Source organism: Chiloscyllium punctatum, chromosome 30 (genome assembly GCF_047496795.1).
Source record: "Chiloscyllium punctatum isolate Juve2018m chromosome 30, sChiPun1.3, whole genome shotgun sequence".
Lineage (NCBI taxonomy): Eukaryota > Metazoa > Chordata > Chondrichthyes > Orectolobiformes > Hemiscylliidae > Chiloscyllium > Chiloscyllium punctatum.
The window spans coordinates 26,198,837-26,270,774 of NC_092768.1; the positions used below are offsets into that span (position 1 = coordinate 26,198,837).

At 42.6% G+C, this 71,938-nt stretch overlaps 1 protein-coding gene and 1 pseudogene across 1 annotated transcript; one reads left to right on the top strand and one right to left on the bottom strand.

The window, feature by feature from the left end:
- Positions 1-10,663: 10,663 nt before the first annotated feature.
- On the bottom strand, positions 10,664-20,304 carry LOC140455322 (nuclear factor 7, brain-like; annotated as a pseudogene).
- Positions 20,305-43,478: 23,174 nt separating this feature from the next.
- On the top strand, positions 43,479-58,081 carry LOC140455310 (zinc-binding protein A33-like). Its single transcript, XM_072550084.1, has 6 exons — positions 43,479-44,176; positions 44,253-44,348; positions 44,439-44,672; positions 45,522-45,544; positions 53,590-53,714; positions 56,549-58,081. The coding sequence occupies exons 1-6, from the start codon at positions 43,766-43,768 to the stop codon at positions 57,112-57,114; spliced, it is 1,455 nt and encodes a 484-aa protein (XP_072406185.1). The 5' UTR covers positions 43,479-43,765; the 3' UTR covers positions 57,115-58,081.
- The last annotated feature ends 13,857 nt before the right edge of the window (positions 58,082-71,938 follow it).

Sequence of the window (71,938 nt, forward strand, 5' to 3'; positions counted from 1 at the left end):
GAATGAGATACTCTCGATATGCTCACAAGACCCCTACACCTTGCCCATTTGTGTCTTATTCAAGTCACACGACCTTAGGTGAAGTGGCCCCTGCTTACTCCATCAACAATGGCCCATGGTGCATCCATCTCAGAAGTCCAAAAGCCTGATTCTTGTTTTCCCCCTTTCCTGACCTGCTTAGCAACTCCATCCTTGTTCGCCCTCACTATGATACACCTATCCGTCTCCTGTCCCTCAATTCCTGTAAACCCTCTTCATCAATCTTCATCTTTCCCTCAACCACCCATTCGCCCCTCCTCAACTCTCATTTCTTTTCACACTTATCCTTCTCAAACAACATCCAATATATCTTCCTTACCCCACAATACATCAACTGTCTAATAAACTCAAAAAAGCCTTTCCATCCTCTTCATTAAATATCTTGTTCTCTATTTTACTCATCTCATCTTTTCATGGAATCACCAATCTTTCTTTTGCTGAACTTCCTTAGTATAATTTCCTCCTTAACCTCTCCCTTTCTTCCTTTATCTCATCGCCCTTTTTACTAGTTATTTGCCCTTTACTCTCTCATTCCCATTTCCCTCCACATATAGGCCCCTTCCATCGCCTTGGAAATATTGCACTTTTATGAATGATTCTTTCCTGCTATCTCACCATCACCTCTCATCCTCACACAACCTTCACCACACCACCATGCCATCATTCATTCCATCTCCTCATCCCTCATACTTACACCTCTGCTTGCCCTAGCCCTCTCCCCTTCTCTTAACAACTCACCCTACCTCATTAACACAAACATCTGTTTACCTCACTTCTCCCTTACCTTACTCTTCTCTATCCTCAGTTCCACCTTCACCTCATCCTGTCAGCCATGCAATCACTTCATCTTTATTCCCAATCTTCTGCTCCTTAACTCCTTCATTCCATCATTTGACCAATCCACCTTCCCCTTTCTCCCTTTCATTTCCTCACACTTTTTACCCCTCACCCCCTTTCATCACCTTCTTAACCACTCCAAACTCACATCTGAACCAATCAAGCCACAAATTAACCATCTACCACCCTAAAGCAATTTTTCTTCCCTCTCCTCCCATTTTCCCTCCCTTCCCTACTCAGTTACAACGCCCCCCCGCCACTTCTCCTTACATTGTTCTGCTCCTAACAAACACATACTGTACTTCTGGTCTTTTCAGACTGTTGGTATACCCTTTTCCTTTAAAGTTTTATTTCTCCTTGCAGCATTGCATATCCTCTGGTCTATAATTCACATTCTTCACCTGCTTATATTTTTATCTTGTCTTCCTAAATTTTGCACTTGCCAGCCCATAACCACAAATTGCACATCCTCTTTATCTTTCACATGCTTTCTTACACCCACAAATCCTCATTGCTCAACTCTTATGTCATTCCTATATAGCTTTCTATACCCAGTCTGTCTCAGGAATTGGTCCCCTTCCTACTTAACTTGAATCTCTCCTCATCCTTAACCCCACCTCCATATTAGTCTCATCAACTTCCCTCTTGGCCCTCAGCAGCCCTTCCCTTTTTCTATATTCTCATTCAAGACTCAATACCTCCTTACCCCAAACTTCTTCCGTGCATCTTCTCCACATCGTCATCACCCTTTTCTGCTTCCCCTTTACTTCTACCATTGGTCCTAATGCTTTACTCTACCTGACTTTACCTTACATCATATTCCCTCTACTTTTTCAACCACGTGACGACTTCTTTTTCAACATTCGCCTTATTGCATTTCTCTTTCTCTTTCTCTATTCTCATTTCAGCCATCACAGTGCTCATCATCTTGATCCATTTCACCTTATCCTAGTATTCTTCAACTGTCGATGCTCATGCCACAAATCTCTGTATTTCCATTCTATTCCTATTACTAAATCAATTCCATTCCTTCATCCTCATTACCAACTCATTCTGTATCTACCCTCATTCTCCATAATTCCCAATCCCTTCTCCTATTTATTCTCAATACTAATCATCCCCTAGAATTCACTCACCTATTTCGCTTCTTCATCAGTAACCCATTGTCATCTTCTTAGCACACCAACCACCTCCTCATTTCTCATACATGCTAATTCAGCCTTACTTCTATTCCTCCCCGATTTATTCTTCCACCCATAAACTTCATTCTCACCACCAGACAGCACATTTTTGCACTCATCTCCATTCTCTTCAACTCATTATCCCACTCAACCTTCTTCACAACTCCATACTCTTAATGTTCAGACCTAGCACGCAATCCATATAACCTTATCCCCTCATCCATATGTCGCTGCTGTCCCTTACCAATCCATTCCTCCTCATCTTTCCCATGCATGAAACTCCCTTCTTGACATCCATTTCCTCTGAACCTTACCAAGTGACTCATTTGTGAACAGATTTTTCAGGGAAGAAATGGCTTTACAGTTCATGACCTAATTCGATTAAAATGTCGGCCTCCCTTCAACTGATTGAATGATATCAGACAAGCTGCTACATAACATGTTACAAGGTATTAGAACTTAGGAGTTGCATAACATTGGTTAGCCTACGTTAAGCAGAGTGTTGGTACATATAAATCAATTTTCAGATTGGCAAGTAATGACATGCCATTGGAAGGAATGATGGATCTATTTATAATATGTATGAACTACATGGAAAAATGAATCAACTATATAGTTACTAAATTGCCTGCTATGACCAAGGTAGGTAAGAAGAGAAGTTATGTAAAGGATGCATCGATTCTGTCACAAGGGATATAGATATGCTAAATGAATGATCACATTAGCAGATAATGTCACTTTTTATCCAAGTATGGGATGCTGGTGTCTCTAGCTGGACCAGAACTTACTGTCCATTCGAAATTCCACTTGAACTGAAGTATGCCATTTGCTTTACGTAGCATCATAATGAAGTTGGTTAGTTTGGGAGTGTATTTTCCAGGAATTTGATCCATTCACAGTGAAGGAATGATGGAAATGTACAACACAGCAACAGACCTTCCATTCCAACTAGTCCATGCCAACCAAATATCACAACCCAATCTAGTCCCACATGCCAGCACTCGGCCCATATCCCTCCAAATCCTTCCTAATCATATACCTATCCAGATATACATTAAATGTTCAAATTGTACTAGACTCTACCACTTCCTCTGGCAGCTCATTCCAAATAGGTATCACATGTTGCATGAAAAAGTTGCTCCTTATATCTCTTTTATATTTTTTCCCTCTCACCCTAAACCTATGCACTCTAATTGTAGACCCTCCTATCCCAGGGAAAAGACTTTGTCTATTTATCTATCCAGGCCCCTCATGATTTTATAAACTTCCATAAGACAACCCTCAGCCTCCAATGCTCCAGAGAAACCAGCCCCAGCCATTTCAACCTCTCTCTATAGTTCAGATCCTCCAAACCTTGCAACATCCTTGTCAATCTTTTCTGAACACTTACAAGTTTCACAACATCCTTCCGATAGGAAGGAAACCAGAATTGCATGCAATACTCCAAAAATAGCATAGTTTTCCCGCATTAAAAGGGACTTACCTCGGGAGTCGGGCCTCCATTTGCCAAGAGGTGCGAGGGAGGAGCAAAGGACTTCCAGGAAGTCATATATTTGTGTGGTTGCGCCAGTGCGCTAGGTCGGTAAGGTAACAAGACTTTTTTTATTCCTTATTTTTTCATCAGTCTCTTTGGGAGTTTAGAATAGTGGGAATGGAGGTTAGGGCAGTTGAATGTTCCTCCTGCAGAACGTGGGAGGTAAGGGTCACCACTAGTGTCCCTGCTGACTACATCTGCGGAAAGTGCACCCAACTCCAGCTCCTCGAAAACCGTGTAAGGGAACTGGAACTGGAGCTGGATGGACTTCGGATCATTCGTGAGGCAGACAGAGGTACTGAGAGGAGTTACAAGGAGGGAGTCACTACTAAAGTACAGGAAAAAGGCAAATGGGTTACAGTCTGGGGACAGAAAGGGAACCGGCTGGCAGTGCAGGGATCTGCTGTGGCCATTCCATTCAACAATAAAGATACCGTTTTGGATACTGTTGGGGGGGAACGACTTACCAGGGGAAAGCAATGGGGTACAGGGCTCTGCACAGAGTCTGTCCCTGCTGCTCAGAAGGGAAAAAAGAAAAGGAGCAAAGCAGTAGTCATTGGGTACTCCATAGTTAGGGGGACTGATAGGAGGTTCTGTGGGGATGAGAGAGACTCACGGTTGGTGTGTTGCCTCCCAGGTGCCAGGGTTTGTGATGTCTCTGATCGTGTTTTTGGGATCCTTAAGGGGGAGGGGGAGTATAGGCACCAACGACATAGGTAGGAAGAGAGATGGGAATTAAGGCAGAAATTCAGGGAGCTAGGATGGAAGCTTAGAGCTAGGACGAACAGAGTTGTTGTCTCTGGTTTGTTGCCCGTGCCATGTGCTAGTGAGGCAAGGAATAGGGAGAGAGAGGAGTTGAAAACGTGGCTACAGGGATGGTGCAGGAGGGAAGGTTATGAATTATTGGATAATTGGAGCTTTTCCTGGGGTAGAGTGGACCTCTACAAGCAGGATGGTCTTCATCTGAACCAGAGGGGTACCAATATCCTGGGGGGGGGGGGGGGGGGGGGGGTGGAATTCGCTAAGGCTAATGGGGTTGGTTTAAACTAATACAGAAGGGGGATGGGAGCCAAAATTGTAGTTCAAGTATTGAAAAGGTTGAGAGTAAAGAGGTCCAAAATCAAGTTTCAGGGATGCAAGATGGCACCGGCAAGTAAGAAGTTGGTTTGAAGTGTGTCTATCTCAACGCCAGGAGCATCCGGAATAAGGTGGGTGAACTTACAGCATGGGTTGGTACCTGGGACTTCGATGTTGTGGCCATTTCGGAGACATGGTTAGAGCAGGGACAGGAATGGTTGTTGAAGTTTCCACGATTTAGATGTTTCAGTAAGAACAGAGAAGATGGTAAAAGAGGTGGAGGTGTGGAATTGTTCATCAAGGACAGTATTACATTTGCAGAAAGGATGTTTGGGGACTCGTCAACTGAGGTAGTATGGGCTGAAATTAGATACAGGAAAGGGGAGGTCACCCTGTTTGGAGTTTTCTATAGGCCTCCAAATAGTTCCAGAGTTGTAGAGGAAAAGATAGCAAAGATGATTCTCGATAGGAGTGAGAGAGACAGAGTAGTTGTCATGGAGAACTTCAACTTTTCAAATATTGACTGGAAACACTACAGTACGAGTACTATAGATGGGTCAGTTTTTGCTCAGTGTGTGCAGGAGGACTTCCTGACACAGTATGTAGACAGGCCAACAAGAAGCGAAGCGACATTAAATTTGGTATTGGGTAATGAGCCCGGCCAGGTGTTAGACTTAGAAGTAGGTGAGAACTTTGATGAGAGTGATCACAATTCTGTTATGTTTACTTTAATGACAGAAAGGGATGCATGTATACCACTGGGCAAGAGTTACAGCTGGGGGAAAGGCAATTACGAAGCGATTAGGCAAGATTTAGGAAGCATAGGATGGAGAAGGAAACTGCAGTGGATGGGCGCATTAGAAATGTGGAGCTTATTCAAAGAAAAGCTACTGTGTGTCCTAGATAAGTATGTGCCTGTCAGGCAGGGCGGAAGCTGTAGAGCACGGGAGCCATAGTTTACGAAGGAATTGGAATCTCTGGTCAAGGGGATGAAGAAGGCTTATGTTAGGATGAGATGTGAAGGCTCAGTTAGGGTGCTTGAGGGTTACAAGGTAGCCAGGAACGACTTAAAGAGAGAGCTCAGAAGAGCCAGGAGGAGTCACGATAAGTTGTTGGCAGATAGGATCAGTGTAAACCCTAAGGCTTTCTATATGTATTTAAGGAATGAAAGAATGATGAGAGTACGATTAGGGCCAATCAAGGATAATAATGGGAAGTTGTGTGTGGAGTCAGAGGAGATACAGAAGCACTAAATGAATATTTTTCAACTGTATTCACTCTAGAAAACGGCAATGTTGTCGAGGAGATTACTGTGATACAGGCTACTTGACTAGGTGTGATTGAGGTTCACAAGGAGGAGGTATTAGAAATCCAGTAGAGTGTGAAAGACCACTGACATCAGACTCACCAGTCCATAGTTCCATGGCGTGTCCATACCACCTTTCTTAAATAGTGGCACCACGTTAGTCAACGTCCAGTCTTCCAACACATCACCTGTGACTATCAATGGTACGAATATCTCAGCCTACGTTCATTTCAGTACAGAAAACCCGAGGTGATTTGCTTGAGACATGTAGGATTCCACAAGTCTTGCTGTAGTGGATGTTGAATCATATGATATTCTTCTGCAGCTGCCCTAATTCCTCCTTCTGACTGACAGAAATTGCAATTATCAATACCAATGTAATAGCACACAGACATCCAATTTATGTCTCCTCTGATAGGTGAAGGAGAAAGGTATTGATATTCATTATAGATTCTCAATTGGACTGATGTTAAATGCCGTACACTGGAAGTAATGCAAAGAAACACATTTGAGGTACAGTTCAGTCAGGATTGAGTCTAAAACCCGAAAATGGTTAAATCAAAAGGTGGACAAGGTAAATGAAGAGAACCTGATGGTATTGATTCTCCACAAGCATAATACATGTCGTGGCCCTCACCTTCCCTTTCCTCAAGGACCTGAAAATCGTTTCTCTTCAGATAGTGCTTCCGCCACACTCTCACACAGAAAATTCCTTGTCCATTATTTGTTAGTAATGTTTGTAACATATGGATTTTGATTCAGTCCAGAGGGTTCATGAAATTTGAACACCTCTGCTAAAAGGTTGTCACCTTCGCTGAACTTTCTAACTCACTGAAATTATTCATTTCCATGATCACTCTCTTCAGTTTTTCATCATCATCGGTCAAGCCTTCACAGGCTTCACAGAGACATAAAATAGAAATTGCTAGTAAAGCCCAGTAGGTCTGGCAACATCTGTGGGGACAATTCAAAGTTAACATTTTGGGTCGAGTGCCCCTTGGTCAGAACAATCTTCCCAAAAGTGGATAAAATATTCTAGTGCATGTCAAACTGATTTTTTTTACTATGCCCTGTAACTTCTCACTTACCCTATTTTCTCTCCAACTGTGGCTGAGGACTTAAGAAAGACTAATGTCTGAACTTTTCGCTTAATTTAATTATTTACTATTTAAACTAAGAATATGTCACTGTACTGTAATTACTGAATGTTTAACTTTTAAATTTGTTCTTTCTTCCTACCATGTTATTAAAATTCTGTACCTCGGTATTTGTATCTAAGAAAGTGTCTTGTCTGGTGCCATTATAAACTTTTTCACTGTACGCCTACATTTTTGTACACGTGACAAGAGAATCAAATTCAAATTAAACTAAGTTTGAAACCTCAAAAACATTCTATACACTTTTCAAACGTTAAACAACTTGTGTACATATATTCCAAGTCATTCTCTTCCAGTGCCTATATTTTTAAAAGTTCACTCTTTCCTTTATAGTTCTTACCCTCAAGCTTCTTACCGAAAAGATTCACTGAGTTTAAGCTCGAGACTACCCAATATTGTGTTGTCAAATCAAGCTCGACTCTTGTAGAATATTCCTCCTCCTATTTCATATCTGTCCTTGTGCTTGCAATTTCTTCTTGAAGCTAACCTGCTAAATGTCTGCTTATACATGCAACTTCTTGATGTCCTTTAACAACCTTCACTATGCTCCTCGTCGTGGTCAGTATTTACAGGTATTGTGTCATTTGCATCATTATGCCCTGGACACCAAGGTACAGGATATCAATCGTAAACAAAATATCTAACATGAGAAGGTTAGCTGGAGAACATTTCTGAAGAATCAGCTGAATATGAAAGGTAATCATTGACCTAAACTTGGTTTTCTGCCTCGAAGTCAGATTGATATTCATGTTGTCACTGTCACATTTATCGCACTTGTTTTAGCTTTGCTTGTCAGCTTACTATTTTTAACTATTTTCAAACGCATTATGGATGACCCCAAGCAACAGAACAATTACATTTTGCTGCTGATGGCTAATTTCATCAAATCTAAAAACTCACGAGTTAAAGCACCTTTTTTTAAAAACAAATACATTCAATCTTTCCTTTTACAATTAACAAGCGGCAATGGACTGTATCCCAAATTATCATTTCTAAAATGGTGTCCACCACCAAGGTTAAACTGCTGGAGACCAAGTCACTGAATGTATTCAGTACAGAGCAAAAAGGTTATTGATTAGAAAGGGGATCAAACGTTAAGGGGTACGTACCAGCCAGGAGTGAATGGCAGAGCTGGCTCAATGGCTGAATGGCTTAATTCTTCTCATAGATGTCATGGTCTAATAATCAATGGTTTTCAACCAATGCACTTATACCTACAGACGTTTCGAATAAGGGTGAAGAATTCAAAATATTGCAGACCTCCTGCACCTCACCACTGTCTAAAGAGGATTTAAAAGCTACTTCTTCTGAGGTGAAGGTTAACAACAGTGAAAAAAAAATCTATGAAAATCTACAGTGCAATAAGTAGAATTTGTTTCCAGTGGCAGGGGATTCGACAAGCAGATTATGTAGCTATATAAAGCTTTTGAATAATGAACTGTGAAATGAATGGTGTTGTCATGCAACCAGTTATGATCTGGAATATGTTGCCTCGAATCAGAGGCATTGGTGTTGCATTCACCGTTGAGAATCCTGAAAACTATGTTCTCCAACAGATGTAATGTTTCATGACAACTTCGAGGAGATACAGAAAACATTCGTTGAAAGGAGAGATTATGCAGTTCATGGTGCACATGACGATTAATAACTTAGCTCTGAAAGGTCATTGGGCCTGATACGTTAGCTCTCTCCACAAACGCTGCCAGAACTCCTGAGTCTTTCCAGCTATTTCTGATGTTGTCACTAATAATTTAGATCAAACTGGAAATTATGATCTATTGAGAAGTCTGAGTAACTAACAACAATACTTATGTTGAAAATCAGAAACCACGATAAAATTGTTTAAAACATGTACGAAAACAAGTTTGGAATAATGAATGGCTGAGATGCGGATGTGGAAAAAGTTAAATCTTTTGTGAAGCGCTGATACGAGAATTGGTGAGGTAAGCAGCGCTAACATTTCAAGTCCGGGGGTGACTCTTTATCAGAACTGAAAGGGAAATAATAAGACAGGAAGGAATAATGACCTAACTGCAAAGACATCGCTAAAAAAAAGTCAGTTTAACTGAATTTGATGTAAGTTTGAGACTGAGAACAATAGATCAAAGAACGATGTTTAAACTGAACTGAAAGCAATTATCAACACTGAAAATAGAGTTTGTTAAAGTGAGATTAGACATGTTACATATTTCGGTCAAAATAAGCACAGTAGAGGTTCAGTGAAAGAATGCAAAGGAGGGAATCTCTGGGGGATCTTCTAATTATTTATATTTGATTGAGGTAGTTGCAAACTGTCTGAAATTGGAACAAAAGGCATAAAAATCCGTGAACATTTGAGAAAAATTGGTAGATTGTAATAATACAGAAAGTACAAAGAATAGTTCAAAACATTTAAAGGAAGCAGTCAGAACACGCAATAAATAATAGAAACTGCAAGCATAAGGACAGTGAACGTTAGTAGAAGCACTGTAAAATAGAAAACTACTTACAGTATGAATTAGTGTTTTGAAATTGGTGAATGCAATATATTGTGCCTATCCATTCCAAGAAAACTACAGGTAACAGCTCAGAAAAAAATACTAAATCAAGGTGTGAAATGGAGGGAGGATTTTCTTGTAATGTGATCACCAGGGTAGGAGATGTGGACAATTCTGAGAAATAAATGTTCTCAGATCCTATCACCTGCAGTAATTCATTCCAACGTCTTCAAAATTGCCTGCTTCAACAGTTGATGCATTTGTTTAATTTACAAACATTCTCTTGATTCTACAAACGTTCAGCAAATTAGAAACTGGTGAGCATAACTTTTATTCAATAAAGAAAGGAAACAGAAAGCAAGAAGTTGCAAGCAGGTAAATAGAAGTTCCTTATCTAACGATTTGGAGGTGCCGGTTTTGGACTGGGGTGTACAAAGTTAAAAATCACACAACACCAGGTTATAGTCCAACAGGTTTATTTGGAAGCACTAGTTTTGGGAGTGCTGCTCCTTCATCTGGTGGTTGTGGGGTATAAGACCGTAAGACACGGGATTTATAGCCCTGTGGCATGGTACATTGGCGAGATTCTGTAAAGCCCCTTTTTTAGAAATAGAAGAAGTCTGAACATTGGGCGTAGACAGCCTCATACAAGGCACCTCACACCTTCAAGGCATTACCTGGGCCGACATGATACCTATTCTTTAAGTTCACTTGAGAATGTAACTTTTAAAAATAATCCTGCAATTTACATATCAAAGAACTGAAACCAACGTGGTCATTCTTAAAGTTGAGAGACTTAGCAAACAATCGAAGTATTTTTCTCTTCCCCTGCCTTCATTCCCCGTCACCACCACCCCCCCCCCACCCCTCCCCACTGCCCCCCCCCCCCCCCCCCCCCCCCACGCCATACAGAGTTCCTTGCTGATCTTTCAGCCTCCATTTCGGATTTACATGTTTTTACCTTCAGTCATAACGGAATTTCCTCTCTACCTGTGACTGAGACGGATAAGTTTACAACTGGAAGGAAACAGAGATTCGGTGCAGATGGACTGGATTTTATTAGTGATCTTTAAATTGGCAGATTGTCAGAGGTGCGGAGTTTTTCCCATTATGATTGAGTAACAGGTAGAAGAAGGGACTCTCAGTGAAAGCTTGGGAGAAAGTGTGGATATGGGACATGTTGCCTGCATTGTAAAATGATATTTGTCCCCTCTCATAGTCCACGGAGACACCGATCTTTCGGGGTCTCACACTCAGCGAGATAGGAATCTCAGAGGGGATTTGACAACAAAATAGCCGCTTCGAGGATTCAGCCCCACAGTCTAGTAACCAGATTCAGGGCTCATATTGAATTATTCTTTCCTGTCCACAGACTCTCGGACCGCTCCCACAATCCATTCAGTATTCTCCTCCACCTCCAGTTCCCAGTAATATCTTCCAGATGTGAATCCTTCTGAACCCAAGACAAAGAGCATGAAGTCAAATCGCTCAGGCGTGTCCGGAAGTGTTTGCGCGCTGTCGGCGAATCTCACACTGGATAAGCATGGCATTCGCTGTGTTCGGATCCAGAGTCAGAGAGGCTGGGGCTGGAGAAAGGTTAAAGTAACACCGTCAGCGATTTAGAAAGGTGGAAGTAGAAAATGTAGCCAGAACGAGGAACAATGCCAAAGCCGAAGGCAGATGAGCACAGGGGAGTGAGAGAACGAGAAAGCTACCGGAAAGGAAGTGCGAGGGGAATGACAGGGAAGAACAACGGGATGGTATGGAAAATGAAGTAAGTACGAGATGACTGTGGTTGAAAAAGGTAAAGCACAAAGGCGATGCAGAAGAAAATATGGAGAGAATGTGGTTCGTTGATGGATAAGGTGCGGATACAGAACGGTGTAGTAGATGACCGAGTTTTGATGAAGCTAAAGTGAGCAGGAGAGGGAAAGAGTAGAGAATGATACAGATAAAGAATATAGAAGGAAACAGCAGGAATGTGAGATAAGGGGATGATATTTGTCAGAAGATTGCGGGGTCTGAAGTTCGACAGAGTAAAAGAAAGGTACAGAGAGAGAGACCAATGGCCAGCAAGATTCAGAGCATGTATGGGTTAGGCCTGAAATTTCTTAAAAAGTTGAAAACGTACAATAGAGGGAAGTTATTTCTCAGCTGGGAGTGTAGAAATAACATACAGTGTTTGGTTAATGGGAAAAATATTTGGGACTCAGATGGAGAGAAATTCCTTCACTTAGAGGATAATGAGATCTGAGCGATTTAACAATAGGGACTGCTGTATTTACAGAGGATAGGGATGTCAATTGACATGGAGCAGACGGAATAAAGGGGATGACAGAGATAATCATCTATGAAGCAATCTCAAGAGTTTAAATCTCTGCTCTCCCAGTCCGTGCACTCTAACTCTCAGCAAGCCTCTCACGTGATTTCCCTCCCACTCCTTTCATGAGCTCCTGCTCCGCACTCTCTTCTCCCCTTAACACAGTCAAAAAGTGTAGTGCTGGGAAAACACAGCAGCTCAGGCAGTATCTGAGGAGCAGGAGAGTCAACATTTCGGGCATAAACCCTTCATTGGGAATGATTCCTGATGAAGGGCTTATGCCTGAAATGTCAACTCTCCTGCTCCTCAGATGTTGCCTGACCTGCTGCACTTTTCCGGCGCCACACTTTTTGACTCTGGCATCTGGCATCCTCTACCCCAAACACAGTCCATGACCCCTTGCACTACCATTCTTCCTTCTTTTCCCTTCTTACACCTACTATCCCCTTCTTTCATTGCCCTTTTTTTCAAATTCTCCATCTCTTTACTACTCATTCTCACTTAGCACTCCGCCTGTGTCTCTCTCCCCTCCCAATGGTCACAAATCATCTCTCCAGTTTGTTTCCTCAATGCCTTCTTTTCTGTCTCGTTCTTCGGTCTCCTGCTTTTCCTCCTTCACTAATCCTGCAGCTTCTCTTACCATGCTAATTCCCTTATCGTGCTAAATCTCCACTTTCTCAACTTCATGTCCTTTACGCTTTCCCTCTTCTCTTCTTTTTTCCATGCAATAATGTACACACAAGTGATGGTATTATTCCTCGACTATGAATCCAGAAACGTAGCTGGGGACCCCAGTTCAAACACTGCTCTAGAAGATAGTGCGATTGAATTCAACATAAAAAAGTCTGGAATTAGCCATAAACTTAATTAGACTCGGCACATAGTCGCAGTGTCCGGAAGAGCAGGTCAGAGGCTAGGAATATTGTGATAAGTAACTGACTTCCTGACTCCTCAAAGCCTGTCGACTATCGACAAGGCAAAAGTGTGAGTGTGAACAAATACTCCTCAGTTGTCTGGATGAGTGAAGCTCCAAGAGTACTCAAAAAGCTTGCCAATATCCAGGACATGGAAGCCTGCTTGATTGACACCACATCCACAAGCGGCCACTCCCTCCACCACTGACACCCAGTAACAACAGTGCATACTATCTCAACGATGCACTGCAGAAATTACAGGAGGTGAAATTGAAAATAGGAATAGACACCAATCAATATTCCATATGGACAATCCATTATTTTGAAAACTGGTCTTCTCTGCATGAGCCATCATATTATGGTCACAAACTGAAATGGCCTAGTAGATAATTTAGTCATGTTAAGCCACGAGAGGAAGGGTGAATAAGAATAAAACATAATGGAATGCTTGGTTTCAACCTTGCCACAAAATATCAGAGGGGAATCAGTGCCCTGATGCACACTTCTCAGTCAACATTGCTCTTCTGTAACATTAAGGTAATCGTGCTATAATTAGAAATATTTCCAACAGTCTAGTCAAATATCAATTGGACATAATCATTTTTTTTCAATTCATTCATAGAATGTGGGCATTTCCCTCTAGGCCAACAGTCATTGCCCATTCTTAACTGACCAGAGGGTAATTGAGAGTCAACCATATTTCTATGTGTCTGGAGTCACATGTAGGCCCAACTGGGGAGGATTTCTTTCCTTGAAGGATATTAGTAAACCAGATTTTTTACCCAACAATTGGGTGGCACGGTGGTACAGTGGTTAGCACTACTGCCTGATAGTACCAGAGATCTGGGTTCAATCCCTACCTCAGGCAAGTGTCTGTGTGGAGTTTGCACATTCTCCCTGTGTGGGTTTCCTCTGGGTGCTCCGGTTTCCTCCCACAGTCTAAAAATGTGTAGGTTAGGTGAATTGACCATGCTAAATTGCCCATAGTGTTAGGTGAAGGGGTAAATGTAGGGGAATGGTATGGGTGGATTGCTCTTCAGTGCGTCGGTGCAGACTTGTTGGGCCGAAGGGCCTGTTTCCACACTGTAAGTAATCTAAACAAAGTAGCAATTTCTTCATCTTAAGTAGAATTTAATTCCAGATATTTTAATCTGCTGTTTTGAGCCCAGGTTCACAGAACATGACGTTCTGATTAACAGGCTAGCACTCCTGCCACGAGGACATTGTGTCCTATATTTTTTCAAACAATTGCATTCCACACAAAATGCATAATGATACATTACACAACCATTCAGAAGTGACCATGCATACAAATTAATTGCAAAGCAAATGAGTAATTCCAGTATTGTACGTTACTTTCTCTACTTACTGAAAAAAAATCAATATTTACAATGTTCACAATATGGTAAATGTGTTATGAGAGTGGAGGACATCCAGAAGATTAACAGCTAACAATGTAAGAATTTAACCTGGAGCTTTGTGCCCACTTAGACTCTTCATAATAACGTTTATAACAAGGAAACAAAATAGTATAGGACCCTTACCAGGATGAGTGTTATCTATCATTTCTCTTCACACTGTGTACTGTAAAGGGCCATTAAACATTTCAATAGACAGAGAGCCAACTGCCACTGAGAACATGACATTGTCATCACTGCGTCTGTAAACATTTAACTATCGTTAAAAAAACTCTTTTGTCAAACTCCTTTCAAGAAATAGGCAAACTTTCAGTTTGTTTCATAATAGATGGCAAGTAGGAGGGGAATGGTTAACTTTGTTTCAGTAATTGAATTAGAAGGAAATGCAAGGTTGGAGAAATGAGTCAACAATATAAAGAAAAGTCCCTTTGTCTGACAACAGATTAGTCACTAACTGACAGGAATACCGCTGGATATGGCAAACATCCAGCCTGTAAACTTTCTGTACTATTAAGAATGCTTGTAGAAAAATACAGGCCACTCAAGACCCTCGATGCCATGAACATGCCAACTGTCTTAAGAACGTACTCTATGACTTGGCACACTTCTTTTTCATATACTGGATTAGTGGTGCTGGAAGAGCACAGCAGTTCAGGCAGCATCCAACGAGCAGCGAAATCAACGTTTCGGGCAAAAGCCCTTCATCAGGAATAAAGGCAGTGAGCCTGCAGCATAGAGAGATAAGCTAGAGGAGGGTGGGGGTGGGGAGAGAGTAGCATAGAGTACAATGGGTGAGTGGGGGAGGAGATAAATGTGATAGGTCAAAGAGAAGAGGGTGGAGTGGATAGGTGGAAAAGAAGATAGGCAGGTCGGACAAGTCAAGGAGACAGTAAGTGAGCTGGAAGTATGAAACTAGGATGAGGTGGGGGAAGGGGAAATGAGGAAGCTGTTGAAGTCCACATTGATGCCCTGGGGTTGAAGTGTTCCGAGGCGGAAGATGAGGCGTTCTTCCTCCAGGCGTAAGGTGGTGAGGGAGCGGCGGTGAAGGAGGCCCAGGACCTCCATGTCCTCGGCAGAGTGGGAGGGGGAGTTGAAATGATGGGCCACGGGGCGGTTTGGTTGATTGGTACGGGTGTCTCGGAGATGTTCCCTAAAGCGCTCTGCTAGGAGGCACCCAGTCTCCCCAATGTAGAGGAGACCACATCGGGAGCAACGGATACAATAAATGATATTGGTGGATGTGCAGGTGAAACTTTGATGGATGTGGAAGGCTCCTTTAGGGCCTTGGATAGAGGTGAGGGAGGAGGTGTGGGCACAGGTTTTACAGTTCCTGCGGTGGCAGGGGAAAGTGCCAGAATGGGAGGGTGGGTCGTAGGGGGGTGTGGACCTGACCGGGTAGTCACGGAGGGAATGGTTTTTGCGGAAGGCGGAAAGGGGTGGGGAGGGAAATATATCCCTGGTGGTGGGGTCTTTTTGGAGGTGGCGGAAAAGTCGGTGGATGATTTGGTTGATGCGAAGGTTTGTAGGGTGGAAGGTGAGCACCAGGGGCGTTCTGTCCTTGTTACGGTTGGAGGGGTGGGGTCTGAGGGCGGAGGTGCGGGATGTGGACGAGATGCGTTGGAGGGCATCTTTAACCACATGGGAAGGGCAATTGCGGTCTCTGAAGATGGAGGCCATCTGGTGTGATCTATGGTGGAACTGGTCCTCCTGGGAGCAGATACGGCGGAGGCGGAGAAATTGGGAATACGGGATCTTCCGTAATTACACCGGCACCACTCCCCACCTCTTCCTCCGCTCCATTGATGACTGCATTGGCGCCACCTCATGCTCCCGCGAGGAGGTTGAGCAATTCATCAACTTCACCAACACATTCCACCCTGACCTTAAATTTACCTGGACTATCTCTGACACCTCGCTCCCCTTCCTGGACCTCTCCATCTCCATTAGTGATGACCGACTTGACACTGACATTTTTTACAAACCCACTGACTCCCATAGCTACCTGGATTACACCTCTTCCCACCCTATCTCTTGCAAAAATGCCATCCCGTATTCCCAATTTCTCTGCCTCCGCCGTATCTGCTCCCAGGAGGACCAGTTCCACCATAGGACACACCAGATGGCCTCCTTCTTTAGAGACCGCAATTTCCCTTCCCATGTGGTTAAAGATGCCCTCCAACGCATCTCGTCCACATCCCGCACCTCCGCCCTCAGACCCCACCCTCCAACCGTAACAAGGACAGAACGCCCCTGGTGCTCACCTTCCACCCTACAAACCTTCGCATCAACCAAATCATCCACCGACATTTCCGCCACCTCCAAAAAGACCCCACCACCCGGGATATATTTCCCTCCCCACCCCTTTCCGCCTTCCGCAAAGACCGTTCCCTCCGTGACTACCCAGTCAGGTCCACACCCCCCTACGACCCACCCTCCCATTCTGGCACTTTCCCCTGCCACCGCAGGAACTGTAAAACCTGTGCCCACACCTCCTCCCTCACCTCTATCCAAGGCCCTAAAGGAGCCTTCCACATCCATCAAAGTTTCACCTGCACATCCACCAATATCATTTATTGTATCCGTTGCTCCCGATGTGGTCTCCTCTACATTGGGGAGACTGGGCGCCTCCTAGCAGAGCACTTTAGGGAACATCTCCGAGACACCCGCACCAATCAACCAAACCGCCCCGTGGCCCAACATTTCAACTCCCCCTCCCACTCTGCCGAGGACATGGAGATCCTGGGCCTCCTTCACCGCCGTTCCCTCACCACCAGACGCCTGGAGGAAGAACGCCTCATCTTCCGCCTCGGAACACTTCAACCCCAGGGCATCAATGTGGACTTCAACAGCTTCCTCATTTCCCCTTCCCCCACCTCATCCTAGTTTCAAACTTCCAGCTCACTTACTGTCTCCTTGACTTGTCCGACCTGCCTATCTTCTTTTCCACCTATCCACTCCACCCTCTTCTCTTTGACCTATCACCTTCATCTCCTCCCCCACTCACCCATTGTACTCTATGCTACTCTCTCCCCACCCCCACCCTCCTCTAGCTTATCTCTCCATGCTGCAGGCTCACTGCCTTTATTCCTGATGAAGGGCTTTTGCCCGAAACGTTGATTTCGCTGCTCGTTGGATGCTGCCTGAACTGCTGTGCTCTTCCAGCACCACTGATCCAGTATTTGATTTTCAGCATCTGCAGTCATTGTTTCTACCTTACACTTCTTTTTCAGCAATGCTCAGCAAAAAGCCAGGGTTACAATCCATTGAAGGCTGTATCTCGATGCAAGATTTAGCTGTTGTGCTTATTGATGAGAGAAGAGGGAGTTGTTTTACAATAAAATGAAGGACCCGTTAACCTTTAAAGTATGACATTCTCGGAAAGAGCAGGCACCGTGCAATGGCAACCTTTCGATCTGTTTCATAACAGAGCAAGCGTAAGAGGTGGAATCTTGCTATCGCAGAATTAAAAGGAAATGCCGACTTAAAATGAATTGGAGATGCCGGTGTTGGACTGGGGTGTACAAAGTTAAAAATCACACAACACCAGGTTATAGTCCAACAGGTTTAATTGGAAGCACTAGTTTTCGGAGCGGTGATGAACTACCTGATAAAGGAGCAGCGCTCCGAAAGCTGGTGCTTCCAATTAAACCTGTTGGACTATAACCTGGAGTAAAAATGAATCGCCAAGTCTTTAGGCTGTGAGATACTTTCCTTCAGTAGCAATGATGTCGAGATGCCGTTCTTGGACTGAGGTGGACAAGGTCAGAAGTCAGATGACATAAGGTTATTGTCCAAGTGGTTAGTTTGAAATTACAAGCTTTCTTAGCACTGCCCCCTTCATTTCAGCTGACAAAGGAGCAGCGCTTCTAAAGCTTGTGATTTCAAATAAACCTGGTGGACATTAACCTGGTGGAGCCTGACTTCTGAGCTCAGTCTCAGGATTATAAATATGCAGACATGTTACATTATGTAAATGATTATCTGCGGCCTAGGAAACAGTTTGCATTATTCTGTAACATCTTGTCATTGATCGCAATGTTGCAGAACAGTGTATTTAATCTAATACAGTTTCAGCACCACTCTAATCTAGACTCTAATACAGTTTCAGCCTTGTAATGAGCTCCTTATTAGAAAAAAAATCATTCATCTGTGAACTGCAAACGGAGTTGTTGTCGTTTGGTTTATGATCCTGTAAAGTTGTGATCATAACTAGCACATAAACACAGACTAACACTTCACTAAATCAATTGCAAACTGTGGAGATTTTCACCAAAGAGATAGGCCTACCTTGTCGACAGGTAATTTTCCTCCTGAAAGAAATTAATCACAAATAGTGAACTTTAACGTGACATATTTCAGGAGGATAGAACTGGTTGTTGAAAGAAGTAGACTCGGGGAAGATAAAATTTAACAGTTTAAACATAAGGAGTAGGCCATTTAGAACAGAGTTGAGGAGAAACTTCTTCAACCAGGGAATGGTGGGTGTGTGGAATGCTCTGCCCAGAAGGCGGTGGAGGCCAAGTCTCTGGATACTTTCAAGCAAGAGTTGGATAGAGCTCTTAAGTATAATGAAATCAAGGGTTATGGGGATAAGGCAGGAGCAGGATACTGATTGAGGATGATCAGCCATGATCATAATGAATGGTGGTGCTGGCTCGAAAGGCAGAATGGCCTACTCCTGCACCTATTATCTATTGTCTATTGCAAAGGTGGAAGGAGTATTGAGGAAATCAAATAAATAGATAAATAACTGTCTGGTGCGTTTAACAGGTAACGTTAAGCTAATAGACCATGTGTCAAACATTCAGACTCAGAACGGTCCAGAAGAAAACTAATTTTGGCAATAGGGAAATAACGAGAAACTAAATATCGAGATGACGGCAAACCATTTCAGCAAGTCTGTGGGTCTTTTCTGAAATGTGTTGGCTGTGTGGGATTGGAATATTTTAGCAGAAAGTGCGAGATTCGGTTTAATTCTGATCCACTTTTAGCATTTGCTGTTTATTTTCACAGTTAACGTGTTAATTTATGACTGTGGGACGTTTCACTGAACTGCTCCGCTTAAAGTCCCCTCACCTTCAGAAACATCAACTTGTCTTTTTGCTCCATCTGTTCCTGCAATTTTGAGAATTCCACCTCAATAGAATTTAATTTCTCCTGAATCTCTCGAAGGTTTTTCTCCATTGGTTCTACAACCCTCTCCTCTTCCTCCCTGAGATCGCTGAGTAAACGCCGCTCTTTCTCAGTGAGAATCTGGTGCATTTTAGTGAACTCGGATGTGATGTGGGTCTGCAGACTGCTCGCCTGTTGCTACCGAATGAAATGTGAAACCTCATTAATGTCCCGCGGTAAAGGGAACAAAACTAACCGAGATCCCAGAGAATCAGCACAGGGAGAGCTCACCCTCACTTCGGAAATCTTCCGTTTCTGAACATTCTCCGTTTCCAAGACAGCCAATTTCTTCTCTGTGAGATCTTCTAAGGAGGATTTCAGCTTGACCTTAAAGTTCCCGATAAATCAGAGAAAGCAATTGTTAAACAATGAAAAGCGCATAGAGCTTGTCAGTTTATAAATATTTTCCCACCCTCCCTTGTAACTTGTAGACTTCAACAGCTTCTTTAAATGGCAGGAAGCTGTGGCCTCTGTGTTCTAAATCAACGACGCAATTCACGCAGATCAATTTCTGGTCAGTGTCCCAAACAGTTTCAATTCTTCCTGATGTTTCCCACAGTGAAATTTGCTTTCTTGCTCTTTTATTGTCAGGTTCCATTTTCGAAATTTCTCGGCCAGATTCGCTAATGCTCGATTGACCCTGAATCTCTTGCCCGGAAACTCGTGTCTACATTCCGGGCAAAAGTACCGATCCTTCTCCCAACACTGAATGATACAGGAGCGACAGAAGTTGTGCGTTACAGGGTCAGTGAAGAAATCGAGACAAACAGAACAAATCTGTTAAACTCTGGATTTGTTCTTTGATAGCCATGCCCGGACTCAGCACGTGTAAACTCGGACGGATTTCACTTTTGATCGTACTGAGCTCTTGAAAAATTCAGTTTGGCTAATTTCCGGAAGGCCTTCACTCCGAACCACAAAGAAAGTCTGTGCGACTAGAAATTAACAATTTTTTTTAAATCGTATGACGGGAGGTAGTTTGGAAACTTCAAATTGATTGGTTGAGAGGTTGAAACGGAGAATGCAACAGTTAATGTTAACTGTCAAACTGTCTACATTTTAAGGAGAAAGTGAGGACTGCAGATGCTTGAGATCAGAGCTCAAAATGTGTTGCTGGAAAAGCGCAGCAGGTCAGGCAGCATCCAAGGAACAAGAGAATCGACGTCGATTCTCCTGTTCCTAGGATGCTGCTTGACCTGCTGCGCTTTTCCAGCAACACATTTTCAGCTCTGTCTGCATTTTAAACCAGGCTTTATTCCTGATGACGGGCTTTTGCCCGAAACGTCGAATTTACTGCTGCTCGGGTGCTGCCTGAACTGCTGTGCACTTCCAGCACCACTAATCCAGAATCTGGTTTCCAGCATCTGCAGTCATTGTTTTTACCTACATTTTAAACCAACCAGTTTCATTCTGATTGGCCGATGCACCACTCTGTGAAATAAGCTAGATATTTGTTAACGAGCTAGTTTCGTGTCAGTGTAAAATCCGAATGTGTTCTAATCACCTGATTTCTGCCCAGGAACCTTTCATTTGTATTGGTCCATCTTAAAGTCTGTTCTATATTTTGGATAAAAATGTTCCTTAATTTAATTTTATAAGTTAGGAAGTCTTTAGTAGTTACATATTATCACGAGACTATATAATCTCGAGAACCAGGTAATGTTCTGAGATGTGGGTTCAATTCCCACCATGACAGATGGTTGAAGTTGAATGCAAAAAAAATGAAACCTGTTATTAGGAGTCAAGTGATGACCAACTGATCGTCAGAAAACCCATTTCATTCACTCATGTCCTTTAGGAATGGATGCCTGGCCTACAGCTGATTCCAGACCCACAGCAATGTGGCTGACTCTCACTCAGGGTTGGGAAATAAATGCTGGCCAGTGTCTACATAACATGAGCGAATGAAATAAAAGTACTGTTTCATTTTACTTAAATTTAATGCAAATTGGTACTGTTTGGTATGAACAAAAAACAAAATAACAGTGGATGTTTTAAACCAGAAACGTAAACAAAAACGAAAGTTGCTGGAGAAGCTCAGCAGGCCTGATAAGATCTGTGGAGAGAAATCAGAATTATCTGGCAGTTCTGAGGAAGGGTCACCGGATCCCAAAAGACTAACTCGGATTTCTCTCCACAGATGCTGCCAGACCTGTTGAGCTTTTCTTGCAAGTTCTGTTTTTGTTGGTGTTGCTGTTAAGTTACTGGCTTTCATTTTTGCATGATGGTTACATTTCTATCGAATTTTAAATGTATGAAGGTTCAGAAATCAAATTATGATAACAAACCATCTCTTTAAAACTGGTCACATAAAGGACTAACAGAGTAAGAGTTCGGAGAGGAATAAATAAACGTATTAGACAAGACATTGGAGCAGAATGAGATTGGGGTGGTGGTTATGCAAGAGAGTCAGAAAATGGGCCAGCATGGTGATTCTATTACAGTGTGGACTCGCTGCAGATTATACATTCTCTGGTGCAACAGCATGCAAAATCTCGACCAGCACTCTATGTTTTATTATTGACTTTTGTTTGTTTTGCTGTCTCGTGAGAATTGGGCATCACAGGTGGCTAGTATCTATTGCCAACCCTTTGTTGCATTTCACAAGGTGAACTGCTGTATTCCTTGTGCCGTACATAGATCTGTAATGAGGTGGGGATGCAATTCCAGGAAATTGATCAAGCTGCAATAGGGGAACAGCATTATTTTTCCAAGTCACATTGTGAATGGCTTGTGGTAGAACTTGGGCGGCACGGTGGCACAGTGGTTAGCACTGCTGCCTCACAGCGCCTGAGACCCGGGTTCAATTCCCGCCTCAGGCGACTGACTGTGTGGAGTTTGCACGTTCTCCCCGTGTCTGCGTGGGTTTCCTCCGGGTGCTCCGGTTTCCTCCCACAGTCCAAAGATGTGCAGGCCAGGTGAATTGGCCACGCTAAATTGCCCGTAGTGTTAGGTAAGGGGTAGATGTAGTTGTAGGTGTATGGGTGGGTTACGCTTCGGCGGGGCGGTGTGGACTTGTTGGGCCGAAGGGCCTGTTTCCACACTGTAAGTAATCTAATCTAAACTTGTTACTGGTGGTGTTCTGATGGTGGTGTCCTTTCAGATGGAAGTACTCGTGAGTTTGGAAGGTATTGGCTATATGTTGTTGGGGAATTTCTGTAGTGCATCTTATAGATGGTATGCATTGCTGTTACTTAGCGGTGGTGGATGGAGTGGGGTTTTGCAGATGTGGTGCCAATCAAGGGGGCTGTTTTGTCCTGGATTCTGTCAAGCATCTTGTGTATTGTTGGAACTGCTCCCATCCAGGCAAATGGAAATATTCAATCACACTCCTGACTTGTGTCTTGTCGACTGTGAAAAGGCTTTAGGGTGTCAGGTTATAATTTACTTGCTGAAGTATTCCTCACCTCTGACCTGCCATGTAGCCATTTTATTTATATGGTGATTGTTGTCGAGTTTCAACAACCATCCCCCAAATATTGATAATAAGAAATTCAGGGGCAATAAGTTATTGAATTTCAAGGGGTGATGAATAAATCAACTCTTAATGAAGATGATCATTGCCTGGTATTTGTATGGCATAAAAGTTACTTGTCACTTTTCAGCCCAACCCTGGATATTGTTCAAAGCTTGCTGCATTTGAACAGGGACTAATTCAATAACTGAGGAGTCGTGAACAATGCTGAACAATGTGCAATCAGCAGCAAATGTTCCCTCATCTGACCTTATGATGGATAGAAAGTCATTGATTAAGCAGCTCAAGATGTTTGGGCCTATCCCCAAGGGACTCCTGCAGGGATGTCCTGCACCTGAGATGGCTCACCTCCAACAACCACAACCAGCTTGTACGTGCCTGATATTACTCTAATTAGCAGAGAGTTTGCCTCCTGATTCCAATTGATTCCATTTTTGTGAGGGATTTTTGATGACATACTCAATTGAATGCCACCATTATGTCAAGGGCTGTCACTCTCACTTCACCTCTGGAATTCAGCTCTATTGTCCATGTTTTGGTTCAAGGCTGTAAGGTGATCAGGAACTGTGTTGCCCTTAAGGAGCCTAAGCTGAACGTCTGTGAATGGGTTATTACTGAGCAGGTGCAGATTACAATTCTTGTCCTGATGCACAAAAGACTGTAATTCTGAAGGAGTATCTTTGAACTCTGGGTACAAAATGGTATTTGGAAGATTTGGCTTGATGAGTTTCAAATTGTTGTGTAAGGTGAAAAAACGTATATATATTTTTTAAACTAAACATGCCCCCAGCCCATTCAATCCCAAAGTACTTTAAAACAATTGGAGAGGAATATTTTCATTGTAAGGAAGCAAGGGACATGAAATTGAAAGTCAGATCAAAGAATCGTAAACTTGAGATCAATGGTGTCAGGGAATAAAAGTGAAATGGAGCAGTAATACTTGGGCAGAAAATATTACATGTTTTTAAAAAATTCTCTTGCTTAGGGTTTAAACAGTAGGGTTACACTTGTCATTCTACACTCTGTAGAGTTGCTCAAGAATATTTGAAGTGTCACTTCCTTTACTGCTCTGGTATGCAGATCACTAGGCCCTATGGTGCCAGGACCTTTAGCCTCATCTTATCTAGCACCATCTCTTACTATTATAGCGATTTTCTTTCAATTCCTGACCCTGCAACATCACCTAATCCCTTAAACTATTGTTCAAAATGTGTGTCAGAATAAACTCCAACAACTACAGGCCAGTAAATGTAACCTGTGTATTATGAAAAGTTATTATTCAGGTTTGAATTGCAACTTAATCATCGAATACTTAAGCAAAAGCAGAAATTGCTGTGGAAACATAACTGGTCTGGCAGCATCTGTGAAGAAAAAGCAGTTAACCTGTTTCAGGTCCTTACTCAGAACCCTCTGAGTAATTCATATTGTGGGGCAAGAAAGGTAGAAGCTTGTTTTAAACAACTAAGTTCTCTGAAAAGAAATCCTGCACTTTTACTGGCACCAGTAGTGAGTTTTGTTTGTGTTGTTGCTCTATTCAAGCAACGGAGAGAGAGAGAGAGGAGAAGCTTTATTTGTCATTTCTGCCACTTACAACTGATGCAGTAAAAATGCGACAGTGTTCCTCCAGGACCAAGGTGCTACATGGACAGCATAAACTATTTTATATATACATGCCTCCTGGAAAATTTTTGATTTAACCTATTCTTCTAGTCAACCTCTAGAGGAGGTGGGACTTCGAACATAGGCCTGCTGGTTCACTTGGTACGGACGCTACATTTGCACCACAGAAGGGCCCATATGTGTCTTTGTCTAGATTGTGATTCAACTAGCATCAGACTACCAACTGACTTGTGGAATTGCAATCAGCTACAGATGGCAGAAGTCATCAGCATGACAACAGAACCCTGCAGATCTTGTGGTGCAGTGATATTGCCCCGATCTCTTCGGTGAGAGACATGGGTTTTAAGTCCCATCATCTCCAGTATGTGTCAGCACTTTGGAAAATGTTAATTACAAATATCTGACTAAAAACTCTGATTGCCTCCCAGGAGGGTGAGCAGCTTTTATTTTTATGACATCTCTCAGTTGTGAGGGCTTAATGAGGCCAATTTTCTTCTCCACTATTTATTTATTCCTCCACAATGTTATCCTAAACCAGTAATTGACCGACTATAAAAATGCAGTGCCAACACCTTGTGCGTTCTGGGAAGAATCAAAGGTCGTTAAAATGAAAAAGACGGGAACAAAAGAAATTAAAATTTCCTATATATCGCCACCTTGCGCCTGTGGAGCAACATTACAAGCAGGAAGGTCCTCGCATTCTTACAATTTACAGCTCACACCACAGATGTTCTCAGGGAAATGCACGCCAGGAAATTGGAAGTTGTTTAGTGAGCACTTGCTAATAGAGCTGAGCAGGTTTATCCCATTGAGGCAAGATGGGATGGTAGGTTGAAAGAACCTTGGGCGACATGGGATTAGGAACATCTAGTTAAGACGAAGAAGGAAGCACATTAAAGGAAGTATATGAGGAGGCAAAGATCAGAGAGGGCTTCAGAGGGTTACAAGGTATCCAGGAAGGAACTGAAAAATGAACTGAGAAGAGCTAGAAGGGGGAATGAAAAAGCTTTAATGGGTAAAATTAATGAAAGCTTTGAGGCAAACTACGTTTATGTGAGCAATAAGAGGATAGCAAGAGTGAGGGTAGAGTCGAGGGAATTTCCGCCTGGAATCTGAGGAGGTATGGGAGGTCCTTAATGAATATTTTGCTTCAGTATTCACTACTGAGAAGGACCTTGACATTTCTGAAGACAGTTTGAAAAAGACAGATATCCTCAAACAGATTGATGTTAGGAAGGTGGATGTGCTAAGACTTTTGAAAAACATAAGGATAGATACATCCCCTGTGCCAGACAGGATATACCCTAGGTTACTACAGGAAAGGAGGGAAGCGATTGCTATGCCTTAGGCCATGATCTTTGCGTACTCACTGTCCACTGATGTACTGCCAGATTATAGGAGGGTGGAAAATATTACTCCCTTGTTCAAAAAAGGGAATAGAGATAATTTTGGGAATTACAGACCAACAGAATTACACCACAGTCTTACGTCTATGGTGGGCAGTCTTACGTCTATTGGAGATGATTCTGAGAGACTGGATTGATGATTACTTGGAAAAGCATAATTTGATTAGAGAAAGTCAGCATGGCTTTGTGAGAGGCAGGTCATGTCTCCCAAACCTTATTGAATTCTTTGAGGATGTAACAAAACACATTGATTAAGGTAGAGCAGTGGATGTGGTGTATGTGGATTTTGCAAGGCGTTGGATACGGTTCCCCATAGTAGGCTCATTCAGAAAGTAAGGAGGCATGGTATGCAGGTAAATCTGGTTGTCTGGGTACAGAATTGGTTAGCCCATTGAGACAGAAAGTGGTGATATATAGTAAGTATTCAGCCTGGAGCTGGTGGCCAGTGGTGTTCCATGGGGATCGGCTCTGGGACCTCTGCTCTTTGTAATTTTTATAAATGACTTGGATGAGGAAGTGGAAGGGTGGGCTAGTAAAGTTTGTCAATGACACGAAGGTTGGTGGACCTGTGGATAGTGAGGAGAGCTGTTGTAAGTTGCAACAGGACATTCACAGGATGTAGACCTGGGCTGCTAAGTGGCAAATAGAGTTTAACTTGGAAAAGTGTGAAGTGATTCACTTTGTAAGGTCGAATATGAATTTAGAATACAGGCTTAAAGCCAGGATAATTGGCCATGTGGAAGAACCGAGGGATCTTGGGATCCATGTCCATAGATCCCTCAAAGTTGTCAGCCAAGTTGAGAGGGTTTTTAAGAAGATGGGCATTGTATTGGTTTTTAAGGGGAATTGAGTTTAAGAGCCACGAGGTTATGTTACAATTCTATGGAGCCCTGGTTATGCCACACTTGGAATATTGTCTTCAGTTATGGGAAAGATGTGGAAGCTTTAGAGTGGGTGCAGAGTAGATTTACCAGTATGCTGCTTAGACTGGAGGGCATGTCTTAGAAAGAAAGGTTGAGGGAATGAGATCTTTTCACATTGGAGTGCAGAAGGATGAGAGGTGACTTTGTAGAGGTGAGCAAGATGTTGAGAGGCATACATCGAGTGGATAGCCAGAGACCTTTTCCTATTGTGAAAATTTCTATTACGACGGGGCATAATTTTAAGGTAATTGGAAGAAAGTGTAGGGAAGATGTTAGAGGTAAGTTCTTTACACAGCAAGAGGTGGGTGCGTGGAATGCACTGCCAGCAGTGGTAGCAGAGTCAGGTACATTAAGTACAGTTAAACAAATCTTGGATGGACACATGGAAGGTAGTACAATGACAGGTGTATAGTTTAGCCTGAACTTAGAGTAGGATAAAAGGATGACACAACAGCGAGGACTGAAGGGCCTGAACGGTGCTGTCTTGTGATAGTTGGAAGTGGATATCATAGTGACCATTTTCCTGTAGAATTCAAATAGTATGCATTTGTTTCCGGCCTAATTATATCCTGGTCAGGAAAATGGAAAGATTCTTTCAGTGAAACGGTAGGTGAAATATGGAGATGAGACATGTTGTCCACTCATAAAGTGATGGTTGTCCAACTTCATAGTCCAAAAAATCCCGATTATGCGGAAATTCACACTCTGGATGATATGGGTCTATGAGATGTTTGTGACACTTTCAGGAGGCATCCAGGGAATGCATGGTCCAAAATAATCAATTCTGGTGTAACGTAGTCATATCCAGCATTTTCCTTACATTTCATATTCTAAATGAGCACTCCAGTGCTTTGATCTTGAACGAATCAGGATTGCAATATTGTTCAATGTGTTGGTGTTACTTTTCTTTACTCTCCTATAAATGTTGTGTTTTGTGTTCACTTGTGTTCTCTTTACACAGAGCAGCTGAAGAGTACCTTGGTTCAAAGTGTTATGGAACAAGTCAGACCCCCTCAAAACATTTCATGAAAGTAGCCAAGGCCCTAACTTTTCAAGTTAGTTTAAGCAATTGTAACACAGATATTCAAGAAGGGATACAACTGGTCAAGCCACTGAGTTTTAAACAAAACAGAATTTATTTACAAGATTGCGTAATGGAACACAAATAAAAGAGAACAGAAAACCAAGTAATTTAAAGCACCTGAAAATCTCTCAGATTATCCCAAAATAATGATGCTGCTCCTAATACTTGCAACAATCCAGATAAACACCCCTAGGTACAAAAGGTAAAATCAACTCCATGGTCTTACAGGAGAGATGTCAGAGAGAGAGGTTCAGCATGGACCTGCTTCTTTGGGTTCAGCAGCTTCACAACTAAACCAAAGCAGAGCAAAACTGAGCTGTGAGAACTGGCCATTCCCCTTTTTTTGTACAATTGTTTTGTTTTTAACGTGTAAACCTTTTTACTGAGGCAGTATCTGTTAGCCATGAACAAATTGGCCCTAAACCCATCCAAGCCCAGACTTTTCGGCCACTATGTTTTTAAGACCTGAAAAAAAAAGCAATGACCACATAACCTTCTTAAGGGAGCAGCACAATCACGGGTGTGACTGATGTGTCGTTTAGTAGCAGTAATTAATGAAGTCAGCGCGGGGTTGTGGGCGTTCGGATGTGTCGGCCTCCAGCAGTTCTGACTGGATTCAGTGAACTTGAGTCGTGTTGTTTCTTCTAACTCGTGCAGCATGCAGAGTTGAGACATTCGCTGAGGTGATCTTTTTCATTAACAGATGACTCCCATTTCTTCATGAATGCAGTGTGCTCTGCACCAATGCATGGGAAAGTGAAGCTTCTGAAATGAGGAAGGATGAGTGCACAAGCACCTTCAGAGAATAGGAACAAAAATGCTTTTACATAATTCGCACAGAGCTGTATTAAGGATAGGCAGAGTTATAATAATGTGATCACCGGGTTTGCCTTCTTTACCAATCTGATATACAAAAGTTCAACTGCATTCTTCTTCCACTGTTGTGACTGGAACGTAAAGGCTCATCCTAGATGTCTTGTGTTGTCGATGTGATAATTTGTCCAGGACAAGTATTCCTGATGGAGGGTTTTTGCCCAAAATGCCGATTTTACTGCTCCTCGGATGCTGCCTGAACTGCTGTGCTTTTCCAGCACCTCTAATCCAGAATCTGGTTCAAAGTTTGTGAGAAGATTTGTAGCTCGGGTGCTCGTTGTTGTGTTCCTATTCGCCGAGCTGGGAATTTGTGTTGAAGACGTTTCGTCCCCTGTCTAGGTGACGTCCTCAGTGCTTGGGAGCCTCCTGTGAAGCGCTTCTGTGATCTTTCCTCCGGCATTTGTAGTGATTTGAATCTGCCGCTTCTGGTTGTCAGTTCCAGCTGTCCGTTGCAGTGGTCGGTATATTGGGTCCAGATCGATGTGCTTATTGATTGAATCTGTGGATGAGCGCCATGCCTCTAGGAATTCCCTGGCTGTTCTCTGTTTGGCTTGTCCTATAATAGTAGTGCTGTCCCAGTCTAATTCTTGTTGCTTGTCATCTGCGTGTGTGGCTACTAAGGATAGCTGGTCGTGTCGTTTCGGGGCTAGTTGGTGTTCATGGATGCGAATCGTTAGCTGTCTTCCTGTTTGTCCTATGCAGTGTTTTGTACAGTCCTTGCATGGGATTTTGTACACTACATTGGTTTTGCTCATGCTGGGTATCGGGTCCTTAGTTTTGGTGAGTTGTTGTCTGAGTGTCTGTTGGTTTGTGTGCTGTTATGAGTCCTCGTGGTCGCAGTAGTCTGGCTGTCAGTTCGGAAATGCTCTTCATGTGTGGTAGTGTGGCTAGTCCTCTGGGTTATGGCATGTCCTCGTTCCGTTGTCTTTCCCTTAGGCATCTGTTGATGAAATTGCGTTTTTGGCGAATACATTCTTCCTCTTTTTGCAGTTCTGGTGTACTGCAGTGTGTTGTGGCCCTTTTGAATAGTGTCTTGATGCAACATCTTTTGTGTGTGCTGGGGTGGTTGCTTTCGTAGTTCAGGACTTGCTCAGACCAATCCACAGAGCATTTCTAAAATTGTGCCACTTCACATCTCTCTGCATAACTCTCATCTATCCTATGTGCATTCACAAGCCTGACTATATCTTTCTGAGGTCTGTTCATGTCATCCTCACTATTTTTAAATGATTTATTTTCAGGGAGAAACTTTTCAGAAGAGAATGTAGGATATGATTCTCACCTCAACTATTACAATAAAGAGCAAATTTGTTCTTCATCAACTTAAAACATCAATTGTTCAATGATTTCAGGATTAGTGACGACATTCACGTACTGTCAGTGGAAGATGGATCCCTGACTATTGGAAAGTTCAAAGGATCTTTATAGTATACCGCATGGAGAGATATGTTAAGCTACATTAACCCCGGTAAGATTTAAATATTTCTTTTTTCTAATTCTGAATTCTTGATGCGTATGCCACAAAACATTTCCCAGAACTCAGCTTGGCCTACAATTAACACAGAGACGCCCAGCAGTATGCTTGATTCTTATCCACTCTGAAGGACAATTATGCGTGGTTATAAAATATTCAGAATTAGAATCCCTACTGTATGGAAACAGGCCTTTCAGCCCAACAGGTCCACTTCAACCGCCCCAAAGAATATCCCAGCCAAACCCATCCCCCAAATTTACCTCTGACACATGCACCTAAACGATACATGCCTGAACACTATGGGAATTTAGCATAGCCAAGTCACGTAAACTGCACATCTTTGGATTCCGGGAGGAAACCGGAGCAGACTCGGGGAGAATATGTTATATACATTTACTGAACATAAATATAATGATCTGAATCTCTGATTTTCATGCATCAATTGATACATCAGAAATGTCTGTTTAATCATTGTCAGGTCAACATTGGTAGAAATTAGTTGTTAGATACAGCATATGACTTCATGTTGCACTATTTATGATATAAATATAATGATCATGAAGTGAGAACGTGTCATATACTTAGCGTGGAGCTATTTAAACTAAGAGAAACACAATTGACCCAGGATGTCAGCAATGAAAGGAGCCAGTTTTTTCAACAAATATGAAAAACAAAAGCTCAAATAGTACTATACACTTTTTTTATGATTAGGAGAATTAGTAGGGTTGAGGAGAAGACAATTCTGAATTGGACACCCTGCCCTGGGGGAGATACCCAGCCCTTCACTAAGCTTCAAGTTTAATACATAATGTGAAGTGTTTTGACACTTTTCATAAATATTACATTTGTAAGATCCCCTTGCAAATGATACAAATCCAGCAAACCCTGCAGAAAAATGTAGCATTAGATAAAGAGAAAAAGGAAGGATATGGCAAATACTGAGGGCTCAAAATAGCAGATGCTCTCGAGGAGTTCAGAATGTGCGAGGGGGAACTTAAAAAGGAAATGAGCAGAGTGAAAAGGCGGTGTGGGACATGAAAGAATAAAGGTGGGTAATATAAAGACAAAAATCCTAAATTACTCTACAGGTACATAAATGATAAAAGGATAAGGAGGTAAAGAGCAACTCCCATAAAGAACAAAAGTGATAATTTACGCATAGAGTTGGAAGATATAGGTAGGGTCCAAATTAATGCCATCTGTTAGTGCTCACTGGTGAGAAGAATGGTATGGGTATAGCAATTGATGGCAGGAATTATGATATAACCAAAAAAAGTCATAGACAGTGAGGCTGTTAAGCAGATATGCCTCCAGAGCCAGATGAAATGAACTTGAAGCTGTTAAGTTAAGGAAATGAGGAAATAGAAGAGGCACTGTCAATAAATTTCCATTTCTTGCTGGTCTCAAGAGAGGTACCAGATGTATAGTAACATTATTCAAGAAGGGAGCAAGTGACAAGGAAGGAAACTACAGACCCATCAGTATAATCATACTAATGTGGAAACTGTGGACAGCAATTCTGACAGACAGAATTAATCTGCATTTACCTGACTGGTTTGTGATCCTAAGAGCAGACCCACGATTTGGCAAGAATATGGAGACTACCTTTTTAATCTTCTCTTAAAAAGCCAGTAGTTAATTGTGAACAATCAGATTGATATTTTTAAGGGGAAGATATGTCTCACCAACATAATTAGCTGGTTTTTTTTCTCGAAATGGTGGCTGTGTGTGCAGATAAGACAATGCCTTTAATGTAGTGAACTTGGAATTCAGAAAGATAAGCTTTGGAACGGTGGCTAACAGCAAAGGTATGAGGTAAAAACAATGACTGCAGATGCTGGAAACCAGATTCTGGATTAGAGTGGTGCTAGAAAAGCAGAGCAGTTCAGGCAGCATCCGAGGAGCAGGAAAATCGACGTCGATTTTCCTGCTCCTCGGATGCTGCTTGAACTGCTGTGCTTTTCCAGCACCACTCTAATCCAGCAAAGGTATGAGGCAATAGGATCCAAGCAAATTTGCATGAGTCCTTGTTTGTAGTCACATCTTTCAAGCCGCACTAATCTCTTCATTGTTTTAAAGCAAAATGGAATTAATCCAACTGAAACCAGGCTTCCTGGGGAACTAATGCTTTGTTTATTCCTCCACTGTTCCGTTGACCCCCTTCCTGCTAACCTGCTCCGTGGCCAATTTCTCTTTTTTTAAAATTCGTTTATGGGATGAGGACATCGCTGGCTAGGTAAGCATTTATTACCCCAAGGGCAGTTAAGAGTCAACCACTTTGCTGTGGGTCTGGAGTCACATGTAGATCAGAACAGGTAAGGATGGCAGGACGTTCGAGAACTAAGTGGATTTTTCAACAATTGGCACTGGATTCACGGTCATTGTTAGATGATTAATTCCAGATTTTTTTGAATTCAAATTGTACTATCTGCCCTAACGGGATTCCCCAGAATATGACCTGGATTTCTGGATTAACAGACTAGTAGGAATACCATCAGGAAATTGCCAGCCCCACGTTTTCCATGTTAGATCACGATGCATCTGTCTGATTTCCTTTTTTAAAAAAACAGTTCCAAGTTGTTAATAGTAGAAAGTATCTAAAATACACTTTGATTTCTGTAGGTTATGCGGACAAACAGTGAGGTATGATCAAACATTTCTTTCAATTAAACAGTGGGGAGAGAGAATCATGGCTATTGGTTCAATTTCTCTTCCTTTGTGACAGTGTGAGATTACCCTGACCGTTTCGCAACCTCGATGTCACAATTGAACTCAAAATCAGAGGTATATATCATACATTACACATTGATATTTGTACCATTGCTCAGATCATCTAGTTCCGCCTTTGTTAACTCGCTTGCCTCCCCCAGCCCCACGACGCATTGTTATCTTTCAAAGGATGTAGGCATTACTGACAGAGTCAGCGTTAATTTCCCATCCCGAATTGCATTCAGAAAATGCAATCCAAACTTGAACTTGTTCGGCCCATCTGATGTAAGTACTCTTGCAGTGTTCTCAGGACGGGGTACCAGAAAGTAAATCAGCTACCGGAGCTAGAGAAAGAAAACAATCATATTATTCTAAGTCAAAATGCTATGTGAATTAGGGGAGGGCAACTTAGAAGTGATGGTGTATGAATGTGTTTGTTGTCACTGTCGTACAGAATGTAACTTTGCTTTATCTCTACAAATGCTGTCATACCTGCTGAATTTCACACGTACATTTTGTTTTGTTTCACCCTCAATGCGTTTTCTAAAATAAATGTGGTTAACTAAATGACAGCAAACATCTAAATCAATGTATTTATATATGTCTATATGTATCCTGTTCCAGCCTCGCTGACTTTGGACCCAGTCACAGCAAATCCCCGCCTCGTCTTGTCTGCAGACCGAGCTAGTGTAAGATTGGCGAAAAGTCAGCATGTTTTCCCTGACAATATGAAGGGATTTGATCTCTAGCTCTTTGTCCTGGGATCGGAGGGATTCACATCAGGGAGACAGTACTGGGAGGTGGAGACAGGGAATAAGACTTTGTGCATTGTCGGAGTGGCCCAAGAATCTGTCAAGAGAAAAGGGAACGTTAACCTGAAACCTGAGTCCGGATATTGGGTTTTGTGGCTCTTCCCTGAAAGCGATTGTGCTTCTTTCAGATCATCCTCGAGGGCAATCCATACTCAGACGGAGAAGCAACGGAAGGTTGGAGTTTTCCTGGACTATGAGGGGGGACAGGTGTCATTTTACAATGCGGACACCATGTCCCACCTCCACACTTTCACCCACACTTTCACTGAGAGGGTCTTTGCCTTCTTCAGTCTTCAACCCAGTGACAGACAGAAGAGTAAAACAATACTAAAAATCTGCGGGATTAGTGGTCATCTGGAAGAACATCCCATAATTTCATCAGGTCGCTCTGCCTCCTGCCGGCTGTAAACTGATGAGAGTCGGTCTCAGTCACGGGTTAATATTCTGGGAATAAACCCTACATCGGAACTAGGAGCTTAAAGATCCACGAGGAATCTGTAGTGCTGGATGAAAGAAGGAATGGGAGAGGGGGAGAAAAAGCAAATAGAAGCTCAGTTGTAGAGAGGGATTTACCGGGTAAAATGAGCTCTGAGCTGCCGGAACCCGGGGACCTTCCTGCCTGTAATGTTGCTCCACAGGCGGGGGGTGGCGCTACATGACGGTGTTGGAGATGAATCAGTCAGTGGTTCACAGACTGGGCTCAGTGGCGTCTTTCCAAGCGGACGCCAAATAATTTCACTGCAAGGTCAGTGGAGTCTTTCCATGGGGGCTTCAGGACCAGAGTGGCGGATATGCCCTGGTGTATATCAATGCTGTTGAGGTGGAGGTGGTCAATTATCATTAAAGATCTATCTTGGTCCATCCACGTCGATGCCACAGTCAATAAAACACACCAACACCTCTACTTCCTCAGAAGGCTAAGGAACTTCGGCATGTCCATAATGTACCATTAAAAGCATCCTGTCCAGATTCATCACCGCTTAGTATAGCAACTGATCTTCTCAAGACTGCAGGAAATTACAGAATTACGAAAACCAGCCTTCTTCCCATGGACTCCATCTACACTTGCCTCGAAGAGGGATATAGAAGAGTTGTGGCAATGTCACTAGACTAGCAATATAGAGCTTCACCCTGATGTTCAGTGACAAAAGTTTGAATCTAACTGCAAAATGGAGGCAAAATTTGAATCAATGAGTAAATGTGAACGGTTTGGCTGGCCCTCAAACAACTCCAGACTTGCAGAAATGTAGTTGAATCTTAATGTCAGTTGGGTATTGAATTCTGGCCTTGTGAGTAACAGTAACATGTATCAAAGAAGAATGAGGAGAAGACCAGCAGCTGTTGTGATACATGGCTGTATTCAATTTGGACTCATGAATTGAGTGGGTTGGTGCAGGAGTGGGGGTGAATGGGAGTGTGTGTTTCGGATGGGAGATGGTGCACTCTTGTTGTGCAGTGGTAGTGCCCCTATCCTCTGGAAGACTGGAAGATCGGGATTCAAGTCCCTCCTGCACCAGGAGTGTAAACTAGCACCTCTGAACAGGTTAATTAGGAAAGTTAGGTGAAGAAGTTTGTCGTTCTTGTGCTGGATAGCCCACTGAGAGTTTCTATCATTTTCTGTTGATCTTAATCACTCATCTGTTTGGTTCGTGTAAACATGATGATACTGTCAATTTGACTCATTAAAATTTAGGACTGGATCTACCCAGGTCTGGAAACAATAGTTGGAATGTCATGCTCAACTGTGTACTCTAATAAAATTGATGGGAAGGAAACTTATATTTATGGGGCATCTCTTGCTGCGAATGTTATTTTGATAGTCTGTACTGAATGTGCTGTGTGGATTGATTGGGTATGTATGCAATTAAGAGATAATGTTGAGCCACATCAAACACAATATACTGGAATGTAAGTAGAGCAATTTATTCATTGTCCCAGTTATTCATTGATTTAGTAACGGTTTTGACACGGTGCCTCATGGTTTTCTGATCTGTCTCAGTGAAAGTATCCTTAAAAATGATTACACAATTACCTGTTTTATGCAAAACATTAAAGCACTCTTTACTTGTTAAGCTGCAAAAGATCGAGGGAGGGATCACATCCAGATTGGCGCACAGTCCAGTGAATATATAGTTCAGGGAATTTAAAGGCAGTGTGGAATAGAACTGGTTAATCTTTACTTTTCTCATTTTAAAAGTTTTTAATGCAGTACTCTATTTAAAACGTGGATAATCTTTAGGCAGGAACTGGAGCATTTAGATTGGAGGCAGTTGTTTCAGGGTAAATCCACATCCGACGTGGGAGCATCTCAAACGGCTGTTGATAAGAATTCAGGATTGGCATGCTCCTGTGAGATTGAAGGATAGGTATGACAAGTTAAGTGAACCTTGGATGACAAGGGATATCATGACCTTGGTCAAAAAGAAAAGGAAAGCATATGTAATGTCGAAAAGGATGGGGATGGACAAACCCCTTGAAGTATATAAGACAAGTAAGAAAGATCTTAACAAGGAATTAGAGGTTTTAAATGAGATATTGAAAAGTTTTTAGTGGACAGTATTAAGGAGAATCTCAAGGCTTTTTATATTTGACTTGGTGTGATTTCTTTTAGTCACGTGTATCTAGGTACTGTGAAGACCTTTGTTTTGCGAGCAGTACAGACAGATCATAACAAATAATGACATAGAGATCAAAGGCTGCTTAGACAGATCGAGACAAACTTGTTACACTACATGGGAGATGGCAAAGCAAGATCAGCATTACTTGAAGTTAGAGAGTATATTCATCAGTCTAATAACGGCAGAAAAGAAGTTGTTCTTGAACCTGTGTTCAAATGTCTGCATCATCTCCCTGACAGAAGAGTTTGTAGGAGAGCAGTACCAGGGAGGGAAGGGTCTTTGATGATGTTGGCAGCCTTTCCATGGCAGCAAGTGTAAACAGAGTACATGGATTGGAGGCTTTTCTTCTGTAATGATCTGTGCTGTACACGTAACGTTCGGCAGTTTCTTATGATCCTGGGCAGAGCAGTTGCTGTTCCAGGCCATTATGCATCCAGATAGCATGCTTTCTTTGGGGCATTTGTAAACGTTGGTGAGGCACTTATTGACATGCTGAATTCCCTAAACTTCATAAATAAAAAGCAAGAGGGTATCCAAGGAAGTGGTTGGTCCTGTCAAATACAAAGGAGGGAATCTGTGTGTGGAGACAAAAGAAGTAGGTGAAGTCCTAAATGAATACTTTGTGTTGATGTTCACCAAAGAGAAGGAAGTGGGAAAGATGATCTTAGGGAAGGGAGTGTTGAATTTCTAGGCCAAGTTGCTATTAAAAAAGTTGTGAGTCTTAAAAGCTATTAAGGTAGATTAGTCCCTGAGTCCTACTGAGATCTATCCAAAAATAAAGACAACAAATTTCTGGAGCATTGGCAGATATTTTTTGTATCCTCTTTGGCCACAAGTGAGGTACCAGAGGACTGGAGAATAGCCAATATTGGCCCATTGTTTATGAAGGGTAGCAGGACTAATCCAGAAAGTTACAAGCCTGTAAGCCTCGTATTTGTGGTGGGGAAATTATGAGAAAAGATTCTGAGGGACACGATTTACGCACATTTAGAAGAAAATGCACTTATTAGCGATAGACAGCGTGGTTTTTTATAGGGGAGGTCGCACCTCACTAACTTGATCGAGTTTTTTGAGGAGATGGCAAAGATAATTGAATTGGAAACGTGGTTGATGTTGTCCACATGGACTTCAGTAAAGGCTTTGACATGGTCCCTCATGCCACACTGGTACAAATGGTGAAAGCACATGGTATCAGGAGTGAGCAGGCAATCAGAACTGGCTTAATCATAGGAGACAGAGGATAGCGGTGGATGCTTTTCAGAATGGAGGATTGTGACTGGTGGTGTTCCACAGGGATCAGTGCTGGGACCTTTGCTGTTCATGGTCTACATAAATGATTTGGAGGAAAATGTGGCTGATCTAATTAGTAAGTTTGCAGACAATACATAGATTGATGGAGTTGTGGATAATGAGGACGATTGTCAGTGGATACAGCAGGATATAGATCAATTGGAGGCATGGGCAGAAAAATGGCAAATGTAGTTTAATCTGGACAAATGTGAGGAGATGTATTTTGGAAGGTCAAGTACAGGTGGAAATTATGCAGTGGATGGCAGAACCCTCAGGAGTATTGATATGCAAAGGATTCTGGGTATGAAAGTCCACAGATTACTGACAGCATAGGCAGATAAGTGTAAAAATGGCCCATGGCATGCTTGCCTTTACTGGAGGGGGCACTGATTGTAAGGATGGGCAAGTTATGCTGCAGCTTTATTGAACTTTAGATAGGCCACACTTGGATTATAGCACACACTTCTAGTCACCATATTACCAGAAGGATATGAATGCGTTGGAAAGGGTACAGAAAAGGTTTGCCAGGATGTTGCCTGGTATGGGGGGCTTTACGTATGAAGAATGTTTGGATGGATTAGATTTGTTTTCACTGGAACGTAGGAGTTTGCAGGGCGACCTGTTGGAGTTTATAAGATTGTGAATGGTTTGGATAGCGTGGAGAGTATGAGACTTTTTCCCAGGGTGGAGGGATCAATTACTCGGGGACATAGTTCAAGGTGCAAGCGGGGAGGTTTAAACCAGATGTGAGAGGCACCTTTTACAACACAAAGCTTGGTGAGTGCCTGGAATGCGCTGCCAGAGGAGGTTATTGAAGTAGACACAATAGCATCTGGACGAACATATGAATAGGAAGGGAATAGAGGGTACAGATTCTGTAAGTGACAACAGTTTCTGTATGGGAAGACAAAATGTATCAGCACGGGCTTGGAGGGCTAAAGGGCCTGTTCCTGTGCTGCATTATTCTTTGTTCAACCGATGTGTAACCAGTGTGAATCAGCTCAGCTGCATTTCAGAGTGAGACGCAGCCCGACTGAATAAATATCTCCGGGAATTTGGAGGCAGTTTTTGGAACTTACAACAGAGCAGAAGAGTAGCTTTGTGCTTGCTTTATTGATTAATAGTTAGTAAGGATAATTTTTAACATGAAAAATTGATATCCAAAACCAGGGGCCCAATACCGATGAGTGACATCACAGGAAAACAGTGATAGAGTTGCCGGAGCAGATGACGTAATGTACCTGCGTGATGTATGAGCTGATGAATCTCGGTCTAGTCCATAGTAACAACATCTAGCAATTGGTTTTGTTTGAGGAACTCTGGTTCAGAGTTGATTACCTGGAATCAGAACTTCAAACATCACATCAGGGACCACGAAGATTTACCTGGATGTTGTGTTTCTGGAGACAGTCACACCCTTTAGAGTAACTACATCTAATTCAATCAGTGGTCATGGATAGGAGAGTGTGACTGCAAGCAGCACAGGTAAGAAATCCAAGAGTTATGCTGAATAATCTTCAGCTTCTCTAACAAGTTTGAGACTTTTGATTTCAAAAAGAACAAAGAACAAAGAAAATTTACAGCCCAGGAACAGGCCCTTCGGCCCACCAAGCCTGAGCCAATCCAAACGTACTGTGTAAACCTGTCGAAATTAAACCTGTTAATTTGATTTATTCTTCTCACATGTGCCTATGTACCGTGAAAAGTTTATTTTGCATGCAATACAGGCAGATCATAGCACACAAAGATCAGAGTGGTTGAACAGAGCGAGGAATACAAAGTTATGGCTGCAAAGAAGGTGCACAAGAAGCAAGATCAACATTAGATTGGAAATTTGAGAAACCAATTCAGAAAGCTAAGAACAGTGAGGAAGAAGCTGTTCTTGAACCCGTTGGTCCATATGTTTAAGCATTTCTATCTTTTGCCCGAAATAATAAGTCAGAAGAGATTATAACCATGGTTGGAGCGGTCTTTGATGATTTTGGCTGCTTTTCTGAAGTGCTGATAGAGTCATTGGATTAAAAGTTGACTTGTGTGATGGAATGGACTTTGTCCACAACTCTCTGTAGTTTCTTACGCTCCTGGACAGAGCAGTTGCCAAACCAAATCATGATGCATCTCCATAGAATGCTTTCTATGGTGCATCTGTAAAAGTTGGTGAGAGACCTTACAGTCATTCCGAATTTGCTTAGCCTCCTGCGGAAGAAAAGGCATTATTGTGCCTTCTTGACCATTAAATCAACACGGGTGGTCCAGGACAAATTATTGGTTACCTTCACTCCAAGAATGTTGACGCTCTTGACTATCTCCACTCAGCTCCATTGGTGTAGATACAGGTGTGCCTCCACCATGCTTCTCAGCTCTTTAGTTTGCTGCTGTTGAGGGAGAGATTGTTATCTTCATGCCACAGCACCAAGTACTCTAACTCTTTCCTATATTCTGTCGTCATTGTTTAATATCCAGCATACAATGGTAGTATCCTGAGTGAATTTGTAGGTGGAGTATAAGCACATGGTCATGATTGTAGAAGGAGTACAGGAAGGGGCTGAATGCGCATCCTTGTGGGGCACCAGTGTTAAGGATTGTAGTGGAGTAGGTGCTGTTGCCTTTCTCCATTGATTGCAATCTATGGATTAGGAAGTTGAGGACCCAAGTGCAGAGGTGGAGCACAGACCTAGGCTTCAGAGGTTAGAGATTAATTGGTTGGGATTATAGTTGAAGTGGAAACTGCAGTCGATAAGTGGAATCTTAAAGCAGGTATCCTTAAGTTCTAGATGTTCCAGGGATAAGAATAGGCCCAGGGAGATGGAGTCTGCTATGAACCTGTGGCAACAGTCATCAAATTGCAAGGGATACAGACAGGCTCAGACATAGCCATGATATAAGCTTGATATAAGCCATGACTATCCTCTCAAAGCACTTCATAATTATATAGGTCAGAGCTACTGGACATAGTCACTGAGGCATACTGCATGTGTTTTCTTTGCTCCCTGTGCGAATAAGGGTGTAACGTAGAGGAGGAAACTTACCATAGCACCGTGGTACAGGGAGCCATTCAAGAGGGTGGTGAAAACAGAAAATGTAATGGTAATCAGGGTAGTTTAGTCAGTGGAATAAACATTGTTCTCTGTGTCTAATGTGAGAGTTCCAAAGGATGGGCTGTCTGTCAGATGCCTGGGTTCATGATATCTCATCTACCTTGCAGATGAAGTTGGAGTAAGAGGGGAAATGTCAAGTTTTCATGCTCGATATGGGGTACCAATATATAGGTTGAAAGAGGAAAGAGTTGAGGGAATATGAGCAGTTTGGGGCTAAATTAAAAGGCAGAAGCAAAAAGGTGATAATCTTCAGATTACTACCTGAGCCACGAGCTAATTGAAACAGGGTCAACAAAATTAAAGAGGTAAATGTGTGACTCAATGATTGAAGTGGAATAAACTGGTTTGAATTCATGCAACATTGACACTACTACTGGGGAAGGAGGGAATTGTTCTGAATGGCATACGATCTAGCTGAATCATCCTGCGACCAGAATCTGAGAACAGTGAATTTTAAACTAAATAGTGTGGAGGGGTTGGGTTCATGCACAGAACATTATGGAAAACTTCAATGTGGGGGAGGACTCAGTGGACCTTAAAGTTTCTAGAACAAGTAATAGGACAGAGAATATTGCAACAGTCAGAAATCTAACTTCAGGCACAGCAGATTAGGGAACAACAATGAGATGAGGAGCAGTCAATGCTGGATTGAGGTGTTGTACTTAACTGCACACAAAATATGTAGCAAGGTAAAAGAGCTTGTAGTGCAGATTGAAATTGACAGGAACAATGTTATGTGTATCAAACAGAAATGGCTGCAAGTGGATAAAGGCTGGGAACTAAGCATCTAAGAATACATGTCCGAACAAAAGGACTGGCAGATGGGCGAGGAGCAGCATTGCCTTGCTTGTAAGAAATGAAATTGCATCAACAGTAAGAAGTGATATAGAGTCAAGTAACATGGAATCTGTATGTGCAGAGTTGAGTAACCACAAATGCAAAATATCCCTTTTAGGAATTATTGATGGGCCTCCAAGTTGTACTCAGGATGTGGGCAGAAAATAAATTAAGAGACAGCAAAGACATGTAAGAAAGGCACTTTTACAATAATCATAAGGACTTCAATGCGCAGATAGACAGGGAAAATAACCGCACAGCCCGACAACAGCATGTCAGATCATCGTCATGGATACTACCATCACACGTGGAGACACCGCCCACCACATGCACTCATGTGACTCAACCAGTGTTGTTCATGTCATACGCCTGAGGCATGGTATATTGGCAAAACCATTCGGAGGTTATAACAAAGAATGAAAACACCAAACAATACTCACCAGGCAAGAGCATTCTCTCCCAGTAGGGAAGCACTTCAGCGGTCAAAGGCATTTGGCCTTGGATCTTCAAGTAAACATCTTCCAATGTAGCGTTTGGGATACACAACAATTCAGGGTCGCTGAGCAGAGGCTGATAATCAAGTTTGGTACTCATGAGGATGGCCTCAACTCTGATCCTGGCTTCATGTTGCATTACAGTTGACCCTACCACACTATACACATACACACACCTGCTCGCACACTCACACAGACCCTCTCTCATCCATGCACTCTCTCCCACACATGCACACTTTCTCACGCATACATATTCCCTCACACTCACGCACACTCTGTCTCAAGCACACACTTACTCTTTCTCACACACTCAAACACATACTCTCACACATATGTACTCCTCACACGCACTCTTTCTCTCCCCGTCTCTCTCTCTCTCTCTCACACACACATACATACATATTCTCCCAAACACACACACACACACACATACACACACACAAATCTCTGGGGCGAATTTGCATTTGCAGATTTGTATTTGCATATACTTTCTATTTTGTTTGAAAGCACGCAAGTTGTAGATACATCTGTTAATTAGTGTGGCGTTTTATAAGCGTTTTATAAATTACTACTTTGGAAATAAAACCAGCCTGCCTCTAGGTTAAGCTACAGATGGATTCTAAACAAGCCTTCACATCTAAAATGCATCATTGACCTGAGGTGTCACCCCTTCGATACACTGATAAAATCTTGAGTTATCTCGGGACAGTGACGTGAACGAAATTCTGGGATTTGCATTTTACTTACTTACAGTGTGGAAACAGGCCCTTCGGCCCAAGTCCACACCAACCCACCCAGACCCATTCCCCTACATTTACCCCTTCACCTAACACTACCGGCAATTTAGCATGGCCAATTCACCTAACCTGCACATTTTTGGACTGTGGGAGGAACCGGAGCACCCGAAGGAAACCCATGCAGACACGGGGAGAATGTGCAAACTCCACACAGACAGTCGCCTGAGGCAGAGATTGAACCATGGTCTAGACAGGGATTGAACCCGGGTCCGATTTAACCAATCGCTACCTGCATCGCCTTTCTAACGAACTAAAGTTTTAATGGGACAGAGTCAACCATTGTAGGCATGTTAAATACATTCGTATCAGTTGTATAACCCTTTGATCTTGTACTTATAAATAATGTGTCTGATGCCTCCGCTGTCGGGGCACTTTAGGACAGAGCATCGCTACGTAAGCTAGTGTTTTCAAATAAATCTGTTGGTCTAACACCTGGTGTTGTGTCATTTCTAACTATGTTCACCGCAGCCTAACACCGGTTCCTCCACATTACTCAACAGTGGGACTACATTCAAGCTAAGTACAAAGGAATCTCAGTCTCTGCCCGAGTCCGCCTACTGATTCCTTGCCGCCAACTCTCTCTCTCTCTCTCTCTGGCACCTTCTCTGCGCTGCTGTTAATGCAAGACCGACCTTCACTTTTCTCCGGTTCTCCAATACTCTCGGTCGTTAGTACAAGTCTGCTTTGTATTCCCTTTGGAACTTCGAGAAGGATCTTTTGGGTGATAAACGTGAACTTCATCAGGAAGTTGCGGAGGCGTAAACTGTTCGTGTCAAGATCCCACTGAAACACAAAGAGGCTTGAATCGGGGAAGTGCCAACACATGGCTTCCAGACAGCAACTCCAAAGTCTGGTCGAGGAGACAAATTGTCCCATTTGTCTGGATTCCTTCACCGATCCGGTTACACTGGATTGTGGACACAACTTCTGCCGCTGCTGTATCACCCAGAGTTGGGAAAAGAAGGAGATAAAGTCCTGCCCGGAATGTAGAGAGGAGTTTCCGGAAAGAAACCTCAGGGTAAATCGGGCCTTAGCGAAGCTGGCCGAGAAGGCTCGAAAATTAAAGCTGGATCCGAAAGAGACGAGAAATAAAGTTCACTGCGAGGAGCATCAAGAAGAACTGAAGCTGTTTTGTGAAACTGACAAGAAGTTGGTCTGTTACACTTGCAGAGATTCGCGAGAACACAGACAGCACTTCTTCCTACCGATTAAAGAAGCTGTTGAAATTTACAAGGTAAAATAAACATATTTTAGAAACCCAGAAAAAAAATTACATTCTCTGACATTTGGAATTTCTTTTCCAATTCTAGGAAGACATAAAATGTTTCTTGGGCGCTCTCACAAAAAAGAAGTCAGCGGCTCGAGATAAGGAACTGAAACAACTACAGAAGATTTCCGAAATCAGGGTAAGGTCTTGTGCTGATTTTCTGGGATCTGGGTTAGTTTTGTTCCCTTTATCGCGGGACATTAATGAGGTTTCACATTTCATTTGGTAGGAACAGGCGAGCAGTCTGCAAACCCACATCACATCCGAGTTCACTAAAATGCACCAGATTCTCGCTGAGAAAGAGCAGCGTTTACTCAGAGATCTCAGGGAAGAAGAGGAGAGGATTCTAAAACCGATGGAGGAAAATCTCCGGAAAATTCAAGAACATATGAATTTTATTGAGCAAGAGCTTTCGCAATTGCAGGATCAAGTGAAGCAAAACGACGATCAGAAATTTCTGAAGGTGAGATAACATATTGTCGTCAGTTCAGTGAAAAAGTCAATGTCCCAATATAACCATTGGTAACTCTGAATGAAAAGATAACATTTGCTGCGAAGTTAGAAAAATGAACTAATCTGGGAATGCATATATCTCGGAATAACATTGTTGTTATCCCTGAGCAAATGGTTTTCCACAAAGTCTGTAGAATTCCTAATAAACCTCCACACTACCGGAAATGAGTTATTCCGTTTACAATGATTTCAGTGTTTGTCAATTTTACTGAAACCTACATTGGAAATCCAATTAGGAATCCACATTGTGAGTGGGTGAGTGTTCCCCTGACGGTGCGAGATATTACGTGTCTATGAACGGTAATGGGGCTGAGACCCTGTATCTAACACGTGCTCGGACGTGGCGATGTAGATTGCAATGAATCCTACAGCTCAGAAGTAGACCATTCCTTCATATTGGCTATGCCCTGTAGTTGGAACGAAATCCTGTAGACCTTTCCCTTCCTGCTCTCTCGCGATCGACAGAACCGTTTTCCTTTTCAAATATGTACCCAATTCCTTTGGGCCTCCGTTCCCACAACATTTCAGTCAATACATTCCTAACCATTGTGTCATCGGAAAATCCCTCTTAACGCAATTAATTTGAAGATTCATTCAGGTAATCTCCCAGGGATCTATGCACTTTTAAAACTGCACAGTTTCTATTATGTTACTTTTTGTTATTCATCATTCAAAATGCAGGAACTTAGATATCAGTTTTAAATCTCCGTCCATCATATGTGAGGTTATTTAGTCAGCGACATTATACGCTTCTGATCTGTGCCAATGTTACCACACTAAATGCATTTGTTTATTTCAGGAAGAAGCTGCTTGGAAGAGAAGGTAGGACCTGCTCCTTACTGAACGACGATAAGCTTTCCTTGTATTAGCTCCTCAGAGTTTTGTTTGGATAGTTATCAAATTTCTCTCGGTGTTCCGAGGCAATACTGCATTCGATCTCAAATCACACAAAGCGTTGGCAGAGTTAAAATTGGGACCAACTTTGGAGCTGTTTGTTGTGCTATATAACTAGGTTCATTGTTCTTGAGTATTTTAAAGCCAAAGTACTGAAATAACAATTCTGATTACAATTATTCAACTGGGGTAATTGTATGGGAGAAGGATTCACATTTTTGGATGACTCTTATGGGGTATAAGTGACCTGCGCAAGAAGGACGTATTACACCTAAGTTCGAAGGGGACTAATATACTGGCAGGGAAATTTGCTAGAGCTGCTGGGGAGGATTTAAACTAGTAAGGTGGGAGGGGTGGGACCCACGGAGATAGTGAGGAAAGAGCTCAATCTGAGACTAGTACAGTTGAGAACAGAAGCGAGTCAAACAGTCATGGCAGGCAGGGACAAGGTAGGACGAATAACTTCAACTGCATTTATATCAATGCAAGGAGCCTAACAAGGAAGACAGATGAATTCAGGGCATGGTTAGGAACATGGGACTGGGATATCATAGCAATTACAGAAACATGGCTCAGGGTGGGCAGGACTGGCAGCTTAATGTTCCAGGATACAAGTACTACAGGAAGGATAGAAAAGGAGGCAAGAGAGATGGGGAGGTGGCATTTTTGATAAGGGATAGCATTACAGCTGTTCTGAGGGAGGATATTCCTGGAAATACATCCAGGGAAGTTATTTGGGTGGAACTGAGAAATAGGAAAGGGATGATCACCTCATTGGGATTGTATTATAGATTCCCCAATAGTCAGAGGGAAATTGAGAAACAAACTTGTAAAAAGATCTCAGCAATCTGCAAGAGTAATAGAATGGTTATGGTAGGGGATTTTAACTTTCAGAACATAGACTGGAACTGCCATAGTGTTAAAGGTTTCGATGGAGAGGAATTTCTTAAGTGTGTACAAGACAATTTTCTAATTCAGTATGTGGATGTACCTATGAGAGAAGGTGCAAAACTTGACCTACTCTTGGGAAATAAGGCAGGGCAGGTGACTGAGGTGTCAGTGGGGGAACACTTTGGGGCCAGCGACCATAATTCTATTCGTTTTAAAATAGTGATGGAAAAGGATAGACCAGATCTAAAAGTTGAAGTTCTAAATTGGAGAAAGGCCAATTTTGACGGAACTGGACAAGAACTTTCAAAAGCTGATTGGAGACAGATGTTCACAGGTAAAGGGATGGCAGGAAAATGGGAAGCACGAGGTCGCGCCGATACAATCATTGAAGTAGCGGAGGAAAAGGTGGGGGTTGGTGCCAGTCTAGCTGCGGAAGATGGACTGTCAGACTTTTAGCTACCTCATGCTCCCACGAGGAGGTTGAACAGTTCATCCACTTTACTAACACCTTCCACCCCAACCTCAAATTTACCTGGACCATCTCAGACTCCTCCCTCCCCTTCCTAGACCTCTCCATTTCTATCTCAGGTGACTGACTCAACACAGACATTTACTATAAACCAACCAACTCCCACAGCTACCTAGATTACACCTCCTCCCACCCTGCCCCCTGTAAAAATGCCATACCATATTCCCAATTCCTTCGCCTCCACCGCATCTGCTCCCAGGAGGACCAATTCCAATACCCAACAACCCAGATGGCCTCCTTCTACAAAGACTGCAATTTCCCCTCAGATGTGGCTGACGATGCTCTCCACCGCATCTCCTCCACTTCCCACTCTTCTGCCCTTGAAACCTGCCCCTCCAATCGCCACCAGGACAGAACCCCACTGGTCCTCACCGACCACTCCACCAACCTCCAGATACATCGTATCATCCTTCGTCATTTCTGTCACCTCCAAAAGGACCCCACCACTAAGAATATATTTCTCTGCCCTCCCCTATCAGCATTCCAGAAAGACCACTCCCTCTGCGACTCCCTCATCAGGGCCACACCCCCCACCAACCCAACCTCCACTCCTGGCACCTTCCCCTGCCACCACAAGAAATGCAAAACTTGCACCCACTCCTCCGCCCTCACTTCCCTTCAAGGCGCCAAGGGATCCTTCCATATCCATCACAAATTCACCTGCACCTGCACCTCCACACACATCATTTACTGCATCCACTGCACCTGATGTGGCCTACTCTACATTGGGGAGACAGGCCGCCTACTTGCGGAACATTTCAGAGAAAACCTCTGGGACACCTGCACCAACCAACCCAACCGCCCCATGGCTGAACACTTTAACGCCCCCTCCTACCCCACCAAAGACATGCAGATCCTTGGCCTCCTCCATCACCAGACCATGGCCACACAACTTTCTTCTGGATTAGTGGTACTGGAAGAGCACAGCAGTTCAGGCAGCATCCAAGTAGCTTCGAAATCGACGTTCCGGGCAAAAGCCCTTCATCAGGAATAAAGGTAGTGAGCCTGAAGCGTGGAGAGATAAGCTAGAGGAGGGTGGGGGTGGGGCGAAAGTAGCATAGAGTACAATGGGTGAGTGGGGGAGGGGATGAAGGTGATAGGTCAAGGAGGAGAGGGTGGAGTGGATAGGTGGAAAAGGAGATAGGCAGGTAGGACAAGTCGGGACAAGTCATGGGGACAGTTACTGAGCTGGAAGTTTAGAACGAGGGTGAGGTGGGGGAAGGGGAAATGAGGAAACTGTTGAAGTCCACATTGATACCCTGGGGTTGAAGTGTTCCGAGGCGGAAGATGAGGCGTTCTTCCTCCAGGTGTCTGGTGTTGAGGGAGCGGCGGTGAAGGAGGCCCAGGACCTCCATGTCCTCGGCAGAGTGGGAGGGGGAGTTGAAATGTTGGGCCACGGGGTGGTGTGGTTGATTGGTGCAAGTGTCCCAGAGATGTTCCCTAAAGCGCTCTGCTAGGAGGCACCCAATCTCCCCAATGTAGAGGAGACTGCATCGGGAGCAACGGATACAATAAGCGATATTAGTGGATATGCAAGTAAAACTTTGATGGATGTGGAAGGCTCCTTTAGGGCCTTGGATAGAGGTGAGGGAGGAAGTGTGGGCACAGGTTTTACAGTTCCTGCGGTGGCAGGGGAAAGTGCCAGGATTGGAGGATGGGTTGTTTGGGGGCGTGGACCTGACCAGGTAGTCGCGGAGGGAACAGTCTTTGCGGAAGGTGGAAAGGGGTGGGGAGGGAAATATATCTCTGGTAGTGGGGTCTGTTTGGAGGTGGCGGAAATGTCGGCGGATGATTTGGTTTACGCAAAGGTTGGTAGGGTGGAAGGTGAGCACCGGGGGCGTTCTGTCCTTGTTACGGTTGGAGGGATGGGGTCTGAGGGTGGAGGTGCGGGATGTAGACGAGATGCGTTGGAGGGCATCTTTAACCACGTGGGAAGGGAAATTGCATTCTCTAAAGAAGGAGGCCATCTGGTGTGTTCTGTGGTGGAACTGGACCTCCTGGGAGCAGATCCGGCGGAGGCGGAGGAATTGGGAATATGGGATGGCATTTTTACAAGAGGTAGGGTGGGAAGAGGTGTAATCCAGGTAGCTGTGGGAGTCGTTGGGTTTGTAAAAAATGTCAGTGTCAAGTCGGTCGTCATTAATGGAGATGGAGAGGTCCAGGAAGGGGAGGGAGGTGAGAGAGATGGTCCAGGTAAATTTAAGGTCAGGGTGGAATGTGTTGGTGTACTGAGCTGGAAGTAACACCTGGAGGAAGAGCGCCTCATCTTCCGCCTAGGAACCCTCCAACCACAAGGAATGAATGCAGATTTCCTCCAGCTTCCTCATTTCCCCTCCCCTCCACCTTATCTCAGTCCCAACCCTCGGACTCAGCACCACCTTCTTGACCTGAAATCTTCTTCCCGACCTCTCCGCCCCCACCCCCTCTCCGTCCCATCACCCTCACCTTAACCTCCTTCCACCTCTCGCATTCTCAATGCCCCTCCCCAAAGTTCCTCCTCCCTACCTTTTATCTCAGCCGGCTTGGCACACTTTCCACATTCCTGAGGAAGGGCTTATGCCCAAAACATCAATTCGCCTGCTCCTTAGATGCTACCTGACCTGTGCTTTTCCAGCAACACATTTTTCAGCTCTGATCTCCAGTCTTCACTTTTTCCTGAGCAATTTAGCATGGCCAATTCACCTAACCTGCACATTTTTGGACTGTGGGAGGAAACTCAGGCAGAATGCACAAACTCCACACAGACAGTTGCCTGGGGCGGGAATTGAACCCAGGTCTCTAACGCTGTGAGGCAGCAGTGCTAACCATTGTGCCACTTGGCCGCCCACCTGCTGTAGTGCTGAAGTAATTTAGCAAGCCTGAGACAGAGATTTAGAACAGAAATTGCTGGACAAACTCAGCAGACCTGGCAGCATCTGTGGAAAGAAATAAGTTAACATTTTGGGTCGAGTGACTCTTCCTCAAAATTGATGGTAGTTAGGAAAATGTTCTGAGCAAGGGTCACTCCAGCTTTTACATGAACTCATTTCTCTTCAAAGTTGCTGCCTGACTTGCTGAGCTTTTGCTGCAATTTTAGTTTTTGTTTCTGATTTACAACTTCTGCAGTTGTTTCAGTTTTCCTGAGATAGATGTTGCCCAGGAAAGAAGGTGGTGTGTTGAAGTGGCAGGCAACTGGATGCTCAGGGTCTTTGATTTTGGATCGAATGTACGTGTTCTGTGAAGGAGTCACCCAGCCTACGCTTTATTTCCCCAATACTGTATAGAGGAGATGACCTTATAAATGCAGTAGACTAGATCGAATTAAGTGCAGGTAAAGTACTACTTCATCTGGAAGGTGTTTGGGCTCTTTGAAACTGAGGAGGAAGGAAGTAAATGGGCCGGTGTTACACCTTTGTTGATTGCAGGAGAGGATGCCATGGGCCTGTGGTTGGAGGGGTGCAGAGTACAGGAGGAGGTGTTGTTGGGGGTGAAGGAGGAGGAGCGGACCAGAGTGTCCCAGAGCAAAAGGTCCTTATGGAACACTGACAAGGAAGGGGTGAGCAATATATATGTGGTGTGGCATCCTACTGGAGGTGGGAAAAATGACAGCTAATGATCATCTACATTGGAAGCTAATGGGATGGAAGATAATGACAGGTAGACCTTATTGCTGTTGTGGGAGGGAGGAGAGAGGGTGAGAGCTGAAGAGTTTTTATTTTGTTTAATCAACGTGTTCAAAGTTGCTGTCACACACCTCTGGAACAGGTGGGACTTGAAGCAGGCCTCCTGGTCCCGGAGTAGGGAAATTACCACTGAGCTCACAACACACTGTAGGCTATTGTGGTATCTGTAAACTTGTGACTGACCTTGCCAGACATGTAAGAACACAAGACATATGGGCAGGAGTAGATCATTCACCCCTCAAAACTCTTCTCTATTCAATATAACCATGGCTGATTTTCTCCTTCATTGACGTTTCGTTGCCTATTTTCTAAATGATTAAAACTTTGACTACTTTAGATGTACTCAATGACAAAGCGTCCACAATTCCTAAGGGTAAAGAATGCCATAGAATCACAACTATTTGATTGAAGAAATATCACCACATTCCCACGGTTCCATACTCCTAAGAAATGGGTCATGGGTGCACTTGTGGCCAACCTGAGGAAATCATGCCTTGAGAAGGGAAAAGAGTTCTACATTTGTATCGTAATTGTGCTCGAAACCCACAAGCACAACACCAAGAATAAGGCGCACCTAGTTTTTTATTTAGCATACTGTAATTTCCCCCGACCTCTTCACAGGAAAGATAAGGTGGAGTTTCAGGTAAATAGGATAGTTAGGAAGGTGTTTGATATGCTTTTCTTTATTGGTCGGAGCATTGAGTCTAGGAGTTGGAATGTCATGGTGTGGCAGTGCAGGACATTTGTTAGGTAATTTTTGAAATATTGTTTGCAGTTCTGGTCTCCCTCCTACAGAGGAAGGATGTTGTGAAACTTGAAGGGTTCAGAAAAGATTTACAAGAATGTTACCAGGGTTGGAGGGTCTGATTTTTAGGGAGAGGCTGAATAGGCTGGGGCTATTTTCCCTCGAGCATCAGAGGCTGAGGAGTGACCTTATAGAGGTTTATAAAATCATAAGGGGCATGGACAGGGTAAATAGATAAGGTCTTTTCTGTGGTTTGGAGGAGTCCAGAAATAGAGGGCAAAAGTTTAAGATGAGAGTGGAAAGACTTAAAAGACATATGGGGCAACTTTTTCATGTAGAGGATGTTGCGTGCATGGAATGAGCTGCCAGAGGAAGTGGTGGAGACTGACAAAATTACAACACTTAGAAGAAATCTGGATGGGTATATGAATAGGAAGGGTTTGGAGGGAAATGAGCCAAGTGTTGACAAATGAGATTATATTAGATTAGGATATCTGGTCAGCATGGATGGTTTGGACTAAAGGGTCTGTTTTCATGCTGTATATCTCTATGACTAAATAAACGAAGATAGACACTGAGCCTCATGAACATGAGACCTAGGGAAATTCCACTACATTTGATAAAGAAAATTTCATAATCCCAGATTTAAATGGGATTTCCTGATTTTGTAGCTTTGTCTCCCAAGTCTGGAATTCACAGACACATCCTCCACAAGCAGACACATCCTCTCAGCATCCACCAAGGTCTCTCAGGAACTTACATGTTTCAATAATATAACCTCTCAATCACCGAAACATCCATGTAGAAAGATCCATCCAATGTACAGGTTTTTGATTAGAAATTAACTTCATTCAATTAATTCACTTCATCTGAAGAATCTGCACAATGAAGATTTTCTTAAGTGCTTCTAGAGTAATTACATTTTTTAAGTAAGGAGGTTATAACTCTGCATAGTAGTTTAGAAAAGGCCAATATAACAGCCTTGGAAATACTTTTCAGCTGTGTAATTGATTCCCTTGAAATAATGACCAATGTTTTATTTGCATTCCTAACAAATTGTTGTGTTTGTACCCTAATCTTTTGTGATTTATGTACCATGAAATCAAATTCATTTTTCAGTTTCTGATGCTTCTCTACCTTCTGATAAACTCTGCATTTCAATTCTTCCTTTACCCATTTAATTAATATGTACACTCTTTATGTCCTCTTGATTATATGTTTTTGTTCTTATCTTTGTATCATCAATGAAGCTAGTTACCACATGTCCTCTCATTCTTGTCATTATTATGGATAGTGAATTGTAAAGCCCCAGTATTGCTCACTGAAGTGTCCCACTTATGTATTTGACAATTCCAAAATGACTCAATCAACCCTTCTCTTTACAAAACTTCAATATTTCTGAGTGTGTCTTTATTCTACAAGGATTACAGAATTAATGATAGGTGTCTTTTCCCTCAAATCAGAGATTTCAAGACCGTGGGTATATTTTTGAGCTGAAAGGAACGATATTGAAAACAGACATGAAGGGCAAAGTTTTTATATAGAGGCTGGTTCACCGTATGGAATGTACTTCCTGATGAAGGGATGGATGTTGGCATAGTAACAATATTTAAAAGACACTGAGTATATGAATAAGAAAGGTTTGGAGGGGTATGGGCCAGAGCAAGCAGTTGGGACTAGTTTAGTCTGGTATTATTTGAAGATGGAAATCCCCCATGTCCAAAAATAAACTCATAATCTGTTAAGCTAAAACATAACTTAGAAGGGGACAATAATAAACCCACACACAGTATGAAAAATGACCTTTTGGTCAAACTAGTCCATGCTGAACATAATCCCATACTGTCAGCATGGTTGGACCAGAGGGTATTTTTCCATGCTGTAGGACTCTATGTAAGTTTAATGCTTATCTCCTTCTGAGCTATGTTTTCCCTTATCAAATTATGAAATATTTTTCTTGATATGGGGATTTCCAATCTCAAATCTAGCCATCTTTTGTTCAGCTACAGGTACAACATGAATATTTACATTCCTTCTATATTTCTGTTGACATGAAATTTGAAAAAAGAATGAGTTTGATAACTTAATTAGATTTAAAATGCTGTAATAAAGGTACAGTTATAAAGTAGCAATCTAATACTTTCAGGATTAGTGAGGAACGCCAGATACTCGCAATACAAGATGTTGGCTTGTCAAACCTGTTGACCGGGAAGTTTGATGGTCCTTTACAGTATACAATATGGAAAGAAATGATTCATACCATTAATCCAGGTATACTCTTCTACTTCCTCCATTATAAATCTGTCTGACTAAGACACTAAAGAGGCACCCAGGCACCATTTAGAATTGATTGATAATGCTGGGAAGACACTGACTTCTCTATTATGGTTTCTTTTTTAACCAGTCTGGAGCTCTTGAAACAACAAAAATATTTCACTTGCTTCTGGTAAAGATCGACAATATTAGAAAATATTTGGACTTCTCAGAAGATCACCATGCTTTTAAATTTTGAAATTTCAGCAGCAGGCCTGCTGAAATCAATGCTCAACCAGATCCAACTAGTACAGTGATGGTCAAAAATGATATGGTTTTTTATTGGTACGATTAACAAATATAATATCACAAATATATTTCTGTACTCACACTCATCAGAATTATATTTTCTAACAGACACCTTTGAACATCATTCACAGCTTCCTAGGTGATTACTCAGGGCCATTTTCCCACTTCACAGCATCTAACTTCATTGTGAAAAGAGTAAAAGAAGTAGTAGGAGGAGCAGTTCCCCAGACCCAGCAATGAAATCATGGCTGATCTGCTGTAGACCCCAACTCCTCTTTTGTGCCAACTCCTCAGAGCCCCCAAATCACCAACGTTTCAAAAATATATCTAACTTCTCTCTTACTACGTTAAGTGATCTGGCCTCCACAGCTATTTTGGGTAAAAAAATTACAGTTACTATCCACTGAATGAAGAAATTCTCAGTTTTAAATGAGTAACTTTGCATTGTTTTCTCTATAAATTGTCATCTCATAGTCTCTTGAATGCCTCAGTTGAACCTGTCCACATTTTCAATCAGGAAGGTCCATATTCTAACCACATGCCATGTGAAAATCGTTTTTTCTCATAGCACACTTGCTTCTTTTGCACATCATTTTAAATCTTATTCGGCTTTATTTTACAAGCAGCAACAGCCTGTGCCTATCTACTTTAGCCAGCCAAATCATAATTTTGAAAACCCGTATCAAATCTCCCAGCCTTCACATCTCCAAGGGAAGCAGTCCTATCTTCATTAATCTATCCTCATACCTGAAGCTTCTTATTTCTGAAACCATTCTTGTAAAGCCTACATTCTCTCCAATGCACTTACATCTCTCCTAAAATGTGGGGCACAACTGTACCCAATACAAAACTGCCTTCAATACTCCAGCTGAAGCCCAACTCGTGCTTTGTACAAAATTAACATCGCTTTCTTGCAGTTGTGTCCGATGCTACATTAATAAAGCTGAGGACACTGCATTCTTCATTAACTGCTCCTTCCACCTTCCAGCTGGTTTAATTATCTATGCACATGTATACCAAGGCCGCTTTGCTCCTGAAACTTTTTAGAATTGTCTTTTCATATTGTCTTTCAATGTTGTTCTGACCAAAGTGCATCATCTCAGTTGCCACCTATCCAGTTACTCCTCTAACTTGCCCATGCCACTTTTGAGTCCCACATTGTCATCTTCACAGGTTATAACTCTTCCAACTCTGCCTAAGTTTAGAAAATGAACCAGACCGGCCAGAGGAGAAAGTGAGGACTGCAGATGCTGGAGATCAGAGTTGAGAGTGTGTTGCTGGGAAAGCACAGCAGGTCAGGCAGCATCCGAAGAGCAGGAGAATCGACGTTTCAGGCATCAGCCCTTCATCAGGAATTGATGCCCGAAACGTCAAGTCTCCTGCTCCTTGGATACTGCCTGACCTGCGATGCTTTCCCAGCAACACACTCCAGGTTAGCCATATAAATACAATATTCTGGATTAGTGGTGCTGGAAGAGCACAGCAGTTCAGGCAGCATCCAAGTAGCTTCAAAGCTACTTGGATGCTGCCTGAACTGCTGTGCTCTTCAAGCACCACTAATCCAGAATCTGGTTTCCAGGATCTGCAGTCATTGTTTTTACCATATAAATACAATAGCTATTAAAGCAGTTCAGAGATAAGAAACTTTGGAGTGTTTGAGAATCACAGAACCTACAGAACTGTTACAGCTCAAGGGAAGACCATTCAGTGAGGAGTAACCCGCTTCCTCAATCCCCAAAGCCTGTTCATGTTCTACAATGAATACCTCAAACGCATTTTGAAATAATCCCTACTTGCCTGACAGAGAGAAGGTCTAACAATCATCAAGAAGTTTGATACAATTCAATACAATAAGAGGCTGCTAAATTGGTACATTATCAAGCATATGCAACAGTCATTCTCTTCATCACATCATTCCAAGGTATCACAGCAGGAGTTCATCATCTTAGACCATAGGCCTAAGGCCTAGGCCCAACCATGTTTCATCAATCATATTTCCTATGTCATAAAGTCAGTGGTGGGATATTGGATTATCATTGCACAATATTTTCAATATCATTCAACATTCCTCAGGCTATGAAGTAGTCAATGTACAGGTCCAATTCCTGGCTTCAACAGAAAAGGAACTTGTATGCCATGTAAGTGCCAGGGATTATCCTTACCAAACAGAGGGAATCCAACCATCACTGCTTGCCTTTCAATGGCATTGTTATCAGTGCATGACTCACCATCAACAAGTTAGAGCTTACTATTAACAACTAACAGAAAGGAACATGTAAATACAGTTGTTGCTAAAGCAGATCATAGGGTTGGAATTCTGTGTGATGTAATACACTTTGAGCCTCTTCAAAGCCTATACTTGATCTACAATATGCAAATCAGGATTTTGATCAAATACTTTCTACTTGCTCGAATGAGTGCAGACCCACAAGATTCTAGAAAACTGAATCCATCATTGACTATTTGCTATCTTCACCACTGATTCACAGATGTAGACGTTTGTCCTATCAATTACTTACTGTATTTGTATTACTCTCTACCAGCTCCAGCCTCTCTGACTCTGGATCCAAACACAGCGCATCCCCAACTTATCCTGTCTGAGGACCGGACCAATGTGAGACACGGTGACAAATGTCAGTCAATCCCTGACTGCCCAGAAAGATTTGATTCCTGGCCATGTGTCCTGGGAGTGGAAGGATTCATATCAGGGAGACACTATTGGGAGGTTGAAGTGTCGAACAAGACTCAGTGGAGTCTGGGAGTGACCAGAGAATCTGCTGAGAGAAAGGGGAAAATTGACTTTAAACCTGAGACTGGATACTGGATTGTCTGGCTCGAGTCCAGAAGCTTCTTTTCAGCACTAACTGCACCTTCCTTAACCTCCCTTCCACAAAGTGTGAATCTCCTGAAAATTGGAGTTTACCTGGACTATGAGGGTGGACAGGTATCATTTTACAATGCGGACACCATGTCCCATCTCCACACTTTCACCCACACTTTCACTGACAGGCTCTTTCCTTTCTTCCATCCTGGGTTGAATGATGGGGGTAAAAATTCTGCACCACTGAAAGTCTGTGGCTTTAACTTTAGTAACATATCCATCGTATAATTTTACCCTGATCCCCCAACTGAAATCCTTCCAACTGATCGGTGTCAGTCTCAGTTACAGGTGGAGAGAGAAGCCAGGTTAACGTTCCAGGAATAAACCATCTATCGGAACTGGGAACTGAAAGATCAGCAAGGAGTTCTATAGGGCTGAGGGATAGAAGAAGGACAGAGAAGTGACAAAATAGGTTCAACTGTAGTGAGAAACTTTCTGGGTAAATTGAGGTACCAACTACAGAAAAACAAACATAATTGGATGGAGAAATTCAGCAGATCTGGCAGCATCAAAATAGGATCAAAATCTCAACTCTGCTATTCTCTCTACTGATGTTACCGGACCGACTGAGTTTTTCCAGCCATTTCTGTTTTTATTTCAGATTTCCTGCATTTGTAATTCTTTGTAATGTACATATGAACTGCAGGAAGCCGGCCCTTACTGTCTGCAGTACTCCTCAATAGGCGGCAGGTGGCGCTACCTGACGGTGTTGGTGATGAATCAGTCAGTGATTCTCGGACTGGGCTCAGTGGAGTTTCATCAGGGACTGCAGGGTCAGTGGAGTCTTTCCAAGGGGAGACCAAATCATTTCACTGCAGGGTCAGTGGGGTCTTTCTAAGGGAAAAATTTTGTCATCCAGTTTGATTAAGATGATGTCTGAACTGATCAAATGTAAATGTCATGAGATAATCTTAATCACATTGAAATTGTTCAGTTGTTATACACTACACTTCTAACAGAAGAATTGTTTAATTTATCACTGGTTTTGTCTGGGTTGACTCATCATGATATGTTTCAGTGAATTAATCCATTAATCACTCCTCTATGAAATTATTTGCTCTGTTACATGCAATATTGATGTTTACACGTAACTTGTTGTTTGTGGCGATTATATAGAGAATTGTGATTTATTTTGACAATTTATGATTCCTAATATATTTGTAAATATACATTTAATGAAAATAATCCTGGAATAGATGTGTTGTATTGAAAAATGTTCAGTTCATGATTAAATCCATGAAACAAAAGCTCAAGATGTTATGTGTTTATTTGCAAATAAGGAAGAAATTCTGCCATGCTTACCTGGTCCAGGTCCACAGCAATGTGGTTGATTCAGAGGCAATTAGAATTAGGCAATAATTACTGGCTTAACCAGCAGCACTCACATCCCATGAATGAACAAAAAAATTAACCAAATCCTTACAAAATCTTAATTCTCACAAAACCTATTCTAAACTCATCCAAAAAAATTGAAGTGATTTGAAGCAGATGATGGAGAACCATAAGATATAGGAACAGAATTAGTTTATTTCACCCATCCAGTCTATTCTGCCATTTGATCTTGGCTGATATATTTCTCAATCCCATTCTCCTATCTTCTCCCTGTACCTCTTGATCCCATTATCAATCAATAACCTATTTCTCTGTCTTAAATACACTCAATGACTTGGCTTCCACAGCCCTCCACAGTAATGAGTTTCACAGATTAACCACCCATTGGCTGAAGAAATTCCTACTCATCTCAATTATAGAGTCATAGAGATGTACAGCACGGAAACAGACCCTTCAGTCCAACTCATCCATGCTGATCAGATATCACAACCCAATCTTGTCCCACCTGCAAGAACCCAGCCCATATCCCTCCAAACCTTTGCAATTCATACACCCATCCAGATGCCTTTTAAATGTTGCAATTGTACTAGTCTCCACCACTTCCTCTGACAGCTCATTCCAGACACGTATCATCCTCTGTGTGAAAACATTGCCCCTTAGGTCTCTTTTATATCTTTCCCTTCTCACCTGAAATCTATGCCCTCTAGTTCTGGACTCCCCCATCCCAGGGAAAAGACTTTGTCTATTTACCCTATTCATGCCCCTCATGACTTTATAAGTGTCTATAAGGTCACCTCCGATCCTCCAGGGAAAGTTTTAAAATGTTATCCTATCACTCTGAGGCTGTGTCCCCAGATCCTAGCCTATCCAGACCTCTCACCATTTTGTATGTTACAATCAGCTATCCCTTCAACCTCTGAAATTTATATTCAACCTCTTCTTTTATACTACTAGGTAGCTTAGCTTCATATTTCATCTTCTCCATCACAACAACCCCGCCCACCACAACCACAACTGTTTTTATTAATTATCCTCTGTGGTTTTTAAACGCTTGCCAAGTTAGATGATTGGGAAGCCTTTCGAAACCAATAGATGATAATCTTAAAACCAAATTCTTCATCACATTCTATGCTTAGTCTTTTGCTTTTATGCTGTCCCTGACTTCCCTCATCCTCCCCTTGATATGTTTCTTCTTCGTTAGGATGAATTTCTGCTGTGCTTCCCTAATTCCCTGCAGAAACTCCTGCTATTGCTGCTCCATCATCATCCCTGCTGGACTTCCCTCCTAGTCAACTCTGGCCAGCTCCTCCCTCATATATTTATAGTTAGCTTTACTCAACTGCAATATTAGTGGGCGGCACAGTGGTTAGCACTGCTGCCTCGCAGCGCCAGAGACCCGGGTTCAGTTCCCGCCTCAGGCGACTAACTGTGTGGAGTTTGCACATTCTCCCCGTGTCTGCGTGGGTTTCCTCCGGGTGCTCCGGTTTCCTCCCACAGTCCAAAGATGTGCAGGTCAGGTGAATTGGCCATGCTAAATTGCCCGTAGTGTTAGGTAAGGTGTAGATGTAGGGGTATGGGTGGGTTGCGCTTCGGCGGGGCGGTGTGGACTTGTTGGGCCGAAGGGCCTGTTTCCACACTGTAAGTAATCTAATCTAATCATTGCATCTGACTCAATCTTCTCCCTCTGTGAATTCTGTCATACTATGGCTCCTGCCTGTAAAAGGTTCCTTCCCCTTCAGCTACCTAACCAACTCTGCCGCATTACACATCACCACTAGAATTCCCTGTTCCCTCATGAGTTCTAAAAATCATGTAGATATTCCAATGCAGCCTTTTCTTGACCTCTGCTACAAACCTGCTGATCCCAGTCCACTGGCATATTGAAATCGCCCAAGATGATTGCAATATTGTCTTTAACACATGCCTTTCGGGAACTGGTCTAGCGCAGTTGGCTGGATTGTCAGTTTACACAGCAGTATAATGCTAACAGTGTGGGCTCAATTCCCATCACCAGTTTGAGGTTACTATGAAGGACTCACCTGAGGTCTAATGGCGCTCAGGTTAAATTGCCATCAGTTGCTTTTCTCTGATAAGAAAGCAGCACCTATGCTCTGGTAAGACTATGGCAACACAACAATAACATGCCTTTTCTACTTCCTGATTTATTTTCTTCCCCACATCCTGACTACTGCTAGGAGACCTGTGAACAACTCTCGGGCATTTTCCCTTTGTGGTTCCTCAACTCTGACACTGATTCTATGCCTTCTGACTCTATATCACTTCTTGCTATTCAATTTGTTTCTTTCATGCAAGGCAACCCTGATCCCTTTGCTTGTCTTTTCTATAGAAGCTTCATCCTTATTCAGCTCCTAGCTCTGCTTCACTTGCAACCAAATCTCTGTGATATCCACAACATAGTATCAGCCAATTTCAATGCATGCTACAAGCTCATTGACCTTGTTTCATATACTGCATGCGTTAAATACAATGCCCTCAGTCCTCCATTGATTGCTCCCGTTCTCATAGTTAGCCCCTGATCACAGTTAGTGAAAGAAAGGGAAGAAAGAGTGAAGTGAAAGGCAGAATGATCAGGCTGGGCCATTTGCTGATGGAGGATGAATAGATGTCTCAGACAGGGTCTTCTGGTGTTTCTCCGGGGTGGAGCTCTTTTGCATTGCATCCCGTGCGTCCAATCGGGCCTCCCATTGACTTTGACCGCTGTGTGGGTGACCAGCAGGACTAGGAACGGGCCTTTCCACCTATGCTCCAACTTGCTCCAGTCCTAATTCTTAGGCCTGATGTACCTAAACCTTGGAGAGTTTTGGTTAACTGATGCAGATACGTCTCACTTGTCCACCACTGGTGTGGCAGCAGTATCTGTTGTTGAGATGGGTTTGATTAATCTACTAAATACATCTATTATTATTATAGAGTCATAGAGATGTACAGCATGGAAACAAACCCTTCAGTCCAACCCGTCCATGCCGACCAGCCATCCCAACCCAATCTAGTCCCATCTACCAGCACTCGGCCCATATCCCTCAGAACTCTTCCTATTCATATACCCATCCACATGCCTCTTAAATGTTGCAATTGTACCAGCCTCCACCAAATGTATTCAAAATAGTTCTATAAAAGCAAGTTGTAGACAAGGAGAAGGCCCACCAGGCTGGGAAGTGGCTCAGCACATGCAGGGCATCCCTTTTACACCATTGTTTTTTAAAACAAATCAAACGTGCTTCAGCTCTTTCTTAAGATGCTTTCAGAAAATCTGGGTGTCACCAAGTTTGTAATAGAGTATTAAGCATTCCCTCCTTGCCCAAGTGTGTACAATTATGCACATTATCAAGTGAAACAGGCAGCAGCAAAGAAGGAATCCAAAATTGTCCAGAGAATCAAGGGAGCACTCCATTTGAGTCCATAGTTTGTGCTCCTCAGCAGGGGCTCCCCCTGTGATTTCCGTACCTTACCCAGCTCTGGCATACCCATCCCTGTATTGTCTCTAACTAGGTTTTGCTGGGAACCCAGTGGGACCAGGAATTTGGGGGTGTAAGGCTGCCTGCTTGGCAGCAGCATTTACTCACTCACTTTCTTTGCAGACTGTATCAATTGCCTCAGCGTGAGACGACCATTTTGATAGCTCCTAGCCTTGTTGGACAAAACAGCATTACTAATATGTTGTCCCATGGAGGTTAAATCCTCTACATTCCCACAACGTTTCATAATCATGGCCCATGTCAAAAACACAATGAGAGTCAATGTATATTAGCAGATTTTCCTTTTGCTAGTTTGCAAGTGTGTCAATCCCTGCATTAGTTCAAAGGTAATGATAAGGACACATCACTCTCCAGTGGCCATGCTTCCACAGTTAAAGCAAGGCTATTTGTTCCTGAAGAATTTTACTGTTTTGTTCCAAATCCCAAATATGGAGCACTGGGGGCTGTCTTTCCCCATTTGCAGGGTACCCTCAGAAAGGGTTATTCAGCAGTGGTAGCTGTGTGGGCATCTGAGGTAAGTTGCACCCCCAAGTGGGTAGCTTGTCTCAGTCAACCCTGTCGGGGCTGGCTCACAGGGTAAAGAGATCATGAGGTCATTGGACATATTCAGCTTTATCTGTAACTTGAGATGATGGTTTGGTGATGGGGGGGGTGGAGTCATGGTCAAGAGGCAGTAGGAGGAGGTGTCTTCAAGTTCGCATCTGGCTTCAGCGGTGTAGAGGTCAGTGCGCCAAACTTTCACTTTACCTGCTGGTTTGCTGGTGGGGTTGGGATTGGAGCAGAGGGAGTGGAGGGCTGCGCGTTGTGAGGGTGAGAGGTTGGAGTGGTGAAGGGCTTTTGCCGGAAACATCAATTTTCCTACTCCTCGGATGCTGCCTGACCTGCTGTGCTTTTCCAGCACCACTCTGATCTAAATCCTGTCAACTACGCCAATTGTTGGGGAAAATAAATCTTTCGCCAGATAGAGTCACAGAGTCACAGAGATGTACAGCATGGAAACAGACCCTTTGTTCCAACCTGTCCATGCTGACCAGATATCCCAACCCAATCTATATTTAAAACAAAATAGTCAGGAGTTGTGACCTTGACCTTGAGAATTAGCTTTTAATCATGGCCCTGGGGAAGTACATCTTTGTTCATTTGGAGAAGTCTGATGTGTTCCAATGAGGGTCAGAGTGTTACAAGTTATATAGTATATTACAATCCCACTGCCCATTAAGTATGCAACCTAGGTGCAGTCGTAAGGTCTATATAAATTATCCAGACCTACATTTCTTAATGTCTATAGAATGTTATCTTAGGCTGCAGGTTTAGCTAGGCAGAAACAGAAACCGATAAGGGGCATAATGAACAATATATCATCTATGAAGCAGTAATGTGTCTATGGGGCCAGAGGAACTGAGACAGTTTGCAGCTACAAGGTCATGTTATCAAAATAAATTCTTCAGCTTAGGTTCTAACAGCACTTCATTCGCAATCTACATTTTACTGCAAACATTGCTTTGTGACAAGATGGCTTCCAAACACAGTTGTGTCAAATTTCTTCCATAATCTTAAAATGCATAAGGGCAAATAAATCCTGACACCTGATCAGGTGTTTCCAAGAGCTTTGTGATAAGCTAGGGAAGAGATTGCTGGGTCCATTGCTGAGACATTTCTATGATTGATAGCCACAGGTAAAGTACTGGAAGACTGGAGGTTGGTGAATATGGTGCCATTATTTAAGAAAGCCTGTAAGGAAAGCCAGGGAAAAATAAACTTGTAAGCCTCATGTCAGTGCTTAGTAAGTTGTTGGAGGGTGTTGGAAGGAGAAATATCAAACAGGAGTCTTCAATTCTGTGTTCAACAGTGAAAGCAACCTTTATTCAGACCCTTTTTACCAAACACGTGGGAGACGCTAGAGACTACTCGAAATCTGTTTTGACATGGAGCTCAGTTGCCCTATCAATTACAGCTTAGATTAGAGGAGAGGTCAATGACACTCTAGCTTTCCTAGCTAAATACAACATTTTTATACTTTTTGTAATCCAATAATTTCATGTGACATTGATGTCATCGTTAGCCACATCTCCCAATGTATACATCCAAACCAGCAAATACACAATTCATGATGGACAACTCTACAGGAGCCGTCAACCATCCCATAATTTCATGATGTTTAGAAAATACATTCATCATCTGTCTTTGGGATTTTACAATGCCTCTAACACTTACACTCCTTCCCATGCATTTGCCAGCTGTTTATTGCCAATAAAGCGGATACTTCCTTATCACTACAAATTCTTACGAATTCTGTACTAATTTTAGGATGCCAGATTCATAAGGATATTAATTTCTACCAACTGTTATGTTACAATGTCTTCAAAGCCAACTCTAACATAAAATGACTACAATTCTGTGACACAGCTGACAAATTGAGAACAACCCCTCCCTCACTTCAGCCTGAGGGATCAAACAAACAGTCATCAAGTCATACAGTCATAGAGATATATAGCACAGAAACAGACTCTTTGGTCCAACACGTTCATGCCAACCAGATATCCTAAATTAATCTAGTCCCATTTGCCAGCACTTGAGCCATATCTTTCTAAACCCTTCCAATTCAGGTCCTGATCCAGAAGCCTTTTAAATGTTGTAATTGTACCAGCCTCCAGAACTTCCTCTGGCAGCTCATTCTATACACACACCACCCTCTGCATCAAAACATTGCCCCTTAGGTCCCTTTTAAATCTTTCCCCTCTCACTCTAAACCTATGCCCGTTATGGCCTCCCCTACCCCAAAGAAAATAGCTTGTCTATTTACCCTAAACATGTCACTCATGATTTTATAATATAAGATCTATAAGATCACCCCTTTGCCTCCAATGCTCCAGGGAAAACAGTTCAAGCCTATTCAGCCTCTCCCGATAGCTCAAACCTTCCAGCCCTGGCAACATCCTTGTAAATCTTTTCTGAACACTTTCAAGTTTCACAACTACCTTCCTCTAGGAGGGAAACCATAATTGCATATAATAATCCAGAAGTGGCCTAACCAATGTCCTGCACAGCTGCAAAAAGACCTCTCAACTCCTACAGCCAATTCACTGACCAATAAAGGAAAACTTACCAAACGCCTTCTTCACTGTCCTATCTACCCCTTCTGACTTGCAGCTGCAGGTTACGACCCCTGCTATTTGCATAATGTAAGTGAATTTGAAACTAAAGTTTCATTTTTCAATAATTCCTTAGTGTTTCTTTTCCAAATTTTTAATTTTCTTTTTAATTTTCTTTTCTTAACAAAATGTATCTATTCAAATTCCACTAACATGGGTGAAATTCAAATACTATATAACTTCACCAAGTCATTAAATGAAACTTGTTTGGATCCCACAAATAACTAGAGGACATAAGTGATTGATTGTTTTGATTTATTATCAAATGTATCCAAATGTAGTGAAAAGATTTGTTTATGAGTAGTCCAAGCAGATCATAGTAAGCAAGGATGCACAGACCAAAGGTTGTAAAACAAACTTAGACAGAAACATAGAGGTTACACTGCGCAGGACGTGCGCTAGATGAGGTCAACATTAACAAGATCAGCATTACTTGAAGCTAGACAGTCCATTTGTCAGTCTAATAATGGCTGGGAAGATGCTGTTCCTGAACCTGATGGTGCATCATAACCACATCTTCTCTCTGCATTTTGTAATCTTTGTTTGTCACTCTTACCTTTATGTTTGGATGTGAGAATTTGTTCAAATTATATACATCTGCACTTAAGCATCAATTATTTATCTCTCCCTAGTCCTGATCTCTTTTCTTAGAAACTTCCTCTGTCCTCCTTCTGTGCCAACAGACTCTTAGAAGTTGTGCCTGCATCATTGATTTGCTGTGCCTTCCTTAATAATGCACTGAACTCCTTTACTGCCCACAAACACTTGCTCGAAGAATGCAACTAACCTTTTCACAATAGTTTATTTGCAGTTCTAATTCTACAATTCCCTAAATAGTTTAGAATACTGTAGGATCAGACTTTTCCTTTTACTTTTTACTAAATAACGTGATGTGGCAATGCCAGTCTTGGGTTGGGGTGGACAAAATCAGAAGCCACATTACACCAGGTGTGTATCAACTACCCATTGACACAAATCGGATTATCTTCCCTAAAGTTTCTTTCTATGAAAAATCTTGTCTTATTCAGTGTCTCTATATGGAGAGCACATGCCTGACTGCAAACATCTGCTATGTGTCTGCCTCCTGTCAGCCATCTTGTATCAGTTTAAAAGGTTCCACCCTGCCATCTTGCCCACTTTAGTCATGGCCCCCTAAAACAAAGGGATGTCTGAGGGACAGGATTTGCATCTATTTGGAAAGCCAAAAACTGATTAGGAATAGTCAAAATGCCTCTGGACGTGGGAAATCATGTCTCACTAATTTGATTGAGTTTTCTGAAGAAGTGACAAAGAAGATTGATGAAGACAAAGTGATACATGGACTTCAGCAAAAAAAAAATTGACTGGGTTCCGCATGGTAGACTTTGGAGTGAGGTTGGAAAACAAGGGATCCACAGGGAGCTAGACAATTGGATGTAAAATTGGCTTGATGATGGGAGACAGAGGGTAGTAGTAGAGGATTTTGTTTTGGACTGGGGTCTTGTGACAAGGATCAGTGTTGGGCCCACTACTTTTGTCATTTATATAAATGTTTTGGATGGTTTGCAGATGACACCAAAATAGGTGGTATAGTAGTCAGTGAAGAAGATTATCTCAGAGCACAAAGGGACCTTGATCAGATTGACCAGCAGGTGGAGGAATGGCAGATGGAGTCTAATTAAAGTAAGTGTGAGTTGTTGCATTTTGGGAAGGCAAACAAGGACAGGGTCTATACACTTGATGGTAGGGGCTCAGGGAGTGTTGCTGAACAAAAAGACCTAGTAGGTGTAGGTTTGTTGTATCTTGAAAGTGAAGTCACAGGTCGACAGTGTGAAGAAGGGATTTCACATGCTTTCCTTCATTATTCATAACATTGAGTATAGGAGTTGGGATGTGATGCTACGGTTGTACAGTACATTGGTGAGGCCACTTCTACTGCCTACAATTCTGGTCTCCATTCTTCAGGAAGAATGTTGTTAAACTTGAGAGCGTGCAGAAAAGATCCACAAGGATGTTGCCAGCACTGGAAAGTTTGAGTTATAGGGAAATGCTGAATAGGCTGAGGAATATTTCCATGGAGCATTGGATACTGAGAGGTGACCTTATATAGGTTTAGAAAATCAGGAGGGGTGTGGATACACTGAATAGCCTTGGTTTTTTTCCTAGCATGAGGAAGTCCAAAACTAGTGTGTGTCAATGTAGAAAGTTTTCTGAATGCTGCCCCTGCAGCTGGGCACACAGACACGGAGTTGACAGGCAGAGAGAGCAAGGGCAAAGATACTATAAGATCATAGAATTGGTGTGAGTAGAGTGTCATATAATACATCATTGTAGGTGACCAAGAGCTTTAGATGGTGTGTAAAGCATTTATAATGTCAATGTCAATGTCAATGCTGTGCTGTAATGACAATCAGGCAGAGTGATAGGAATACACAAAAGGTGACATCTCAGGTGATTTCAAGTGAATCTATTAGACTATAACAGTGTCGTCTGGCTTCTGTCTCTAAGCCAGTGTTGTAGCTGTAATGGAAGAATTTGGCCAGAGTTGCACATTCCTTCTTTTGGGAGATCTTCAACAAAACCTTCTATGAGAATGTGACACCATCACATACCAGTTTTCATTTGTTTGCTCACCCTTTACACTGTGGCGCATGTCGTCTCCTTGAGGGGCTAATGGGAATGGGGAACAGTGTGAGATCTGAACCCACAGATCCAAAACACCAAATTCTGTCTTAGAATAAATCAATGATTTTACCTTCTATTAATTCTGTCTGCTCTGTGAGAAAATAAGATCCAGTTATAATCTGTACAGTATAAAGCTTATATTTTTAAATTCACCAGATGTGCATTAAAACATAATTTAAACATCACTACCTAGACCAGCATCCATAGTTGCCCCAAAGGGCACATTGCTGTGGGTCTGCAGTTAGATGTATACAGGGGAGTACCAGACTGACAAATTTCCTTTCTTAAAAAATATGAACGAACTTGATTTTTTTTACAATACCTATGATTTGGAGGAGCCGATGTTAGGCTGGGGTGGGCAAAGTTAAAAATCACACAACACCAGGTTATAGTCCAACAGGTATATTTGGAAGCACTAGCTTTCGGAATGCTGCTCCTTCATCAGGTAGCTGTGGAGAAGGACATAACCCACAGACTTTATCGCAAAGGATAACAGTGTCATACAACTGAAATTATATAGAGTCAGAGTCATAGAGATGCACAGCACAGGAACAGTCCCCTCTGTCCAACTCGTCCATGCCAACCAGTATCCCAATCTAATCTAGTCCCACTTGACAGCACTTGGCCCATATCCTTTTAAACCCTTCATATTCATATACCCATCCAGATGCCTTTTAAATGTTGCAGTTGTACTGCCCTCCTCAGAGAATTAACCTTGCCCTTCATGATTTTATAAACCTCTATAAGGTCACCCCTCAGCCTCCAATGCTTCAGGGAAAACAGCCCCAGCCTATTCAATCTCTCCCTATAGCTCATCTTCCAACCCTGGCAGCATCCTTGTAAATTTTCTCTGAACCTTTTCAAGTTTCACAACATCCTTCCGATAGGAAAGAAACCAGAATTGCATGCAACATTCCAAAAGTGCGTCCTAAATGTGTAAGGTTAGAGTCTGTCTAATATGTTATTTCCAAAGTTGAATTTATAAAAGATTATATGGATTGACTGCCTGCATTGTGGGCGGCACAGTGGTTAGCACTGTTGCCTCACAGCACCAGAGACCCGCCTCAGGCGACTGACTGTGTGGAGTTTGCACATTCTCCCTGTGTCTGCATGGGTTTTCTCCGGGTGCTTAGGTTTCCTCCCACAGTCCAAAAAATGTGCAGGTTAGGTGAATTGGCTGTGCTAAATTGCCCGTAGTGTTAGGTGAAGGGGTAAATGTAGAGGAATGGGTCTGGGTGGGCTGCATTTCGGTGGGTCGGTGTGGACTTGTTGGGCTGAAGGGCCTGTTTCCACACTGCAAGCAATCCAATCTAAAATCAAATCATCCCTCAGCCTCCGCTGTTCCAAGAAAAGCAAACAGAGCCTATCTTGGCATAACTGAGACTTTTCATCCTGGGCAATATCCTGATAAATCTGTCTTGACACTCTCCAGTGCAATCACAACTTTCTGTTCGTATGACAACCAGAACTGAACATAGTATTCAATCTGTGGACTGGTCAATGTTTTATAAAGTTGCAATCAATCTTGCTTGGACTTACATTCCATACTCCAGCTAATGAAGGCAAGTCTTCCACACCTCCCTATCTATCTGTGCTGAAACGTTCAGGCATCTATGGACTTGGACATCAAGATGCCTTTGTTACTTTGTACTCCAGAGGATCCTATTCTTCATTGTGTTTGTCCTTCCCTTAGTGGGCCTCCCAAAATGCATCACTTCACACTTATCAAGATTAAATTCCATCCATTATTGCTTTGCCCAATTTATCAGCTGATCAATATCAGACTGTAACCTGAGGCAATCCTCCTCATTTTCATGTCAATTGCAAAATTACTAATTATTCCTTCTACATTCATATCTAAATTGTTGATGTAAATGGCAAATAGCAAGGGTCTCAGCATTGGATTGGGGTGGATAAAGTTAAAATCACACAACACCAAGTTACAATCCAACAGGTTTATTTGGAAGTACTTCCAGACAAACCTGCTGCGCTATAACTTGGTGTTGTGTGATTTTTACCTTTCTCCACATATTGTTCATACTCCTTCCAGCCCCACTCTTCTTTCCACATAAATACCAACCTTTCTTTAACTACAATCAGTGCTGTAGAAGAGTCGCTGCACCCAACTTTCCACTTTCAAAAATAACCCTCCACTATCATTCTTTGTCTGCTATTTGTAAGCCAAATTTGGATCCAGTTTGCCAACTTGCCTTGGAACCCATGGGCTGTTACCTTTTGGACCAGCCTTCCATGCAGAACCTTCTCAAAGGCCTTACTGAAGTGTACGTCAACCGCATCAACTGCATTATTCACAAGTGCCCAGTCTGAAAAATAACCCTCTATCGCCACCTTCTGTCTCCTACTGTTAAGCCAACTTTGCATCCACATGACTAGTTTTCTGTGGATCCCATGGGATCTTACCATACAAACCAGTCTACCATATGGATCCTTGTTGAAGAGCTTGTTAAAGTCTATGTAGACAACATCTATGCTTTTCCTTCATCTGTCTTCTTGGTCACCTCTTCAAAAAACTCAATAAAATTAGTGAGACACAATTTCCTACACACAGTCATTCTGACTATCCCTAATCATTCCTTGTCTTTCCAAATGCATCGAGGCCTTGTTTCTCAGAATCCCCTCCAACAACTTAACCTCCACTGACACCAGGCTCACCAGTCTGTAGTTCCCTGGCTTTTCCTTGAAGCCTTTTTAAAATATCGGCACAATTAGCCACCCTCCAGTCTTCCAGCACCGACTGTCGATGATACAAACATCTCTGCTAGAGTCCCTGCAATTTCTTCCCTAGCTTTTCACAATGGCCTTGGGTACAGCTGATCAAGGTCTGTGGATTCATCTACCTTTATGCTTTTGTAATGTGGACTGCTTTCAAGACATCAATATTAACTTCCCAGAGTCCTTAGCTTCCACGTCTTTAGCCACAGTAAATACTGACATGAAATATTCATTTAGGATCTCATCCATCTCCTGTGGTTTCACACATCGAGTCATAGAGATGTACAGCACAGAAACAGACCCTTCGGTCTAACTCGCCCATGCCGACGAGATATCCCAACTTAATCTAGTCCCATTTGCCAGCATCCAGCCCATATCCATCCAAACCCTTCCTATTCATGTATCCATCCAGATGCCTTTTAAATGTTGCAATAATACCATCCTCCACCACTTCCTCTGGCAGCTAATCCTATACATGTCCCACCCACTGCGTGAAAAAGTTGTCCTTTGGGTCCCTTTTATATCTTCCCCTCTCACCCTAAACCTATGGCTTCTAGTTCTGGACTCTCCCACTCCAGGGAAAAAAACTTTATCTATTTATTCTGTCCACGCCTGTCAAAATGTTATAAACCTCTATGAGGTCACCCCTCAGCCTTCAACGCTCCACGGAAAACAGCCCCAGCCTATTGAGTGTGTCCTTATAGCTCAAATCCTCCAACCCTGCAACATCCTTGCAAATCCTTTCTGAACCCTTTCAAATTTCACAACATTCTTCTGATAATGGCGGAGACCAGAATTGCACGCAATATTCAAAAAATGGCCTAACCAATGCCCTGTACAGCCACAGCATGACCTCCCAACTCCTATACTCAATGGTCTGACCAATACAGGAAAGCATACCAAACGCTGTCTTCATGATCCTGTCTACCTGCGACTCTACTTTCAAGGAACTATGAACCTGCATTCCAAGGTCTCTTTATTCAGCAACACTCTCTAGGACTTTACCATTAAGTGTATAAGTCCTGCTAAGATTTGCTTTCCTTAAATGCAGCACCTCGCATTTATCTAAAGCTGCCTTCATTGATCTTCAATGATCCCGATGCTCTACCTCATTATTCTTTTGCCCTGAGTATACCGTAGAAAGCAGTAGGAGTCTAGAATGCCCTGTCAAGGAAGGTAGTGGAGGCCAGAAACCTTACAACCTTGAAAAAGTATTTGGATGAGTACTTGAAATATCACAACATTCAAGAACATGGGAATACTGCAGGAAATTGGGATTAGCAAGCCTTCAGTGGTAGTTATGTTGGTCCAGAGCAGATGGGCCAAAGGGACTTTTCTGCACTGTATGACTCTATATGCCTCTTCCTTTTCTTGAATGGGGCCTTTTCCAAGAGGAGGTTGAGTTTTGCTCCTTCTCAAGTTGGGCCACCTCCATATTGATTGAGAAAGCTTTCTTGAACACGCTTAACAAATTCCTCCACATCCAAGCCCTGATCAACTATGGCAACCCTGGTCCATGGGAAGTTAAAAGTTCCTACCATTACAATCTTATTTTACAGCTATCTGTGATCTCCCTATTAAGACAGACCAGAAGAGCAGAGATTTTTACAACAATGATTCCACAAACATTGGAAACCATGGGATAAATAATAACAATGGCTCCAGTAACTTCAT

What these genes read in the sequence shown, in the direction of transcription:
- LOC140455310 (XM_072550084.1), top strand. Translation starts at nt 43,766, where the DNA reads ATGGCTTCCAGACAGCAACTCCAAAGTCTGGTCGAGGAGACAAATTGT. An exon ending in AAGCTGTTGAAATTTACAAG is followed by an intron (nt 44,177 to 44,252) that starts GTAAAATAAACA and finishes TTCCAATTCTAG; the next exon opens with GAAGACATAAAATGTTTCTT. An exon ending in GATTCATACCATTAATCCAG is followed by an intron (nt 53,715 to 56,548) that starts GTATACTCTTCT and finishes ACTCTCTACCAG; the next exon opens with CTCCAGCCTCTCTGACTCTG.